This window comes from Anopheles nili, chromosome 3, assembly GCF_943737925.1.
Source record: "Anopheles nili chromosome 3, idAnoNiliSN_F5_01, whole genome shotgun sequence".
NCBI classification, from domain to species: Eukaryota; Metazoa; Arthropoda; class Insecta; order Diptera; family Culicidae; genus Anopheles; species Anopheles nili.
This window is the reverse complement of record NC_071292.1, coordinates 61,353,959-61,426,047: the sequence shown is the minus strand read 5'-3', so window position 1 is coordinate 61,426,047 and position 72,089 is coordinate 61,353,959. Positions and strand designations below refer to the sequence as shown.

The window sequence follows — 72,089 nt, the reverse complement described above, 5'->3', positions numbered from 1 at the left end:
TAGCATTCCTGCCTTCCGCCCTAGCATCTTCGATTTCGGATACCACAAATGTTTGTGGTGAAATGTGAAACATTTTACCCCCAATGGTGGAACTCCCCCACACACTAGCAAACCCCGCAGGATAAACGTTCACTCACCACCGCGCAAATATTGAACCGAGCATGCAAAACTAGTTTCCGGTTTGCTTTCGTCAACACCGACCGTTCGAAGGAGGTTCGGCGAATGGTGTTGCGTTTTTTTGCATTTCGTTGCTTCTTTCCTGACTCGTGCAATCGTTTCACGAAAGACGCAATAAGTATTCCGACCGTACGGAGCCCTCGTCGACCTCTACGCCGCCCACTCAGCCACATCGATGGGGAAGAAAATATCGAACACCGATGCCAAAGCGGAACCTCTGGGTGTGGAAGCGGACAGCAACGAGGAAGGGAAGGAAGGGGGCGAACGAAAGCACACAATAACAATCAAGATGTATCGTATTTCGATTTTATCCCACCGAATTCAATGCACGTCATCAACAGTTCAGATTCGTCCTGCCACGTCCTGCAGCGGCTGCAGATGTTTGAAAAGGGCGTACAGGGCTCGGTGTTCTTGCTGCTTCCGGTGGTCTCGACAACCGGAGTGTGGAAAGCACGAGGCTGAGATGCAAAAGTGCCAGTGGTAACGAACGAAGTGAGAGTGCTGGTTACCGGCTCGCTTTTCGCGAACGGATGCGAGCGGTTCGACAAGCGGTGAACATGTTTGTACATTTTAAAATAGTTGATTAGGTTTTTCCCCGTCACCGTCGCCGAGCGTGGGAACGAAAAGTGGGATTGATTTCCCGATGCGATGAGCTGTCGGAATTGATATAATTTTTTAAACGACCCTTCGATTTAGTTTTCCAGCTGATTTATCGCAAATAAGTGCACGATTTTTTTTATTCCGCATACTTCGATACGTCAGCCTCTTGACTAACATTGACAGCTATGGGAGTATATTTTGTGCAAGGCCTACTATGGATGGCAAAGAAAGCTCTTAATTCACCCCGCAAGCTTTCACCAAGCACAGCCAAAAACATCGGTACGTGCCGTTGTCCATTATGCGCACAATTTGAGGTAAAAGCCAACGGAAAGAACAACCCCACATTCCGACGGACACGGGCGGGCCGTCTTGCGGCTCAACCTTCCCCGAAGCCCTAATTACGGCTGATGAATGAGTGCCCATCAGCACAGGAAGCTTACGGGAAAAGCCTTCTCTTCATTATTGAACACCGGATTCCGTGCACCGTAGTGGTGCGCCGCTCTGCTTAATAAGCATGCCGTGTATGTTCGTTTGTCACATTGCTAACTCCACTTCATTTGTTACGTATCCCGGCCAGTATCCGGCGTGGGGCAAGTCCGAAGTCCATCCTTTCGGGTGCACCCAGTAGCATTAACCACCCGGATAAGGCGAGCGAGAGCGAGACGATGGGAATGGCCGTATTCATTATTTATACTACGCTGCGGTACGATGTGGTGGTGGCACCCAGCACCAGTGGAGTTTGTTTTCCCTCAGCGAAAGGACCAAGGAGCAGGTTTCCCCGGGACGGAAGGAGTCGCTTTCGTTTTCCTGCTGCTGATCAAACCACAGCTCCATCCATCACCGGGTCTTGGAGTACGTGCTGGAGTTGGGCAGGCAGGAGCCTTTCGCCGGTGCTTCGGTCGCAGGAGTGTTCTCGAAATCGTTTGTTGACCTATCGACTGGAGCGGACAGCAGTGCCATGGTGCAAGAAAAGCCGGAACACTCACCGGAGCACCTTCCTGCGGGAGCGATACGGATACTCCCGAAGGAAATGTTGGGCCACCGGTGTCAAGCTGCTTTTACGTTCATTCGACCTCTTTGTCTCACCTAGCGTGTCCTTTCGTCCTTTCTAGGCTGTGTTATTTATCGCGCGCTCTTTCTCTCTCTCTCTCTCTCTCTCTCTCGCTTTCTCCATCGGTTCTGTATCGGTTGCGGATTACCTGGCATAAATTGTAGTCACTTGTAGTCTTCCAACTCATCGGGTCCGGCGAAATGAAATCATGAGCCCATCCATTCCGGGCACTCGCTTTCCTTTTCTTCCTTCGGCTTCCGGATGCCTAAATTTATCGAATATCGTTCATCTGCTGCCGCTTATCCTGCCCCCATGCCGGAGAGAACGCACCGGTGGGTGGGTGTATGATTTGGCCCGTTCCCAGGACACTCGGTTGGCATTTCCACCGTTCGCCCCGTTCCGTTCATTAATTCCGACGAGCCGTGGCTGGGCCAACCCACCTGCCTGCCTGCCTGCCTGGGTCGCATCGAGAAAATGTCAAAGGATCGGCGGGTGTCGATAATTTTCCTTCATCTATCAACGATCGTATCTTACCCGGAGCCCGGTGGCCCCTCGGTGGCCCACCTAAATGGGTTTCCGTGTCCGTCAGGCGTGTAATTTATGTCGCACCTGTACCGGTACGGGCGGCAGCCGACCACGGAAAGGTGACAGGTGAGCCGGTGGGATTCCTATCGATAAGGATAAGGCTTCTGCTTGATAGATCGCTCGAATACCGAAACGTCAGCCTGCCAGCCCCGTTCACAGTGGCATCTACATCCGGTGTTCGGCAGAGAGAATGAAGGCAACAACAACAACAAAAAAAAACTCTAACGCAAGATACGGAATGCATCTTAATCAAGCTTGACAGTTGCATCGTAATCAGTTTCGTGGATGGTGAAGCGAAAAAGAAAAGACCGGACGCCATTTTGCGCACGCATAAAACGCTTCACGCGTGAACAAAAATCGCTCATCTGTTGGTGTGACGCAAATGCTCTTGCGTAAATCAAAGCAAGCGTTACGATCAATTCTAGCGATTACCAACGAAGCACAAGACATGATGGGGAATGCTTTACAGATAGAAATAAACCCATCTCCAAGAACAGTAGGCTGGCAATGGAATATACTTCTCCGAGAAATGCTGGTTGGAGAAAGAAAACCGCTTGTTCCAGGTCTAAAGTGAAATTCCCTTGAACGAATCTGTTTTGCAGCTTTACTGTGTTTCATCGGTGTAATCAATTCCCGGGATGCTATTCTGAAATATGCAACCCATTCCAGCGTTTCAAAGCGTTCTCACAAAAACCCCCCGGTAGAGTGCCGTCCGTTGATGGCGGAGAGATCAATTATGCGCGTTAAAAATATTCATAAACCCTGAGTAAGTGGCTCGAGATGCACACGAGTGCCATTTGTTTCGTTCAGCTCAGAAAAGGATTCCCCCCATCCATCCGGTGCAACCACGGACACGGACGAATGCTGCTCGGTGATCCACTGCCGGGGATTCGCGAGCCCGAAGGAGGAGCATCATTGTGCCCGGTACCGGCACACAGGACTGTTCCGGCTGTCAGGGCTGTATTCCTTCATAAACCATCACCGGAAGTGGCAGGTACCGGCTTTTGTGCCGGCACGCTACCATTCGGAGGCGTCCTCTCTACCGGGAGAAGCTTCCGTTGTTCACCGAAAATGTGTCATAAAAATTAAACCTCCAGATTCTTCAATCTGCACGAGCACGGGAATCTATCTCGTTTACCTTCGAGCTCGTTCGTATGGTGGAGTGTTGGCTGCTTCCTTTTTTTCTCTCTCTCGTTTTGCTACCACCTTTACGGTAAGCGACGGCTCTGTCAGTCACGATCAGCTCGTGCGTCCCGAAGTCCTTCCACGTGATCCCAGTTCCACAGACGCATTTACATAAACTGTTTCGTCTTTTGTGCAAGGGCGGGGCGGGTTTTATCTTTTAATTAATATGCAATCATAAATTCCGAATACCGTTCTCGTCGGTGCCGAGAAGAAGACGATGTCTGTCGTTGCCGGCTGCTGCTGCTGCTTCAGTTTGGTCGTTTCAGTTCGCTCCTTGCTGGCTGTTTGAGTGGCAGTGTTGCCCCCGAAGCGTCAGCCAAGTGATGCTTTCCAGCTGTGCAACCCCAGCCGCGCCAAAGGAATGGTTCCAAATTTTGAAAGACTTTCCCACCCACCCACGCAAGCAGTCAGTGGGAGGGATGTCAGTGCAGCGCTGCTGTATGTTTGTAAATGTCGGAATCGCTTTGTGTGGTGCGGTGAGCAATCCAGCCCGTTTGGCAGATGGCTTTGGGCATTCGGTCGCTCTCGCTCTCGGTTAGGTTAAGCTGACGCAAGACAAGACATTTGCCGACTGTAAGTGCTGTGTTTATGAATTTTTCATCCCACCCAAAGCGCCACGTACCTGCTCTGGTCTGGGTTTTTCTTTGTTCTATTGTCGTCGGGTGGCGAACTCGGTGTGCCTTCTCATGCGTCGCTTGTTCATTACGTCCCATTACGATCTTATTCTGCCTGTTTGGCAATTTTCTCTTCAAGAACTCCTTACATCAGCACCATTGTCACCGGTTAGGGGCGCGTGGGTGGATGCGCACGGATGACGCAAGGATCGTAAGCTCGTCTTCGTTTCCGGTGCTGTGTGTTGTCGTCCTGCAAGCGAACGATGCTCGACGATGAGGTTCACGACTGCCTCGAGCCGACACCGCAGTTGAAAAAAAGGAACGAAAGAAAAAAGGAGACACGAACACTCCACCACCGACACATCCTTCCGGTGCTGGAACACTTCCGCTCAGGGTTTGCGCTTTGCGTAGCCGAGGCGCGTCTCGAGTGATTTATGGAAGCATGCGGAAGAAAAACCCCCAGAAGCGCGGTCGCGTACGGAAGCAGCCTCGCATACGAGAAGCCTTTGATGGGCCTCGGGCAAAATCGTAATATTACAGCGAGCTCGGGTATCGGCTTCCAGTGACAGAGCCTTCGCGGGCCTACCGGAAGGCTCCCGAGGCACGGGAATAATAATGACAAACCACAATCGCAAACAGGATTAGAGCGAGGCTTACCCTTTGCGGGGCGGATTTCGTGTGCCCGTGGCCAACGCTAGGCAGAGTTTGCGAGTTTTCCGGCAGGCGGTTGTTTTCCGAGCGTTCCGAGAACGGCATCGCGTGGTTTGGCTTGTTGCCTTCCGCGTGCAACGCGATTCCGGTGAAACTGCATTGTTTCCATCCCCGGGGGGTTCGCTCTCTCTCTCTCTCTCTCTCTCTCTCTCTCGTGCTCACACACTGGCCCCGCGCTTGGTGCTTGTTTCCAGCGTCGAAAAGGTCAGGCTGACGTGTTTTAATCGTACCGTGGCCTACGCCAACATTCAGGACAGGAATGTGACCGTCGAGGGACCGACGTGAACGAAGCACGAGGGTGAATGATTTAATGTTTTCAAAATATTTGCTTACTCGTGTACATTATGTACAGGGTACGAGTTTCGCAGGGCTGTGCCGTTGATGATGAAGGCCACATTTAGCTAATTTTAAAGCCCAAACCCACCGAAACACGCACATCACTCCGACCGTGTCGGTTTTTACCCCCGCGTGGTGGCGTGTTTTTATGATTTATGCGATACCACACCACATGCGCCACACAACCTTTTCGAAGGCTGGAAACCGAAACGCACGGAACGATGCGCACTCAATTCCAGTGACAACTGGCTCCGTTCGACTGAAATGTGGCAACCCCTTTTTCGTGTGTGCGTGTGTGTGCATGGTTTTGCTCGGTTCATCTCGTCGTGCTGCTGCTCGCACGCATCCTCTAGCACATTTTCCTCGAAACCGTGCCACCCACAAAAGCGCTGATGGATTGTTTTGCGAAGCCACCAGGCCTTCACCCCACATGAGCTGCAGGGGAGAACGCACACGCGTTTACCCCTGCGGCTGTTAAGCAGTATAATGCCACTTAACTGATGATGTGAGATGGAATTACAAGCAAATCGGTATCAACAGTTTTGTGTGCGCTGCTTCCCACCCACGCGACGGGTGCTGCGTTTGTTTTCGTTTTCCCCCACCAACAAGCGGGCGGGGGTGGCCTGCCGGCAAAACGGAGACATTTTTCAGATGCGTGATGTGTTAATCTGGTGCGTTAGCTTTTAATGCGACCGGGGAGGTTTACATTTGCGTGCCGGAGTTGTTGCCGTTGTAGCTCAAGTTCTACCGAGCGCTGGAAAGGTGATTGTGGCCCTAAAGCGTGCAATTTACTTACGGGCAATCAATTAGGCAAGCGAAAGCTAACACCATCTTGCCGCTGAGGTGCGCTGAAGATTGTGCTTTGGTTGCTTGTGGTGTTTGGGTGCGTACCGACCCAAACCGTGTACCGGCCGTTAATGGGTGTTACATGATTATAAAAACGGTTGACAGCTTGACAACTGTGTGTACTTTCTTGCACACCACTCACTCACTCGGAACGGCGCAAAAACCACCGACACTTTATTGAGTACCGTGTGGGGTTGAGTGATTTTGTTGCGTCCGGCCACTGATGGATTTTCATTTAGGGTCCCTGTTTTTTATTTGTGGCTTGCTAGTAAATTTCATTACCGTTTTATTGAAACCGCAGACAATGTGTTTGATTGCAAATCGCTCCGCTCGCTCCTGGGAGCCCAAAAAAAAAAAGGGACACAAATAAATACCCACTCCGAACGCTCGTTCTGTGAAGTGCCGCGGGTAAGTAGGGAATAAAACCCGCCCGGCCGACCGACCGACCCCGAAATAATTCCGTTCCAATTCATGTGCCCCCCATTTGGTACACAACCAAACGCTCTCGCTTTCCGGCAAGTCTCGGAGCACTCACCCACGCGTATCCTTTCGCTTGCACCGTGGGGAGTAATTTTCTTTTCCACAGTAATTTCTCCGTTCACGCCACCACTTCATTACCGCGCGCCTTCGCCCACTTGAATGGCACTTATTGTTCAGCGGACCGCACTTGAATTAATAAAGAAAATTGGGGAAAAAGAGCAAGAAAAAAAAAACTGCCCTGAGCCCAAGCGGGCGACGGATGGGATGCCGAAAAACGGGAGCACCCCAAAAGAGGTCAGAGATCGAGTGAAAGTTCTGACTCCTTGTGGCCACGTGATGCGGCTCATGGGGCAACATGTAGGAGCGGGAATGTCGAAAAGTTTAACATCCCGCTGTGACCGCTTCGGGCCGGCTTTAAATGACCGGGCTTCGGGAGACGGTGGTTGGCGAGACGAGAATAATGGCAGCTTGGCGGTTGCAGCTTTGTTTCATCTTTCGGCTGGTCCCGCAAGGGTTCTTTGCAATTCGGGGGTGGTGGTTTTGGGATGCTGGCTTCAATTAAGCCGGCCACCGCACGGGTGCAAATCGGAACTCTAAAAGAACGAAAAGAAGAATACAAAAAAAACGAACCAGTAGGGTGAAAGAGAGAGAAAAAAACAGGGAACGTTGGCTTCATTCTGGGTTCGGGGTTCGAGAGCAATTTTGCCTCCGTGTTTTTTTCGCGTGTCCTGTGAGTGGGGTGAAGTGTGCTGTCGAGTGGTCCTTATTGCACTCGCGAGGATCCTTCATCTTTTCTGCCACTCGGGAGGACGCCACAGAAGAAAAAAAACACTGTTTGCCTCTCGACGCATGAAAGGGAATGGAACCGGAAGCGGGTCCCAAAAGGGAAGTGCCGAAAAATTCAATAAGATTAGAATACAAATCAGTTTAAAGGCGAGAAAAAGATTCCGACCCGAGTCCGATCGTGTCGCGTATCTTCGATAGAGAAACAGAGAACGTGTGAGAGTGCGAGAAAGAAAGAGATAGAGAGAGAGAGGGTCTGTCAAGTGTGACCCCGGAAATTGGATTAGAGTTTTATTGGAAAATTGATTTTTCTCCCTTAAACCGCACCCACGCGCGCGTGTCGGGTTCATCGAGTTAAATGGAGACGCCTGGTGGGTGACGAAAATTTGCTGGGATTTTTTTTGTCTCTTCTTTTCTCGGCTCTTTTTTTCATCGTTTTCTACTAACCTTTTTGCTATTTATTTTCACGCAAAACATTAGAGCGGGGTGGTGTTTTTTATTTGTTCATGTTATTTCTCATCACACCCAAGCACGGGGAAAACGGGGCGAAAACCGAAGATTGATTGGGTGCCACCAACGGGGTGCGATATTTTGAGGCAGATTCATGCGCCGCCCACAGGGACAGACAGCAAACGATGGCTGGCTGTGGGGCGCAAATTTTTCCACAACAACGTTCGTGCGTCTGTTCCACATAATCTACTGGGGCGTTTCTCCGGTAGAAATGCAAACAAACAAAAACCTAGCTAACCGACAATCGACTCCAGCGTGAGCTCACTCCCAAGGTAGCCCTGGACGGGCGTAAGAGAGAATGACGACAACGATGAGGACGGATGTCGTACCCGGGGGACACGACGCGCGTCCCTTACCGATTCCGGCAGGGTACGATTCATTTGACTGATTTCTTTAGTGGCAGCCTGAGCAAGTTCCAATTCGTTTCTAGTTGTTTTTCTTCTCCGCTACTCCATCTCTTGTTGATGCCAGAAACGCAACGGTAGATGGTAAACGAGACCCGCCGGTGTGTTTTTGTCTCTCTCTTTCCTCCATGCTAACGCGGACTCGCGGACCAGTAATAAATATTCATAATAAGCATGACTTGACATTGACTTTGATGGAGGACACACACAATAAACGGAAGTTGATGAAATTCGTGGAAATTCGATAAGAAGCGAGGCAAAAAACAAACCAACAGCCTGGCCGTGGCAGGCTGGCTGAGCTGGACGTAGTTTTTCGTGTTTTCTCTCTCTCTTTCCCTCTCATTTCCCAGTTCCCTAGTGGCCGGGGAAAATAAATCGAACCAACAAACAGAAAGTGCGAAGGCTGGATAAATGCGTTCAGGGAGGGCGCTTTCATTGATTCGTGCGACGCCCGCTTGCGGATGGACGAGGTCCAATTCGGGCGGAAGTGGTCGATTTTTTTTCGCTTCTCCCCATCCAACCTTAGCCGATAATGGGGCGGAAAAGTGGGAAGCGATGATTTTTCGCAAATTTTCCGCACCAACAGAGGGCTTCGTCGGGGAAGCGATGGTGCGTCGTTTTGGGGTGGAAAGTAAAGTAACAACAAAGCGCAAAACACTCCCCGAAGAATTTATTGTAATAAAAATATTTTCCCCAACGCGGAATTCTCGGAACGTGCGCTAAAATTAAGAACTGCGAGTTGAGTCTGGTCGGCTGGAACATGGTGCAGGAAAACCGTGAATGTTCGCACGATCGAATTGTTTTATTGCTTCCACCCTCGGTGTAATCAAATTCATCTCCATTCGACCGATCGCCGAGTGCTGCATTGTATTAAAATAATATGCGACGCCTCGTTGGTTTTTGGGCGCTTATTTTTGGACGACAGTTGCGTTGGTTTTGGCAAAACAAGAGAGAGGCGTTTATTCAAGTGAAATGACTTTTCATCAGTCTCCGCCTACGAACGAATCGACAAACGTAACGATTCGATTACTTTCCCGCCAGCAAACGATTGAATTTTCCCCCGAAATCTAAGGGTGAATTGAAAACCCTCCAAAAGCAAGCACTCATCAGATGCTCACGCATATCAAAAGCGTTCACCTTGTTCTACTAATTCCACTCCATTAAACCTTCCTTCCTGTTTTCTGCTCACGGACTATGTTCCTACCACCCCAGGTACACGTTTACCGGCGTTCATAGACCGTTCCCGGTCTCCTTCGCGGTCGCTTGAGCTAATCCCTTTAGGGTATAATCCCAGCGCGCTTCTACCTTCGCGGGTGTCGTCGCGTTTTCGGCAAACACGCACAAAGAAACAGGGGAATCAAACTTCAAAAGTAAAACACCCGTATCGCAACGACACCGCGGTGGCCCCGTCCACTAAGTGGATTGAAATTATCTTTTGGGCAGTGGTGCTTTTTTTTTCTTTCTTCTTCGGGGTGGAACAGTTCCATTTGAGGTGGGGAAACGGTGAACCTGAAGCAGGACGAAAGGACGATATTTATTTTTTCCACCTTCCTCGCGAGAATCCGTTATATTGCCACTTCCCTTCTTGGCCACGGGAAACTGTCTTACGTTGTCGAAGGGCAAAAAACCGGCGTAAGGAGAATGTTTCTCTCTACCTCTCTCTCTTTCTCTCTTTTTCCTTTTTCTACACGCCCTCGTACAGGTGCAGGGACACCACACGAAGGGAAATATGTTAATAATTATAGCCCCACGACACGTAACGCGATAATTTTAATCCGCTTACGATGGCCGACCACCGGTGTCGGTGCTTCCAAGGAACCCATCCGTGAACGGTGCCTACGCACGTTGGGCAATTGCTGGGATAAAAGCCAAAAGAAAGCAAATTTGAGATTTTTTGTAAAACTGTTATTAAATTCTGAAGCTAGAGAGTTACACTAAGTTAACACCAAAATATTGTGGGCTCAATTCCATCATTCACGGAGTAACAGCATGTCAAAGTTGAAAGTGAGTGAAAAAATTGGAAAATTTTCAATTCCTTGAGGCTGACTTTAATCCTTTTTTTCTCCTTGACTAAATATCAGAAACTCAACATTTTTACCATTTTGGATAGGTTATTCATTTGTTATTGTCATTTAATTAAATAAATTTAATTATTTTATAGAATACATCATCATCAAATGTAAATGTACGAAAAATATCATGTGAAATCATGTTTTTTGTAAATAAAAGATGATTTATTTTATAAAACTTCAAATGTCTTCGAGCAATATCATAGCACAGGATGTAGTACAATAATTTATCTTCGATTTAATAACAAAATCTGCTGCCACCTTGCATCAACTCACTTGAAAACGATTTTTTTCTAATCGCGGTAGAGGGTTATTTTGGGGTACGGACTGTTAAAAGTAGCGCCTTATTTTTTGATCAAAAGATCCATTGCCGGGAAATTCGCTTCTTTTAGCTAAATAATCGATGTTATTACTTGCTACTGAAAAAATCCTTTCCAAAAACTCACGAATTCCCACGCAGATCATGTAAAAAATTCGATAAGGGTCACCCGAACTCATATAAAAAAAACCACGTGACGCACCCTGCTCGCTAATCGAGAGGATTTCAGCGACGGATTTTGAACGCCAAAATCGCCAAATTTGAATTCGCTAGTAACAAGAGATCATGCGTCGAAGAGGATGCATGCACCAGCCGCATTCCGTTTCGAACATCACTTGTCACTCAAGGGTTACCAAATTTAATGGATTTCCCCTCCGAATGTTATCAGTACATATCGCCGATCTTTTCGGCGCATGATAATCAGCATCCTATCTCGTTTGCTCTCGTTTGCTATCGATCGCATTGCTCTACGCACACTGTACGGTATTACGGAGCGTCGTATCTTGCCGGTCATAATTCGGTCGCAGCATCTCGCCGGTCATAATAAATTGTGTGGTTGCGTACATAAAATGATTTTTCGATACAAAACATAGCAGCAAACTGCGTGCGATAAATTTCTGTTACTTAAACCACTGTTCCCCATATCATTGAGCATCTTTTTATCACAAAACTATATTAAACTAGCGGGATATCAAACACGGTGTCCATCTAGCACGCATCACTCCATAGTGCAAGCAATGTCACCTCCTATGCGCGCCTGGTACAAAATATAGTAGCTGCGTTCCTTGTTACGCTCACGTGCTTCTCTCGTTAGCCGGAATAGTAGTCTTTAAGCACATGGCGCACGCTTTTTTATCAGCAGTGCCAACTGAGGCGTCGTTGCGCTTGGTTCTTGCGCACATGGATTTTACAGAATTCTCTAGATGGGCTACCAATACTGAAGCGGAAACCGGATTTATATGAAAAAAAACACGTGACGCACGCTGCTTGCTAATCGGGAGGATTTTGACGACGGATTTTGAACGCCAAAAGCGACAAATTTCATATTGTGAGTAACGAGAGATCATGCGTCGAAGAGGTTGCATGCACCAGCCGGACTACCACACTAAATTTAATGGATTTCCCCTCCGAATGTTATCAGTACATATCGCTGTTCTTTCTGGCGCATGATAATCAGCATCCTATCTCGTTTGCTCTCGTTTGGTATGGATCGGATTGCTCTACGCACACTGTAGGATCTTACTGAGCGTCGTATCTTACTGGTCATAATTCGGTCGCAGTATTTTGCCGGTCATAATAAATTGTGTGGCTGCGTACATAAAATTGTTTTTTCGATATAAAAAATATCAGCAAACTGCTTGCGATAAATTTCTGTTATTGAAACAACTACTCCCGATATTATTAAGCATCTTTTTATCACAAAACTATATGAAAATAGCGGAATGATCAAACACGGTGTCCAACTAACACGCAGTACTCCACAGTGCAAGAAATGGTCACGCCCTACGCGCGCCTGGTACAAAATATAGCAGCTTGTCCTTGTTACGCTCACGTGCTGCTTCCGTTATCCGAAATAGTAATCTTTAAGCACATGGCGCACGCTTTTTTATCAGCAGTGCCAACTGAGGCGTCGTTGCGCTTGGTTTTTGCGCGTGTCGATATCACAAAAATCCTTTCGATTAGCCACCAATATCGGAACGATTTGAACGCACGCTGCTAATCGGGAGAATTTTGACGACGGATTTTGAACGCTAAAAGCGAAAAATTTCATATCATGAGTAACAAGAGATCATGCGTCAAAGAGGTTGCTTGTGCCAGCTGGTTCATCACACTAAATTTAATGGATTTCCCCTCCAAATGTTATCAGTACATATCGCCGATCTTTCCGACGCATGATAATCAGCATCCTATCTCGTTTGCTCTCGTTCGCTATGGATCGGATTGCTCTACGCACACTGTAGGATCTTCTTGAGCGTTGCATCTTGCTGGTCATAATTCGGTCGCAGCTGCAAACATTAGATAATTTTTTGATACAAATCAAATCTGCAAATGGTGTGCGATAAATTTCTTTTATCTAAACCAATGCTGCTTTGTTTTGTATCAAAAGAGGATTTAATGTAGGCAGGTAGACAATTTATTATGTCCGGCGATATACTACGACCAAATTTTGACCAGCTAGATACGACGCTCCGTAATACCGTACAGTGTGCTTAGAACAAACCGATCCATAGCAAACGAGAGCAAACGAGATAGGATGCTGATTATCATGCGCCGGAAAGATCGGCGATATGTACTGATAACATTTGGAGGGGAAATCCATTAAATTTAGTGTGGTAGTCCGGCTGGTGCATGCAACCTCTTCGACGCATGATCTCTTGTTACTCACAATATGAAATTTGTCGCTTTTGGCGTTCAAAATCCGTCGTCGAAATTCTCCCGATAAGCAAGCAGGGTGCGTCACGTGTTTTTTTTTCATATAAATTCCGGTTTCCGCTTCAGTATTGGTAGCCCATCTAGAGAATTCTGTAAAATCCATGTGCGCAGAACCACGCGCAACGACGCCTCAGTTGGCACTGCTGATAAAAAAGCGTGCGCCATGTGCGACTATTTCGGCTAACGAGAGAAGCACGTGAGCGTAACAAGGAACGCAGCTACTATATTTTGTACCAGGCGCGCATAGGAGGTGACATTGCTTGCACTATGGAGTGATGCGTGCTAGATGGACACCGTGTTTGATATCCCGCTAGTTTAATATAGTTTTGTGATAAAAAGATGCTCAATGATATGGGGAACAGTGGTTTAAGTAACAGAAATTTATCGCACGCAGTTTGCTGCTATGTTTTGTATCGAAAAAGCATTTTATGTACGCAGCCAGACAATTTATTATGACCGGCGAGAAGCTGCGACCGAATTATGACCGGCAAGATACGACGCGCCGTAATACCGTACAGTGTGCGTTGAGCAAACCGATCGATAGCAAACGAGAGCAAACGAGATAGGATGCTGATTATCATGCGCCGGAAAGATCGGCAATATGTACTGATAACATTCGGAGGGGAAATCCATTAAATTTGGTAACCCTTGGGTGACAAGTGATGTTCGAATCGAAAGCCGGCTGATACATGCATCCTCCTCGACGCATGATCTCTCGTTACTAGCGAATTCAAATTTGGCGATTTTGGCGTTCAAAATCCGTCGTCAAAATCCTCTCGATTAGCGAGCAGGGTGCGTCACGTGGTTTTTTTTATATGAGTTCGGTTGACCCTTATCGAATTTTTCACATGATTTGCGTGCAAATTCGTGAGTTTTTGGAAAGGATTTTCCCAATACCAAGTGATAACATCGATTATTTAGTTGAAAGGAACGAATTTCCTCCTATTCTATCCTACCTCACGAATATATGCGGGCTCCGAGGGATATCTGCATGGCACCAATGTGGATCGCGCCTTCAGCTTTATTGGGTGCAATTGAGGCTGTTCTAAAGCTGTCGGAGATCTCCATTCGTGAGCTATCTAAGAGCAATTCATTGGTTTGCTTCGGCCAAGACTTGGTCATCTGATTCCCTACCTCCCTATATCCTAAATACCCTCAAATTTTCCAATCCAGGACAGGAGGCCGAAGAAATCAAACTGGTTGAACAACAAGACCTGCAATTCGAAAGAGTCCTCTGAAGGAGAGAGGAATAGCATAGGTCCAGCAGAATTGCATAGATAAACTAACCTTGCCCGCCCGGGATAAAGTGCAATCCATACGGTTAATGGGAGGATATGCCCACCAGCCATGGAATTTGTAAAATTGGAGTTTTGAAATTCGAAAGCTCGGAATTGTTAACTGTGGAATAAATTTTATATTATGTATGCTATTTTGTATTATGAATAACGCAGTTTAAAGGTCAGGCCGCCACTATAATAAATAATAATGTAAGAAAATTACTCCAAACTTATATTGTATCGCCGTTTCCAACACTACCAATTTGTACGTTCCATTTAAATTTTCCAGTATATATTGGCGCTAGACTTTTATCCCGGTATTTATATAGGAGTACCCACTGTGCTAATGCGCCGGTAAGCATTTATGACCGGGCGAGGTCTACGCAGTTCGCGTCTGTTACGGGTGAACGCAACCCTCGGAGTCACGGCCGTTCGTTTGGTGCGTTCTTTTTCGCTTTCCCAGGAAAATGCAAACGGCCGCCCTCGTTCAACAGTGAACCTCGCGGTGCCATGTCCTGTTTGCCTTTAGTGGGACCGCTTGAGCGGGTGCTTTGTTTCGATGCCCGACCGGGGGAGGGGTGGTTTTCTTGGAGGGCTTTTTATCCGATAGGCAAAGAACCGCTCGCAAAAGTGGCACCGAAGGTGGTGCGACAACGCGTTCCACCCACTCGCAGGTGGCCGCGGAAGGAAATGAGCAATTTCACTAAACTCTCGTCTGGTTCTTTATGTAATTTTTACCAATCACTCGACGGGCTTTATTCGCTCGTTTTCGGTGAGGGTGGGAGATTTTTCTCCCCCCCCCCACCCCCACGTACACCATCACAAAAAGCGAAAGCATAAGGATGGCTTCTTTGGGTGAGAGACGGACGTGCGAAAGGACGATCGGACGTCGTTGGTGCTCTGTTGTCCGCTTTTCGGTTGGTACGTCCGAAAAAACCAACTTCGTCATCGTCCATCCGTGCCGTTGTCGTCGTCGTCGTCGTCGTCGTCATCGACGTCAAATGCCTCCATACTTAAGTCGTTAGCATAAGTCAGTGCTTGAGGTGCTTCGGTTGCGAACGTGACCGAAAGCCACCGTCTCGCGGTTGGCGTTTTTATCTATAACTGCAATCTCGACCCCCGGCGTTGAAGCCCCGGCGTCCAGCGGACAGGATGCCACAATTTCACCCTCAACCCACGGGCGTGTTCGCTTTGTGCCAGCAATTATGCTTCCCGGTGATTTGGGGCTCTTCCCAGCCCACGGATGAAGCGTGCCGGGCCGGTTAGTTCCGTCCGGTTGGTGAATCCTTTGCGCCACCCGATCGGGACCGAGCCCCGATGGATCGAAACGGTGCCGCGGAATAAATGGATATGATTTGTTTGGCAAGGCCCAATTGGGGCCACAAATTGCGATGAATAATAAACGGCACAATTGCGGCCTGGCACCGTGGCATAGTACCGCAGCCACGACCGAAAGGGCAGAAGGGACCGAAATTTGCACTCGTGAAAACGCACCACAACGCTGCACGGTCCGCCAGGCACGGGCACGGCGTTTGTGTCGAGATGATTGGATAATTTTTGCTTCGGGGTCGAAAGATAAACATGCCGCTGTGGCCGGTTTCATGAAGAAACGATTTTTACGATGCGAAAGGCTTCTGCGAAAGGCCCGTTTTTTGCCCTTGATTACGTAATTAAGGACGCATCGGAGACCTGATGGCGGTTGTGAGCCTTACAAGAGGGTCACATCGAAATGATGTTTGTTTGCGGGCTAGGGAATAATTCAGTAGGAATTTATTTAGCCTTTCAGCTTCATGTTTAGAGAAGGCGTACGAACAGCAAAGAGAATGAGCGAGAAAGAAAAGGCTCCCCAATTCATTAAGGATGCGTTTGTGTTTTTTTTTTACATTCAATTAAAGCGCACACCACGCAAACCCATTGAAATAAGCCAGCGAAACGGTGGCTTCGCAATCGTGTCTGGGAGTAAAAACCGAAAGTTTAGTATTGAATCGTGTACCACCAGCGTTCCCGGTGCCGCAATAAAACCCTTCGCGTCGTAAGCCGTCTTTGCCGTGCCTTTCCGTCGAACTTCCCCGGTTTTGATCTTTTTATTTCCGCCTTAGTTTCTTTCACTTTTTTTTCTCAACGTTCTTTCCTTGGCCTCGGTATTGCATTTAGGGTTTAACGACACAAACGATAAGAACTTTCACTCCAGCTCACGTGGGACGGGGAAAAAAAACGGGCCCCATTAAAGACTTAGCTTGCTGCAAAATTAATTCAACCTCCATAAAAACAAAGCTCATAATCGGGTGAGGGGGTGGAAAAAAAAGAGCGCAGCTGAACGAAGAAAAAAAAAGACACGAAAGTCAACACCGCTCGCAACTTTCCGGTCCTGTTTGGATTCCATACTGATTTTATGTATCCGTTTGTTTCTTCGCTTTCCTTTTTCTTTCCGCAGGATCACAATCCGCCTGGCTGAAGTTGAAGCGAGTAACACCACACGCACCACCCGGCAAACGAGTTGAAGCGAAACTATGCAGGCAGGCCTTACCGACCCGCTTGTGTGCCGAAAAACCCGGAGCAATAATCGTAATCTACTGCTCAAGGCGAACAGTTCATGGGCCGTCGTGTTGTGCGAGCACCGATTTTTAGACCTTTTCATTTTAATGGATTAAGAACTTTGGCGTGCACGAGTGGTTCCAATTTAATGGATTAAAATGACATAAAGAAGGGGCTTTTTTCAAGGGGAGCGATTTTAGAGCAGCCTCATGAAAGTTTTTGCTGACACAGGGTGAATTGTGAAAGGTTCCCTTTCTTTTTTTTCCCCTTCTGCTTCTGATAACTGTTGACATGCATTAGAAGGGGGTTTTTAACTAATGTATCAACTAGAGCTGGATGTAAAATATGAACGAACCACTGGTGCCATGTTCGATGATTATTAAGACCTCGAACATTTCGAAGGGTCCGCATGCTGTCTGAGCAAAGCGGAAGAAACTTCCAACTGAGCTTTCCCACTTGACCATCGTTTTGTTCCGGCACCCGCACTTTCCCTATACGATTATGCGGAGCTTTTAATTTTTAATCGAACACGTTCACTTCCGGTACACGTGACACCTTCTGGAGTTTCTCACAACGTGATTGCCCCCACAAGGTGCGTGCCGGCTGAACCGCGTGCGTGAACCACAAGCTGTTGCGTACGTTCGAGAAGCCACTTTCGAATCACCGATTAACTGCAGCCAACTGTTTCTCAGAATAAAGTGCGACAAAAGTTGCTGTGAGGAAAGTGAAAATTGTTGTTTGGGAACAACATACCAACCGAAAGTAGCTTCCACGAAAAAGTTAACGCAGCAGGCGTGTTCCTCGTGCTAGTGTAGCATTTAACAGTAACTCGAAACACAAACAAACGGTGCCCTGTCTCCTGTCGATTTCCGTGAAACCAGTTGATACTTTCTTGGACCGGAACCGGCACAGAGACAGCACGTGCGAGGATACTCTCCGTCCCACGCCACTCCAGTGGTGATGTGCATTTGTCAGCAGAATGGTCTCATGGTCATTGTTTTCTCTCCACGCGTGCACAGTAGGATGTGAATAGGTACCGAAACCGAACAGGCGTGCAAAACTCATCAGAAGTGGTGAAGTGAGTGAAAATTGTGAGCACAAGCGCAAGCACAGTGCAGTGTAGTGACGAGCCGTAGTGAACAGTAGAGTCGAATTACCCGGGCGGCTGCTGCCAGCCGGAAAATAGCCCACATCCCGTTCCCGGAAAGCCGGCGAGAAAGTGAACCAGTGCCGGCGAGGCAGCGAAAATTCCTCAGTGCGTCGAATGCGGTCAGCGGAAAGATCTGCTCCGTTTCCATGTTGATTACATGACACATAATGGATATGCTGGGACACTTACAATGGACCTCAATAGGCTATTGAAGGTCTTCCCGGGCATAGCGTTAACATGGGTGTGCTTCCTGGTAGCAACGTGCTGTGTTAAGCTGACCGATGCACGGATAGGTAAGTGTGCCAAAATGTTACGTGTGTCTGTTTATCAGAGAAGACGATAAGCGGAGTCAGGCACCCAATCAAAGGCAGTCATGCTTTTTTTTTATGCTGTTCCTTTAGCCTGTCATTTGGCATTAATCATTCAATTTCTCCTCCCGGGGCAACGGGATCACCGTCATCATTAAATCGATCACCATGTGCGCGGCACAGCTGCAGTAGAATTCGGTGGACGGGAGCAACGGATACGCCATTTTAAAAAGACAGCACACGAAAACTCCATACCAATTACCGCATAAACATGACGCAACAAAGCAAGCTACGCCAACGCCTTCTCGCCATGGCAACCCCGTGATCCATCATGGCCGGGATCACAGGAGGTCTTTGCGCGATGGAGATGGCTCATTAAAATTGCATTTGTTCAGTGAAAGCTTCCCACGAGGCCCCCTCTCTAATGCCGCTTTGCCCATCCTCCCCGGGCACGCAGTTTCAGAACATTTGCGTTACATTTGCATTTGATGAGGCAACACAAAATAAAGCTCACTTTCGCCAAACCCGGGTCGACGGGCGTGAGAGAACAATCGATTGACATAAATCATTAATGGGGCATTCTTCAACGATCCGTGTGCCCCTCTTTCTCTCTCTCTCTCTCTCTCTCTCTCGCACACACACGCTACCGGTTAATGATAGCTATGCGAAATTTCCCGCGAGGCCACGCTACTTAACGCAGCACGTGCACATGAAAAATCCCCCGGGCGGAATGTCGTTCGTCCCACCGGTGGCTTTCTGATTTCTGCCCCTGGGATCGGAGCCATCTGCAGCTATGCCTCCGGTGGGCCTGCGAGCGTTCGGTGCGGAAGCAAACCGCAGCGTTATCCACCGCAGCGGATGATGGCCGGCCAGATTCGAGCCTCCACGGACTCCATACAGACCCGTACGCCATCAGCGCGCGCGGATGATGTGTTCTCATTCATATTGCAGATAAACCCCGCACGAAACCGCCACTGGCGCCCGGTTTGCGGTTTTCCAGCCGCTCTAATTCTGCTTCATAAATATTAAACTGGAAAACTTTCCCGGCAATTTCCTGATCCCTTTCGGCTGCTGCTGCTGCTGCTGCTGCTGCTGCTTCTGTTGCCAAGCCAGCCAAGTGGGGTGGGAAAAGTGTTGCCGTGGCATTTTCCGGTGCATGTCACCGAACCGCCCAGCCCAATCGCTCGGTACCGTGCGTGATTGGACGTCGTTTAGCCAAGCACGAGCTTAGCTGAGCGAACGGAGGGGGCGCGTTTGTGTGGACAGTTGTCCGCATTTTCTATGCCAATCGGCCCCCTTTTTCTCTCTCTCTGCTCTCTCTCTCTCTCTCTTAGCTCATCGATGCTGCACATAACGAGGCGTATTTTTTTGTTATTATTTTCCCTCATGCTGTTTTCCCTCGTTCAAGGGCGACTCGCTCGTCACCCGATCCAAATCGAACCGTCCTTGGAACGTGCCTTCGTGGAACGCGAACCGGATTGTGCGGATTCCAAGCGCTTCACTATTTATGCCGAGCGGAAATTAATTGTGCTCGGTGCATAACTATTTCACAATTGTCGTTTGTACGCCGGCCTGGGGTGGTTGGGGTTTTTTTTTCCTCGCGGATTTTTCCTTGCTTTGGTTGCTTGCCATTCTTCCGTGTCCGGGGAAAACGGGCGAACGGAGTCGGAAGAGCGTGATCAGGAAGAAATAATTTGCCATCCTAATCGCTCGTTCCGCCCACCAGCCACGAATGATACAAGGCACTGTTTGCTGGCGCTCCGAGCCGCGGGCAGGATGCGAGCCCGTGCTTTCTCCATTTTCATTTTCCGACTCCATCCATCGACTGCGAACCATTGGCCTGATTTTCCCAGCCAGCTTCGAACGGCCGGGGAAACCGTGACATTATGTTTGCTCGTCCGTGCTGCACCGTCATCGGCGTCGTTTTGCGCGCCTTCCGCTTCCGGGAAAATTTTCCCATGAAACGTACCGGAACGTTTTGTGCTTCCTTTTTTTCCCTTTTTTTCGCATTCACCCACGCGCGGCTTTGGTGGAGTGAGCCGGGCTGGCGGTAATCAATAGGCTGTTGAGTTTCGATTGCCAATGAAGAAGTGTGTCGCGCTTTGCCCAACCGCTCTCCCACGTGGTGTCTCGTGTGCCCGGGCGCGTTCGGTTATCTCAAAACGATGTGGTGAGGGAGGAAACGTTTTCTCACCCTCACAGTCTGATATCTCGCCCGTTGCGTGGGTGAGCGAGCGCGCGCAAAAGTTGCCGGTAATTTGCGATAAATGATAATGCTCGTACGTGCAGCGACATCATTGCCATTCGATGGCGGGCGAACGGTTTAACGCGCATGTAATGGCGTGGTGCCGACTGGAGACGTTATTGAAAATCCCAGCTAGGCGCACGAGACAGGAGCACGCATTTCAATTACCTGATCACACGCTGGGGGACTTCATTGTGCGAGCACACAATCACAGATCGGCTAATATTGCGCGAATCGACAGTGACGGCTTAACTGCGGTAGCATACGCTGGGCGTAATTGATAGCATGTTGTTTTTTTTTCCCCTTCGTGGAAAACGCTGCTTCAGACCACGAACGAAGCTTTATGACGAGTGTGTTTAGATAAAAAAAAAAAAGAATCCTTTTAGATAGTCAAAAATAGATCGCTCCTAATGAATCAGCCAACGGATTCGTTTTCATGCCATTGCAACGGGAATCGATCCTTGTCCCAAATTCAGCAGCGTTCTCCATTACGTACGTACGAGCTGTTTCTGATTGACACACGAGAAATCACACAACGCGCGGTAGCGGCTCCTGCGGGCAGGATTGCGAATCAATTCGTCAACCGTAGGCTGTCAACTGGCTAGCTGACAGATTCGTGGAGCATGTGCGATGCATCCTGAAAAACGAATGGCACCCGATCCGCCTCGAGCGAGCTTCGCCAATCCATCAATTTGTCATAAATCATTATTGAGATAAGGCTACGAATGTGGGGCTTTGAATTCTTCCGTTTCTTTTTTTTCGATGCTCAAACCGTGCAGCCATGCAGGATTTGTGTTTTATTTATTTTATTTCCTTGCAAACCGGCACAGATTGCTTTATCAAACGATCGGTATCCATTCCATCGGTATCGCGGAATGGTTATCGCTATCAGGTGCTCAAAAATTGCTGCTGGAAAGAATTCAAGGCTCATCTCGATCTTGTTTTATTTTTCGTGCGCTTTCACTCAATCTCTCATCAAATATTGACCCGCTAGCCCGGTGCATTCATATCTATCGAACATGAAACATTGCCGCGAGACATATGCACCGGTATAGAGCCGCTTTTAGACTATCTCGTCCCCGAAATCAAACCTCCCTTGCAGGGTTCGCCGCAATCGAATTTATGACAAAATACGGCGATCGATCCGGCCGATGCTCGCTCAAGAGCAAATACGATGACAAATGTCGCCTTTTTCCGTGCTCGGCCGCGTACGGACATAGCGTGTGCTGACGTCGGCCCGGCCGTGGAATCGACTTCACATCACACGGCGAGAACAATGTCACCACGCGCGATGGTAATGCACGTGATGTGATCGGTGAAGCTAACCAAAAGGAAAAAAAAATTAATACACCCGCCCATGACACGGAACGATACTTTCGCTCGTGAAAGCACGGATGAGGCTCGAATGGGGTTGCTTTCTGACGTCGGTCCGGTCGGTTTGGTGCCGCCTTAACGAGGGTGTTCCTGGAAACACCGCTGCCAAGTGAGCCAATCTAGCGGCACTGGTGCGACGGAGAGTCCGCGTGATGATGCATTTGCATGCAATTTTATGCCTAGCATGGGTTTGGGCCAGATTGCGCGAGTCCATTTGCGAGGGTCTATTTTTATCGGAATCGTGTGCTGATTTTTTTTTCGGCTCGTTGTGTGTTGGGACTTTTGGACACGCACTTCCAGAGAAAGCTTGAGTGCTTTAAAATCCGCTTTCTGCTAAGCTGCCGCCGGCAAGGCTTAGGATTGGAGCTTTTTGTTCGCCCTTTCATCCCACGGTGTGTTGGAGCAAATTTAATGAAAATCGAAATTCCGCTTACCGGCCGTGGATCGATTCCTCCCTCCGTGGTCTGTTATGCTGGTCAGCTTCCAACGAACGAGCTTATTCGATGCATCGACGAGTGACCGTTGCAGTAGCAGCAGTCGTACCAACGTGGCCATCCGAAAAACGTGGCTATCGCATGCACGAGCCTTTGATGACAATTCCACATCAAAAAAAGGCCAGACCACCGCATGATTTAAACGGTGCGGGTGCGAGATGGAAATGAATACGTCCGAGATCGAAATAAATCAAATTTTTCGAACGCAAATAAATGGATATATAATTCGCGCGCCGCGGTCCGGTATTTTTATCAACATTATATCGCGCATCGAAACCCACACTCGCTTCTTTAGCCTCATTCGCACGAACGCCTTGGGACTGGGGCATATTTTCCGAGGTGCGCTTTTCCGGCTGCTTTCGCGAACTGGGAAGCCGTACGAGAAGAATGCGATCCGGGGCTCTCAAACCAGTGATGCCCGAAAGCAATGACGTTGATTGATAGCATTGATTGATTATGCTGCGGTTTGAGACTGGGCCGAATGGGTCATGAAATGAGTGGCAGCAAATAAAAAAGAAAACGCGATAGGAATGAATCAGAAAAATGCCTCCCGGGTGATTGCTTATAAAAATGCCACTGAATTGAAGCAGCTTCAGTTGGAAGCTTTTTCACGACAAGCAACGAGTTTTTTGGGTTAATTTTGGGCAATTTTATAGAGTTAAAAAATCGAAATTTAACGCCAGTAAAAACCACCTCTATGCGCCTGTGTTAAGCAATGAGCAGGCTGTTCGAAGGAAAACAACAGATCGATGATTGAATTTTCGCCTGGGAGAACGAAAAATCGCTAAACGAACGCCACCACCGGTCTATCAATAACACACCCATCAAACCACCCAGGAAAGCAAGTGCACAAAACCGCAGAACAACAATTCCCGACCCCCAAGGCTTGGGCCCCCGCGGGAGGAATGTGTTTTCGGTCTTCTCATCCCCCAGGCACCAGAGCGAAGATTCCGACCATTCCGACAACCTTCCCCATTTATGGTAATGTGCGGCACCACCGGGGCAAGTACTCACGTTCCACGCCAGGCTTGGGCTTGGGAACAGAACCTGAACAAAACAAGCGACCCAACCACGGTGGGCGAATGGCGCAAACAAAAACAAAAATCAAGGCCTCGGCAGTCGCAGGTCCCGGGACACACACCGACCACGTGGCAGGCGGTGACAGGCGGAAACTGATTTAAATAACAATCTGCTCCATCGAACGACCTCTGCAATTTGCCGGAAAATGAGACTGCCGAGTACAAGAGAAATGAGCCTTTCGGCGAGAGGCCTCTACGTATTTTGGGGGGCCCCCGAGCCGGTGAAGGCAACTGCAGGGAGAAAAGCGACTCGAACACGACCTAGCCACCCAGCCTATGGCCAGGAAGTACCAGCAGCAGCAGCAGCAGCCAGCAACGGGGGCCGTTTAGGGGTTGAAACAAAAACCTGAAATCAGCGAAACGATGATTTTCCGGTCTCGTTTGCGTTCGTTTGTTTTGCAAGCGGTCGATGAAGCACCCGGGGAGTCGATTCTGCTCGAGGCTTCTGGCGCTTTCATTCCACAAGGCTCGATGTTTTTTTTTTTGCCTCCCACCAGCCAACGGGTGCGGGTGGAAGATGACAATTTCCAGCCTATCCCCATCGTGTGTGTGGGTGTGCGAGCCAGCCAGACAACAATGGTGGGCTCCGTTTTGGGCGGTTTGTACCTGTTTGTTTGTGCCCGAACCGATAGGCCTTGGCCACGGGTCCTGAGGTGGCAATAGCGGGATCATCAAATTCTCATTTGCCTCCGACCGGTGTTTGGGTTCACTTGCCCCCAAAAGCTTGGGTCTATGTTTTAGGGTGTGTTTCGGTTGTTATCTCTCGGTTGGTTCTTGCGTTCCTACAGGAGCACGACATCCTCGCTCGGTTGGCAGGACATTACCACGAGCACTCGCCGTAATAACATCCTCGATAAACTCGGCCCCCGGCTTAAGCTCTAATCTTTGTTTAATCGAATTGTTCGTTTGCTTGCGTCTGCTTGCGTCGGTTGGGTTCCCTTTTTTTTTTTGTTCAGGACGAATCTCTCCCTTTCCGTGGTTTCATCCTCTGGCCAGTCCCCGAATGGGCCAGCGGACGATGAATTTTCATCACAGTGTTCCCGTACGGGTGGTGAGAAGTCTCGTCTCGATTGCTTCTCAGAAGCCACTAAGTGTCACTTGATACTCGATCCGGCTAATAAACTGTCCTCTAGAGTGGATCCTTGGAAGCGGTTTCCCGAGTGGCGGGCGGCCTTTTGCTTGATTCCTTTATCTGTTTACCCTCACCCTCGATATCTTTCTCTCTTGCTCTCTCTCCTTTCTCACTATCTGCTTTTCTGTCTCGTGTTCTCGCGCACTTATTCATCATCTCTCGCACAAGCGAGCACCCGAAATCTGTCGCTTGTTGGGAAGAAACTCAACTCTTCGACCAACTCGAGGGCTGGGTTCTCGAACCCCGGAAGCCGGTCGTTCCGCTCGCTTCATCCGGTGGATTGATGTGCGCTTCTTAATTTATTCAAATTTGATTCTCTAATGTCGTTATTATTCAAATGCTCGTTATTTATAGGCCTCGATGGTCCATGGCGTCCGGGTCTGGGACAGGGTGCCTGCGTGCGATTTCGGTTCCGATGTCGTTCCGCCACGTTATCACCATCCTTGGCGGTCGGGTCCACGATCCGGGTCCAAACGGGCATCCTCGAAAGCCGCCCGACCGTGGGAAACCCGAACGTGGGAAGTTCGGAATTTATGAGACAAGATTATTAATTGCGTAATTTGTTGGCTTCGATTGGCGTCGCCAGTTTCCGACTGGTGCTTTTGGCTTTTTTTTCTTCGTTTGCGTTTTCACCCGCTTCCATCGCGCCAACGTGCCATAGCACGGATAAAAAAAAGCGCAAAGTGGGGGAACGGACAAAAAAAGCACGATGAAAACGGCGAAGAAAAGTATCACCATCCTACGGAATGAGAAGCGACCCACCATCCCGGGGCCACTGGGATGGCGCTCGTCATCGGTGGCGTTGATCTAAATCGTGACGGAATTTTCATAACTCCCGCGCTAGACAGAGACGCCCGGTGCCATCCATCGTCTCCGGGCTTGGCCCGATAATTGGGGAGCCGCATGTGGAAGCGATGCTACCCCGGGACGATAATGATGCCATTGTTGGCGCGATGAGCGCGATAATGATGTCGTGCTATCGTGGCGCGTCTTATGCGACTGGGGACTGGGAAAGTGGATCTTTGGTGCGTGAAAATCGCGAAAAATGGAAGTGGCGTCGCGTGGCGTCGAATAATTATGGCATGGGGTTTTTTTTTCTTCTTCTTCGTTCTTTCGCTTTTTAGCGCACCCCCCAAAAAACTTGCTGGCGGAACCGGCGCCGGTCAGTGGAGTGTGCCAATCGGATACTGATGGCGTTATTGATAAATGTGACGCACGTGAGCATGCTAACGAGCTTGGGGAGGCATTTTTTTCCCTTTTTTTGTTGTTGGGAATAGGAAAAGTTTTCATCCTTAGCGCTGGCGAAACGTTCGTTCGCACCTATTCGCTACGCCAATTTATCACTATCCGCTAGCGGAAGCGTAGCATGGCAATTATATTGCTTTCAATTTTCCTTGCGAGATATTTTGACATCCAGGCTGTGTTGCTATGGCGACGATTGAGAACGGAATTTCCACCTGATCCATCAAAACCATCAAAGCAGATGACCGGAGTTACAAGCGCAGAAAAAAAAATAGCTCGGAAACTTCGTGTCCTGATTCGGCAAGACTCAAGCGCAAGCTCTATCCGCGAGTTTAAGTCCCGTCAAATGCACGGAAAAAAATTTGCCCTATTCATCAGTGGCGGCCAGCAAGAAAATGGACCACAAAGTGAAATGAGTGTGCCCGTGGCGCTGTGGCGTATCAATTAAATCGAGCACGAAAGCCACCCGACGCTGACGCAGCGCAAAATGCTTTCCTGCCATTTACACACACACAAACACACGTTCACACAACTCCACGGGAAGCATTCGTCGGCTCAGATTCGTGGAAAATGTGCACCATTTCCCTTCTCATTACGGGCGGGGGTTGGTTCACCCTTCGGTGGCATTTCCAACCCGTAAACCTGGTCAACACACACACACGCTATCCTCGCAGCGAGGAAAAGCCCCGGGACGAATTTCCCGGTGCAAATGAGAGCGAGAAAGCCGAATGGCGATTGGGAAAGAAAGCAGTGGAAGCGAGAGAAAGCAAATAGGACCCTTCCCAAGTGGTAGAGGTGAGCACGTAAAAAAGGAAGCGTATTTCTAACGTAAAATCTCTGCAGTCACTTTTCACCGAGGCCTTGAGTGAGTCAGCTGAAGACCGTGTGCGCCACCGCCCACAGTAGCGTGCTTCGGTCATTCAAGCAACCATTGGGATGTGTGCGGTAGGCTTTAAATATTCGCCTCTTTTTCGTTCTCGGGGGGGGGGGGGGGGGTGCCAGCAACGAGCGGGTTCCTGGAAATGCGAGGCTCGTTGTCAGCATTTGCGGCACCGTTCACCAACATGCCAAGCCAAGCCGAGGCGCTTGTCTTCTGTAATGGGCTCGCTCTGGTAGAGCCTGCGGACCAAGGTCCTGTTTTGTGAGTACGTGTGTGAGAGAGAGAGAGAGAGAGAGAGAGAGAGCCAAAGAGAAGACGTGTGAATGAGCGAGAGAAAAAGGCACCGCCTGCTAGACCAAAAAATAAACTAGATAGACCAATGCAATGGTGCAGTGGAGCATCCATCGTGAGCGATCCTGCAGTACATGTACACCTGCCCTGGGTTGTGTTTTTCATCCTCTTTTTTTTTTGCTCGTTTTTAGAGCATGTGTTAAGAAAATCTGACCGGTCTTCAAGCGCCATTCAATCTCGACCGGCTCGATGTGGCTTTCACTCGATTTGCTTCCGACCCGGGTGAAAGCTCTCGGGCACGGGTGGGCTGGTCTTTAATTCAGGCTCCAGCACTCGAGCTGGGTGTCGTCTATCCAAAAAAAAGGGTCCCCGGGGGTTGATTTTTCCTGCAGGAAACGAGAAACAATTGACCGCCAGATGAACTGGGTTGGGTTGGTGCTGGACCGATGTCGGAAACTGCCGGGGACACATACATGGTGAACCGGTTGACCTACACGTTTAGCAGAGGTTCCGGTAGAGTGTGTCAGGGAGAGAGAGAGAGAGAGAGAGAGAGAGAGAGAGCAATTTTCTGGCGCTAGCCTAGTGACCGGGGAAAGAGGCCCATGGATTGAGCACGTCCGTCCCACGAGGATTGGAAAGAAGGCAATTTTGTGGCATTAATTCGAGGTCAACGAGGAAGCGATTGCAGCGGTGATTTATTCCTGATTCGCCCATTACAACGAGGAGTTTTTTAGTCCAACCGAAAAGGGGGAGGCGTAGAGCCGGGACGGGAGCGGTTACTACTCCCCGCCCCCATAGGTCGCTCCAGGGTCGAGAAGCTTGACGATGCGATGGGAATAATTGCACACAGCAATTGCGAGATCGAACGGATCGCAGGGAGTCGGCAGGCGTCGGCAGCCTTTCAGCCTCACTAACTGCCGTTTGCTAGATTATGTTCGGTCGGGAAAGTTTATTGGACAAATTAGCTTAGGTCATAATTTACTGCACCGGGTGACACAAACGCACACATACAACCGAAGCCGGGTTTGCACGTAAGCGACCCGAAAGGCGAAGCGAAGGGGGTTTAATTTTGGCAAACCCGACTGGTTTCATCGAAAATGTATGACTTTCCAGGGGGTTTCCCTCGCGGACGGGAGTGGGAAGTGTTTTTAATGTTCCACCCGGGGATGCGAGTGGTTGGGGGAAAACTAGCATTTCCATCCCCAATCACCCTTCCCACACAGACACACATTTTCTCGAGGACAGAGAGCTTATTGTGTTAAAAGTAAGCTTCGGTCAAAACCAGCGCCACCGTTTGGGATGAAAAGTGTGTGACGTCCCCATTCCGAGACGGAACCATCGCACATGGTTTTGGGTTTTCGGGCGCACAACCAGGATCGTTTCATAACTAAGCGGATCAGATTATCCGAGTTGGAATTAACACATCACTACGGCGACCGAACAGATGTTATGGTGGCATTTTCTATTGCTTTCGCTTCCTTTTTTCTTTCTTTACGGTTCGAAACAGGCTACCGAACGGGTGCCGGTTTCATAAATTCTCTTTCAAACTTTCGAACGCTTAGCCAAACGTTCACACCACCTGACCCCGATCGACGAAAGAGCGTGCCGATTCGGTGGAACATCCGCCCGGGAAACGAGATACCGACGTGGGAGGGAAGCACACACACACACACACACACACACCTCCCGATCCACTGCATGATGAATAAAGCTCATGCTAAAATGGGGGGGGGTCTTGCAGTGTTTCGAGAATATTCGACGAGACCGTTCCACACGTGTGTAGGTGAGTAAAAGGGCTGAATCACACGACGAGTGTAAATCCTTGCCAACATAACAAAGTTGGTCCGCCCCCCCCCCCCCCCCCCAGTAAGCTCGTTACCGCTGGTGTACCGATGCAAAAGGGCTGATGAAAATTTCCATTTTTACCTACCTTTTTTATTTATCGTCGCGTTCGTGCGCACGGTTTTTACGAGGTGCCACCCGAGCATCAGGTTGGATGCACACGGAGACGCAGCAGCGGAAGAAGTGGAATGCAAAAAAAAGGCACTACGCCCTGAGCACGATTCCGGGATCACCTTCCAGATGCTAGCTTTCGAGCGAGCTTTTTATCTGCCCTCACGATGGGAAGGGCACAACCGATGGAAGGGTGGTCCTTTATGTCGCAAGGATTAGCAAGGATGAGCCAGCTCGAGACCTCGATAAGGCGCACACCGACGCATGCTCGTCGGTGCAAACTCTGCTTGGTTGATGGTCTGAAAACGACCAAGCCAGCGATGATGATGATGATGATGATGGCGATGATGGTGATGGTCGTTGCACAAACCGGCTGTAAGGATGGCTCAAGGTACGCGTTCTTATATCCTGGCACGCGTTTAACGACCGACCGACGAACGCAACGATTCTCAAGGCAAGTTCGTGTTAAGAGCCAGCAAGCAGGAAGCTAGCTGCTTTCTGCTGCTTTGTGTTAAAGCACAATCCACTGGGCTAAAAGTGCTTCACCAAGAAGGTTTGCCGACGTTCGCTCTCTGCTCATTTGTAGCCCGTGGGGTGGGGTGGTTCGCTTACAGATTAATATAATCCGAATTTATGTCATCGCTCCTATATGAGCACCTGAAAAGGAGTCGCACTAATCCTTCCCCATCAGTGTCGTCTTGGAGAGAGTGCAAACAAAAGAAAAACCAGAAGACACCCATGCATGGTACGCCGGTCGCAGGAGAAATAAAAAAACGCATTTCGCGCGTACGACCAGGAAATGGTCGTAAAAGCGGCAAATGCTTCCACCAGACGCTAATGCGCCTGGGGAATGGAAAATGCCTTTCACGTGACGGAACGACGCCGAGCGCGATGGAATAAACAGGATAATTAAAGTTCCTCGGAAAAGGGATTAGTTTTACTGCCAAACCCCGTACCAGCCCGCGTGTCGTGGTTTGGTAATGTTTCTATACCAGGCTTTCGAGTCACCGTGCCATGATACCTGGGTGCTCGTTGACTGCGGAATGAGTTTTGGCATGAGTGTTGTCATGTCGCTCGGGGAACTTCCCGAACGGAGAACCCAACGCCGGCTGTCGATGATGGCGCTGATACACCTTGAAAGTACAACGTGAGGCTTTTTTAATCAACTTTACCGCGAGCATCAAAGCTCGGGCAGAGAGCTCGCAGAGAGAGGTGTTGCGTTACTTCCTGTGTGAAGCACGTCCGTGGGTTTCAGCACAGTTTTACAGACCCGCGCGCCCGCTCGTGCGCCTGGGAAAACTTCTCACACGTTAGTGCAAATTCGATTTGAAACGGAAATGTGCGCATTTGAAATGCTTCCCGCTTGTTGCGCTCGGTGGTGTGTGGTGTGGTTTTTGTGTGTCTGTAGCGAATAAGTTGTACGAAAATATAGTTCCGCTTCCAGTGGAAGCACTCTGGCAGATGAGAACGATCGCAGTGGGCTACGTAACGGGCTTCTGCTCATAAACTACTCGATAAAGCTTGCGCTTCGATAGGCTCAGCGCTCGAAGGTATCCTAGCAACGGTGCGTATTCGTTTTCGAACCCCCATTTTCCCCAGGCTTGGGCCCAGGAATTGGGCCATTTCTCAAGCGGGCTTATTCGTATCGCCTCACGTTTGACGTTCCGCAAAATAACTTCATCTCGCAGCATCGACATCTACGCGTTGGGAAGATTTTGTTGGTTTTTTGTTTGCCGTTTTCCACGCGCCCGTAAGCGTTCCGGCCCACAGCTTTCCGGGCTTTCCGGTGGAGCAATTCAATTAGACATGGTTCGGGCCCCGACACCGGAAGGCGCGTTTCAGTCAGGGCTCTGGGTCCGAGACGTAAGTGATAGCGTGCCGATTTTGGGCGCTTCGCCTTTGCCTATGTCGTTGGGACGAAACCGCTGCCGTCACCGCTCGATATGAAATTGAATTAGATTAATAAACGCAAAAGTTCCGCTTTTAATACCGGAACCGTGCAGGTTGGGTGGTCGGTCTCAGGGGTTGGTGCGGGATTGGGGCTATTTAGAACGCCACCAGCACTTCCGGCATCATGGAAGACGGCGAGCAATCTTCACCAATTTCGTACGGGTCGGTTAGGTGCTTGCCATGGAAATTGCTTCGGTGAACCACCCGCCTTTACTGGCGCAGGTAAAGGGCGTTTTGGTAGAGCAAATGAAATTCTTTGGTCTTCGGTTGGTGCGGCTTTTTGGGTGACTCGATCGAATGAAGTTCCTTGTGTGCTGTGAGAGCAAAAGTCAAACGTTCCAGGTAACCGTGCCGTGAGACGACGATACTCATCATCGGGCTTGTCCGGGGCCGAGAAAAACAGCTGGCACACTGCTAGTTTCGTCGCAGATCAAACAAGCTCCAAATGGGCGGCCTGTTGGGTCTATAATTAAGTACGGAACCGGAAAAGGGCCGACATTATGAATGAACGAAGCACGAAGGTGAGCGTTTAGTAAGACGTTACTACTCTCGGTTGTGTGCCAAACGGTAGGGGTCCTTGGGGATGTTCGTTCGTGCCCGACGATCCTTACGGGCCGGTATCATGCCATCCAATAGGATTTGAATGATTTTTCCACTGAATAAACACGCAATCTTCTGGAAAGGGGATGCTGAAGAGAGAAAAAAGGAAAGTAATACGCTCGAGCAGCGGGATAACGTGCTTCCCTGTGGAGAATTCCCCCAAGAGCGATGGTTTATTTTCGATCGATAGTAGCAGCTTTAATGATGCTAATCAATATCAGGCAAAGGTCAGACAATGCTTTAGTTCTTTAATACGATGATAAAGACTCGTGAATGGTTTGCTTTACGTGTTTTGGGAACGAATATTTATAAATGCTACTGAGGAACGTGGAAATTTGTATTTACGCCTTATTTCACAATGCATTTCAATCACTCTTTGTAGAGAAAAACATGATACTATTTCTTTGTTTGTGCCTTTTTAACGGATGTGTTTTTCTATTTATCGATCATGCGCTCTTATGTTTCTGAATTTACAGCAAAAGCATGTGCAAATGGAATCCTTACTCGAAGCCGTGTTTCTAAGTTCTCACATTGATTCATCCTATCAGTGACGGCTTATCTTTCTCTCGTTCCATTGATTTAATGCTTTAATCCGTCCCGACAGGCAGTACTCCATTTGAAAAAATGCTTTCAGACACACACGCGTACATTCAAAACACCTGCAAAGCGAACAAGCTCCACGAAAGCGCCGTGATCTATGGCAGCGTATCAGCCGACCGTCCATTATTCGGCGACGTATGGAGTCACATAAGCAACAGCAAATCACTCCATAAAGATCGGAACAGCGCCTCCGTTCGGTCTTGGCCGTTGAAGCGTTTCCGTTCGTTCCACGCGATCTGTCGTAAAAGAGTGGAAGAATTGTGTGCAAAGAAAACCTTCTTCCCGGTGAGCGGGGAAAAACCCCGTGCGAGAGGATGACGGTACGATGTAAAACCGTGCTCAATGCGGGTGTTCCTTTCAGTGTGCGGCATTAGCACCGAAGAACAAAAACGGGCCCGTGAAGGAAAACGGGACCAAACCAACGCAAGGAAAAAAAAAAACAACACTTCCAAACGACGGCACAACAAACGGTTGCTTTTACCACGCGATTGTTCGCTCCCGTGCCGCTTGCTTTAATGCGTCGGGAGCCGACTGTGGAACAACAACAACAAAAAATCGATGAACAAATTGGTTAGCATAGTCTTTATTTACATTTCACCTTCAGGCCTCGATCAATCCCGAGCGAACGGGACCGGACGTCACACCGTAAGCTTTTTATGCGCACGTGAAGGGAGCTTTTCCGTGGCGCAGTACGTGTGACAAGGACGGTTGCCGTAGCAACCAGTCAGCGAGACCCGGATCCAAGGGACGACGAACGATAAAATCCTGTCCCGTGTGAGACCTTTTGCTCCACGCTGTTTGGGTGGCATGTTGGCGTGCATCAATAATGGAACCCCAGGCAGGAAGGCAGGAACGGGTTTTCGCGTGATGGAGCGACGCAAGAGCCGTCAGGACATACGGGTCGGGTGCGGTGTTCGCGTCCCATTCGGTGAGATCTTCATACCAGGAGACGTGGCATGCTGCGATACACGCTCTCGTATGCGAAGTCCTTTGCACCCGAAGGTTCGCGAGCCACGCCACGGTTGCGAAATGCTAGCGAATTCCTTCCCACAAGATGGATCGCTCGTCTCGGTGGGTTTGGTGGTGGGAAATATATTTCACCTTCACCTCGCCGTGTCTGGGCGACCGCATCGCGTGCTCATTTCCTTTCGGCGTTGTTGCGTGTTTTGGGGTGGTGCGATTTACTTGCGCACCACCCACTCCCCACTCGACGAAAGGTGATGGCGGACGATAGAATCAAATTTTGCTTCGGAGGAATTTTGCTATCAGTCGATATTGGGATCCAATTACGCCCGAAGCCCGGGTAGCTGTCGGGAAGGCCTCAGAAGCGGTATGATTGAAAAAGCATTTCCAGTGCCACTGGTTAGTTGTTTTTTCTCTCTCTCTCTCTCTATCTCTTTTTTGCGTGGGCTTCTCCGGCTGCAGACGACCTTGGATTGTGAGCCCGTGCCGAAAAGGGACCTTTATCACTACCCACAATACACCCGAAAGCTCATGCTTGGTGCTCGTTTATTTATTTATTTATTTCACTCCACCTATTTACCTGCTCGTAGCAGACACGCGCTCGTAGGCAGACTGCGTGTGTGGGTGTGAGCGAATGTGCGTGATTTTTTTCTTTTTCTGCTTTGTGTTTGCTGCCCCGCGAAAGTGAGCCAGAGGGGTAGTCCCGGGGGTGTACGTTGAGGAGCGATTGCTCCGGATATCAGGGAAACATAAATAACAAACAACGGCGTCAAGCGAAAAACATCCTCTTTGCGAGTGAATAAATAAGATTCTCGTTAACTGTAACGGGTCCCTCGCAACAAAACGAACGAGCGAAGAAACGGGAGGGGGGTGGAGAAAAAAGGAAACCCCCGCCCCCCACCCGAGAGGGAGTGCCACATCCGGTTCGTGCTGGGGGCGAATTATATTTTTCCGATCGCGAATGTTTCGGTTGCTTTGGTTTTTTTTTTCTTCTCTGCTTCCCCTTGTGATAGCGCCTTCCTGCGATATTTACGATTTTCTCGTCCATTTTTCAAACGCACATTTTGCAGCGCAACAAAAACCGAAAGCTTCAACGATTCTTATTTCTCTTCTTCCTTTTACGCACCGCGCGTTCTCGTTCGCAGGCTACTTCTGGCACATAACGGATTTACATCTGGATACGTACTACACGACCAAGGGCGATATCTTTCGCAGTAAGTATTTTTCCGGCCATCGGCAAATTTCACTCGTCTTACGCCATTTCGTTTCGACCCGTATTTGTTCCGCTTTTCACTGCCCGGTTCGTCGGCGGTGGAGCGCGCTTTAGGCTCCACTCTCGTCGCTCAGCTTGGAATAATGCAGTCACGGGAGTAGTTTTCAAGTGGTGGGAGGGTTCCTTTTGTGATAACAACACCACTCCACGCTCGAGAAGGAACGAGATCGGACGGTAAAGTGCGCCCCACGGTTCCCAGCCGCGTACATTGGAGCGTGATCGCTTCAACCCATTCCAACTCTCGGTTTATGGTCCAAGTGATGCGCGGGCACTTGGGTATCGAAGTGGTTTCTATTATGTGAAAATGCTTGCCTAGCAATGGATGACTTCGCGCGACCGTCATGCTGCTAGTTTTACATACCGGAACCGGTGGGCAATAATGCGCCACGGTTCCCGGGAAACTCACGACCGCTTGTGGGATCTGTTCCGCATCACGTGAGAGTATCGCACATTTTCCGGCTTTTAAGGCACGCTTTTTGAAGCGAGTCGAAATTCCCCAAACGAGCGTTTTGAGGCACTCGGAAACAGAGCGCTCTGTGTAAGCGATCGATTCAGATTTATTTTACGTTTCATTCGGTAGCTTTTTGAAGCTTATACGACTGCCAAATCCTTAGCGCAAGCACATTATTTCAGTTGACCGTTATTTAGATCGATCGAATTATTTGCGCTCTTTCCAAGCTGAAACTTTTTTCAAGTTGCTGCCCTAAAAACTACAACCACTGTGAATTGTGAACGATGTGTGACATGAACATTTAATTGAATATGCAAACTAATTTCCCATCAAGTGGAACAAAACCACAACGGTCCGAATTTTCGTGATGGCACTCGAATGGTGCTCGACACGACCCATTATGAAAAGTGTATGGTAGACGGGTGAATCGCTCCATGTGCCACTCCCCAACGTCCCCAGTCGCCGATAATGATGGATCCTTTGCATGTCGTGTTGAAATCAGAGCCTCTCCCATCACAGAATAAATTGCCCGAAGACATGTGACAAACAAACCGAGGCAGGAGCGAGAGACAAAAGCAAAAAAACACTGCAAAAAAAAAACAACAAATCGCGCTTGCAATTTCATGCCAATGATGAGGGGATGAGCGTTCGGTTCATTAAATTAAGCTTTAATCGCTCGTTAGCGCTTGTCGTACCGCTCGCGGTGCAATTGAGCAGCACAATTCTGCTGCAAATTACGAGCCGCTTAGCCGGTTCGCGGGTACAAATGAAATTTCTATTCATAATAAATCCCCCACGGCGGTTTACTGCACGAGCGAACGGAAGCGAATGTTCGTTGCGAGTGGACAGGGTAGTATAAACCAACTAAATAATAAAACCATTACATATAACTACTTCCGGTGCGGCACAAACACACACACACACACACACGGTCTCGGTCCCCAAACGGCCCTTAAAAATGAGGTGGTTCCGTTGGAGCCGTGTTGTACGCCGTTTTGCCTTTGCCCCACCAGCATTGGCGGTGGGGATAAAGCTTGAGGGGTTTGTTTTTTTTTTCTTCTTCTCGGCCATATCACTTCCGGCAACTGCAAACTGCAAATCTCACCAGATGACCTAATTTGAGTGCGGGTGAAGGGAGGGTGGGCCGACCGCTGGGAGAGTGGACAATTTAGCAGAAAAATGAAACATATCTCCACTTTTCTGCAGCGCACGCTGAAAGAAAAGTCCCGGCGGTGCAGGGCGCGGGGATGGAAAAATAGTAGCCCCATTGTCAAAACTCGGTTCGCTTTTCGGTTCCGCGTGCCGAAAAGGGGTGCTTGGGTGGGCTGGGTGGTCTTTTAGTTGGCGACCAACCGAGAGAACCGGCTGACTTTATCCAATAAGCGAGCACGAACGAGCCATGTGTGGGAGGGCGCAAGAGAAGAGAGCAAGTTTTTCGACCACCCACCGCACGCGATGTGGGAGGAAGAGCTTTTCTGCGGCCTCTCGACTAGGAAAAGGACACTGCAAAAAAAAAAAAAGCATCCCCGCCGGTACACGGAGAAGTAGTTCAGTTTATTCCGCTCACATTCGCCGTTAAACAACGGGGGACAACTGGCACCGGGCTGGGATCTTGCCGCACGATCCAACACGAATGCAGCAGCCTTTTGCTAATCCTTTCGCATTGTCCTTTGGGTTTTTGGGACCAGAACCGAGTGTGCTGGTCGCACTCTTTCTGCACCTTTTGTGCGGTGCCTTTGTTTAGCGAGACACAGGCAACTTGCTTGACTTATGTGAGCACCGGTTTTGTCTCCTGTTTTTTTTTCATTCGCACTGCCGTCTCTCTTGCACTCTCTCTCTCTCTCTCTCTCTCTCTCTCTCTCTCAACGCGATAGTTTTGTGCTTGTCCCATCTCTCACCAGCTGATACCGATTATTCTGATCCGCAGGTTGCTGGCTTAACGAACATCACTCGAACACGGCCAGCGCCAAGCGGCCGGGCCCGTACGGAGATTACATGTGCGACAGCCCATGGAGCCTGCTGGAATCCGCCACGCAAGCCATGAAATCCAAGCAAGGTGATAACGTCGAGTTCGTCCTCTGGACCGGGTAAGTGCCGAACCGAATCGTGGAATGCGCATTCATTCCTTTTTTTTCAGCTTGCTTTTTTTTAGCTCCTCGTCCCTCGTACGTCCGTTTCGCGTTTCGGAAATGTCCGGTCGAAAATTGCGCTTTTACTATCTCCTTCTTGCTCGTACTCTGTCTTTCTCTCTGTCTCGCTCTCTCTGCCATGTTGTCGATCGCCTTTTTTACCTATCCCTGGCAGGGAGGATTTTTCGTCCCCACCATATCCGGTATGCAGGACACAAACGCTATAATACTTCCTGTTTTTTTTTCCTGCGTTTTCCTCCCACGTGGCATGCCGCGTCGCTTCTGGTTCGCCGACTCCGGGCACGGTATAAACTGCTTTCCGGCAACGACAAACGACGAAAAAATCTCCAAACTTTGGTGCGGCGTGATTTATCGACAGTCGGTACAATTTATGATGTCTTGCAAGAAGGCACCCCCGCGTGGAGGAATCATAAAAAAGCACACGACGATCAAGCGCTCGTGTATGCGTGTGTGTTGCGTCCATTTTCCGTCGTGTTTTCATCGGTACGGTCGCGATTACCGATTGACCACACCATTCAAGGGGGTCGCCATTACCCAAAGGAAACGCCATTTACCGAACCTGGCATCGGGGATCTTTTTTGTTCACTTTTCCCATCCCTTCGCGGCCAGGAACTCTGGAACCGGTTCCGTTCCGACATGCGGCCGGATCGAACGTCCGACCGGAAAATGAATCGACGGGTACCCTTCGACCCGTACTGTTATTAATATTCTCCCGCAATCGCTATAAAATCTCGACCAGTATAAATCAAATCACCCCAAAAGGCATGGGCAGCCCTCTGGTCACCATTTCGCTATGGCTCTTGAAAATGTGGTTCCCTTACCCCGTGGACAAGCATCTTGCGTATTTCCTACCACACGGGGATGATCGTATTGTTGTCTCGTGCACAAAATGTCCGCACAAAAAAAAACCCCCCCGAACCCGGGAGGTGGCTCCTTCCGGTACTGGGAGGTGAATGGCCCGTGCGCTACTGGGCGCCTCCATCGATCCAGAATAACCGATTTTATCCATTTTGGTAGGTGTTCCGGTCGAGCGGCCATATTCTCAGGTTACACTCCGCTGTTGGCCCTGGCGCCCCTGGATATCTTCTACACTTTTCAGTGCTTTTTCATGCGTCATCTAACGTTTTGAATATTTGATCAGGAATTACATAATGCTCCCGATCGTACGCGATATGAATGATAAAACTCTGGTTCGCACGGTTCGGAGCACTCACGTACGCGGCTTAGCTGGTTGGTGATTCCCCGGACCGGAAAAGGATGGAGATTTTTTGGTGTTCCCGCTGTCTGACAACGCATAACTTTACTTGTGACGCGAATTCTCCCACAAGGTTACCATTTTCAGTGGAAGAGTGTGTGTTTGTGTGTGTTTAGCTTGTAGAATTTCGTTTCATTTTTTATTTTCTCGAGAAAGCTCAACGTGTAAGCCTTTCCAGTCTAAACGACGATTGTGACGGAGTGTAGGAATTTGATCCTGTTAACCCACCCGACAGGAAGTGTGTGAGAAGGCGAAAAAAATGTATGATACCAGAATAAGGTGCCCGAATTCCGGTCGATTGAACGGTCGGTTCCGTTGGTTACACGATCGCGTACACAACCAGTGGTGCTGCACGCATGCCAGGGGTCGAGCACCATAACGTACCAACATCGCAAAAGGGGAGACGATGGCCGTACGCGTTACTGAAATGCCGTTCCATTCGGTCGATGGCGCGTTCCAGTTGAGCTCGCAGGCTGCTGTCGTTTGATCCTTGCTCGCATTCCACCGAAACCGGTTGACGCGTGGAGGTAAAACACCGGTTCGAAAGTTCAAAGCCCGCTCGCAGCCGTAACGGCGAGCGTGAGAAAGGAAGGCGCTCTGTCGCACGGTGGGTTCTACATTTTTACGCCACGCCAGTTGATGCTTCCGCTTAACTCGTTATCGCTTTCGCGGAACGGAAAGCAAAGCGACATCGATTACTGGCGGGAAAACACGCGAAAGTGAGCGAGAAACGGAAGCAAAAAATATTGAATTATCAACGACCCGTGGGCGTAGTTGCGCTTATGACGAACGATGATGATCGAGGGAAGGAAATCGATGGAAGCAATTTTTCACCACGAAATGTTTTCGTCGTTCTTTGGAAAAATCACTTTCGCGAACGCGGAAATGGTCTTAACGATGGGGGAAGAATTTGAAAGCTAATAAGTTTTCGTAGGCTCGATGCTAGTGGCTCGTATGACAAACAGCTGAGCTTAGTTGAGAAAACGGAAAAATAAACCCCACAGCTTCTTTAAAGCCCACGAAAGCAGTCCCACGGTGGTGCTCGTTTAAAGATCGCTGCAAACAAACACGCTCTCGTACGCCATCTTCCCACGGTTCGGGTACTCGAGTACCGCGGCTCGGATTTTCATTTTCCACGGAATGTGCCTTTCGGGAGCGGCGGCAGTGCCGGACGGGTAGAAACCGGCCTGGATCCGGTATCCGGGATGTCTTAGGTGTGGGAAAATAAATCCTGAGTGTGTATTCCATTTTTGATAGGCAATTTTCTCTGCCATACACTCCGAACACCCGGGGATGTCCCGGGCCATTCCGTAGGCTCGTACGCACACTGGATCCAGGAAGCGTGGGAGTACCGAACCCTGGCAAGAAAACAAGGGTTCGCTTGAGTCGATAAAACGAGCCTCTTCCGCGTGTGTGAGCGTGGGTGTACGGAAACATGAATTGTATCATTTCGAGTAAGCTCTTTCAGCCGCGAAAACACCGACCGACGAACGACTTCATCTTTTCCTGCCATTTCTCGGAAGCCCGGAGAGCGTGAGGTGGAAAATGCCAGACCACTCCGGAAGCTTCGAGGGGGGTTCGGCGGGTGTGTTTTACTTTCGCAAATGGCAAATGCTCGCCCCATACGTGAAAGACTTTGAAATACGCCGCTTCGATTCAAGGTGAAATTCAATTAATATTAAATGATATTATATCTTCGGAGCGGAAGCTTACCCTACCCGGGAGAGGCGCTGGCGGCCATTTCGTTTCTGGTCCGATTTCCGATAGCTTGGGTGGCATGATTTTCACTTGGCAAACCTTTGGCATGTGCGGGTGTTTACCTCTCGATTGCTGGTAAGACGATTGGGGTATGCTGGAGATGTTTCGTTATTAAATATAACGTTTTGTGTGTGTGTGCTTGGGTACGTATGTGATTTCTTTTCATTTTCCCAACATCCAACCGGCCAAAGGTTGAATAAAACATTATTATGTTTATTTTCTGCTCGATAGATCACGCTTGCCCAAATCGGAATCCAGGTTTCCGTTCCTGGAAGGCCGACTCTGGCACTGCCCAATAAAGCGAGCATTTGCAGTCCAGCATAAGCACGTGGTATTATTCAATCAAGGCTTGACTGTGGCTGCCCACGATTGAGTTGCCATCTTCAGCAACTAGCACCTGGATGCAAGCAGTCTGCTAATCTTGGCACATCTCCAAAGCAAAGCGCTGCAATGAAATCATAAAATTGCTCTCCCGAGGGAACGAGTGCGAGCTCAACTGCTTGCTCCTTAAAACACACACACACACACTTATATACACCTCTACGACCCACTTAACGAGACTCCGCCACCCAAACGTACTCGCTTTCCATCCTCGTGCCGTGCGTTCGGTCACACACGGTTTTTCATAAGATTTTCCTGCTCGAGATTTTTATCCCTCTCCCCATGGGGGTGGATGTGATCGTGTCTTGAGAAAGGATGGCAGGATTCCGGACGCAATGCAACATGCTCACTTTAAAGTGCCGGGGCAGGAAAAAGGTTTCCCAGTGCCACCGGAAACGAGTCGCTTGGTCTAAGAGTGCATTTCCGCCTTCAGGAATTCTCCCCCCTATTGGCTGTGGTGTACATTCAGCAGGAGGCAAAAGCAAGAGCACGCTAGCGATAACATGGGCAAGAACTACCGGCTGCATCCTTCTTTAGCCTGTGTTTGGCCTAGGCATGACCTCCGAGTGCTAACGATGTTACTCACACCTCGAATCCACTCGAAGATTTTCACCCGGGGTTTTCCACCTACATTCCGGACTTTTTTTTTCTTTTCAATCTCGCTCTCCCACCATCACCACCGCTGAAGACACAACCGGAAAATTGAGCCTTTATATATGTATGAGCGCTTCGCCCCCGGAAGCACCATTATCCTGATACCGCATCAGTAGCTCCGGTGCCGTTCCGAAGCCACCCGTTTCGAATTAGCACGATCAAGCCGATGCTCGGTAGGGCAAGGCTCGTAGGAGTCGCGCCCGGGCAATGGCAATTGTTTCGAGATCAAGCATAATGCTGATTAGAGCCGCGCTCGTGGAGAGTTAATTAAAATATTTTAATTAACTCGAGCCACTCGACGGGCCACGCACGCCGCTGCTGCCGGTGGGCCGGGAAAACCCGCCAGGATCGAATTCACGCGCCAGCATCCCACGCGTAATGCGTTATGCGAGGATGCGACTTGATTACCGCATCATCGCGAAACGCTCATCATATCATGAACGGGGACCCGTTTATTACCCGATTAAGGGATCGAAAGGGTGGATCGAGTGATGTTGTTTATCCTTAACCGCTTTCATCCCGGATCAATCGTGGCGGACAGCTGGCTTGTAACAACGTGGCTGCGTGGGGAATTCACTCATAAAGAAACTTTACACCCTAAGCGGGGAAAGCGGGCCTGTAGAGCTCATTTCATCGTTAAGGACACTTCTGTTCTACAACACACACACACACGCGCACACACCCTCACGGAACGCTAATGGTATGGTGTCGTTAAAAAAAGTGCCAATCAAACGGTTAAATTTATTGAACACCCACCAACCAACGGAATGGCATTCCATTAGAAAGTGCTAAAACTCGCGTTTGGTTTTTATTTTTTAATTTACTCTTCTCGGTGGCAGAGAGAGAGAGAGAGAGAGAGAGAGAGAGAGAGAAAAAAAACCACCAAACCACCCACCCGGTGACGGTGGCGGAGAATCGGTTGGCGATAGGTTCAAGCGGAAAAGTAAAGCACGCAGAGAAAACGCCCTCTAACGACACAGAAATAACACCGCACGGTTTGAGTGTCGCTGGTGGCCACCTTTCCGTTAGCGTCAGTGGAAAAGTTTTGCCTCGGTGGAGGTCGAAGGAAGCAAACCGGTGAAGATAAACATAAGGAAATGGGGTCCGGAAAGCGTTGCTGGTGTGGGCAAAGAGTAAAAGGACCCGTCTTCTCGATGGCGTCCCAGGAACGCGATGCTTTCAATACTTTCCATCCATTTGCTCGCATTTTCTCTCGGCACAAATGGGGCTGGCCACGAGGACGCCATCGATTCGGGTGCCGGAGCATGTGCGGTCAGTGGTTCGTGAAAGTTTCTTAATTTCTACCTCACCGACCACCGGCGCCCGTGCGGCCACTCAGGCTTTAGTTTGCCGAAGCAAAAGCCCGTTTCCATTAGGAATTGAGTAGCCAAGTGGAACTGAACTGGGTGTGGGTCCGGAAGAAATCATGGTTAAATGAAATAATTTCTTTTGCATTCGATCCCGCTCGGTTTCGGGTGTGGGTGTTTTTCGCTCACTTTTTCCTTCAACCTGTCCTCTTTCGCCTAGCGTGGGCAAGTGAGAGTTCCGGTTCGGTTTGAGGTTTGGCAGGCGAAAAACATACAGCCACACACACACAGTTTCCCGAAAGGTGGAGGAAGCCGTGTTTACATTGCGTTCGAAATCTGGCAGCCCTTCGGGATGCGGTTCGGCGGCAAAAGCAATCATTTCCGTTTGGTTCTAATTAAATAGCCAATTAAGTGCAAAACTCACCCACTACTGCAGTTGGTCGATGCCGGTTTGGAGCGATGCTGAGGTACTAAATATTGCATTTCAGTCGTCCAGCTTCGGGTCGGCTGATGAACGTGTTCTGGCGTGCCGATATCGGAAGTGCAATAGTTGATCTTGAAGTAATCTTCAACGGGAAACGCTGGAAAGGAACGTGTCTTGTATTCTCCTTTCGTTTAATTTTCATTCCACTTTCAAACGATTCTTAGTTTGATTATGTCTTTTAGGATTCATTGAGCACCAGAAGTTTAAAGCAATCATTCGATTTGGAAAGTGATTCTAAAATGTCACTCGAAAGTTAAGCTTGTTCTAGATTGATAGAAGTAGTTGACTTTAAGCTGTTATTTTATTGTTCCCTGAATACCAGGCTCTATTTTTAATGTCTATTGCATTACGATCACGAATCGCTCGATTTTACCAGAATTTAGTAATCAATGTTACGAACGAATTGCTTTAATAAACATTATCGCGATTGGTGCTTGTTCCATGCCGCTTGGTCTCCAGCAAAGCGCAAGCAAAGCAATGCTAAATGTTTCGCAATTGGCACGGTGTTTCGTTTTGGAATAAATTCCCAAGTAATTATGTTGTCCGAAGGCTCGATACATTCCGGGGGTTTGGATGAGAAAAATTAAATTCCACTATTCCATTTGCCGCTCATTGTAATTCGCGCCCCGGGAAGCGTTTCGGCATTTTGTGCCAATTAGAAGCAATCCTTCGGTGTGCCTGAGCCATTGTCTCAAGTGCCCTCCCGAGGGTCCTTTAAGACGAGTGAGAGAGCAAGAGAGAAAGAGAGAGAGAGATGAAGAGAGACAATCCGATTGAAGAAGGGTATCGAAACGATAGCGTAGAGCAACGACAAGGTACGCTCGAAATAAAAGACGTTCGAAACACTGCACGGTGTCCGTGGTTGGTGAATAAAACATTACTGCCTCTTCCGGGCGGGCAAAGTGGCCCTCGTGACCACGGGTTTTTCGGCAAATTCCTATAATGGCGAAAAAATCGATGATCACCTCGGTCAGAAGCACAACGTGAGTGAGTGAGAGCTGCAGAAAGGACAAAAAGAGAAACAAAACCAAAAAAAAAACGTATCACAAACCGGTAGGCGGCGAAACATTCACTCGGCTCGAATACCTTCGGCTCGATTTTTGCAAGCATTTCATGTTGAATTCTGCCAGCTCGGAAATGTGCCAACTCACCTGCCTCGACCAGAAATGTTTGCGTTTTTCCGGAGCCAAAATGGCTCCCGGTATCGTAATCAAACACCGGGAAAAGTACACAATCACTTTGGGGGAGTGGTTTTTTGATATGAAATCATGCGCTTTGATGAATCGTTCCCAATTCGCCCGGGTCGGGTTGTTTGTTGATCAAACAACATCAAATTAAAACACGGAATGAAAATCGATACGAAGTACTACCGATTGACACACTATCGTACCCTTCGTAATTACCGTGAGTGGTCCTTCACAAACCGATCGGTGATGCCACGTGTAGGACCAATAAATCAATTGCCAAGCCATTAGCGTGATTCGACGAAACACGATGCCATCTTAACCAATTTAACCGCCCTGTCGCGTCGAGAGAGAGATCCGCTATTCTTCGGGACTAATCAAAATTCATCCCAAGCACATGCCACCGTTCCGCAGTGGGTGGTTCATAACGCAGGTGACAATGGCGGAAAAACGGGTCGGTGAAACAATTTCCAATCAACCGTCTCGACCATCCCGGATACCGATACCTCGAGATGTCCCGCCCAGGCCCAGGCACGATGGAACCGGTGTGATGTGAAAATTTCATCAGTTTCCATGACCAATCTTCTTGCGCCATCGGCTCTCCAGCACCGGCCTCTCGACGGCAGTGAAGTTCGTACGGCCGATGAAACCACGGTGCCAGGAAGCCGTGGGCAGCAAAAACACGAAAAGCTAATTCCGGAATGTCACGGCCGGGGATATTTATTGAAGCTCAAGCGATTGAATCTTCCCGCGCGGCCATTTTCCGCGCAATGGGATCGATTTTTCGTTCTGGTTCGTTTCGCCGATCACCGCGCTCTTACAATCCATTAGAAAGTACACGGAACGCGCGAGAAGTGTAGCAGTAGCGAAAAAAAAAGAATGAAAAATACACCAGTGGTCCGGGTTCCCGTGCCCGGGTATAATTCGACAAACTCCGGATGCCGGATCCGAGGCGTGAAAGGTCTCGTTTATGCTTTCGTCGGTCGTCCGTCGTTACGGTTCGATTATTTTAAAATTCACATCCTGGCTCATTGTCAATATCTCACTTTGTCCCTTTTGGCGAGGGCCGGTTCGCGTTTTTTTTTTCTCCATCGCGTGCTTTTCATCCTCTCGATCGGTTCAAGGGAACCAAATCGAGCCCCGGTCAGGTCGGGTCGGGGCTATTCTTGTCCGTTCTTGGTTGGGCTATTCCACTCGATCGGTGTTCCTGCAGCGGAGGCGTGCATATCGCTGTGAAGGATCGAATTTATCTTGCATCGACTCTCACCGGGAGCGGGAAATCTATTGAAGCTCATTTCCATATTTATCCACAAAATAGTCGCGTCCTCGGAATCGACTAGAGCCACTGTCCCCACTGGTTGTTATCCGGTGCTCTGTTCCTCGGGCCTATGCAAATCGACTGTGCACCAGGTAGCTGCGGACCGGACTCTTGTACCTTCGAGATACGAAGGGTGACATTTTTCGTTTTGCGAGCCTACGCTCTCGAATCGAATTGGGTCGGAATTTATCACCTTTGCATTCACGCCGATTTGAGTTTTCTACAATTTTTCAAACCACAAACCGAATAACGGGGAATATTTCAAAGTGCATCCTGGCGAAGTGCAGGAATTGAAGTCAAACGCTTCGGCTGTTTAGTGTGTTCCCCTTTTTATTCCGCTGTCTCACTGCGGATGGCACACAAAATGGGTCCTCTCTTTTCGGTTTCAGCCGGGTACATTCTATTCTACGCTACCGAAGGCGAGGGATGATGATTTGAATAAATTTCATGCCTCACCACCCACCATAAGATGTCGGCGCGGTAGATTAGACCCCGGCGTTTTGGCGCACAAAACGGGAACAGGAAACGCTCGTAAGGGAACGGAAAAAAATATAAAAAACCCACTCCACTCGGTTCGGGTGATCGTGCACTCATTTCCATTGCAAATGCCTTACGAGCTCTACGCGGTGGCCCTACCCGTCGGTAACCGCAGCCGGGTGGTTTTGATGTGGAAATCTATCTTTACCACTTCCACCGAACCCCCGAAACACGTCGAGGTTTCCCAACGAATGGCGTTGAGGCAGAAAACTGTCATCTCATTGTCGTTGTTCGTGGGCTTTTCTTTTTTGCACGAGCGTGAGCGTGCGCGCGCGCGTGTATGCATTGTAACTCTCCGGCACGTCGGGAACCATCCCAGGAGGAAGGAATGGCTTTGTTTCAGGCGTGCTCTGGGAAACCGGAAGCGGTAAAGAAGCGAACAAGTGTCGCGTTTTGCCTTCGTGCTAGGGTTTCCGTGCCCGTTATTCCGTTTCCTTGCTGTTGCTGTTGTTTTTTTGTCTTCTTTGCATCAACGCGCCTGAAACATTAGCTCCACTCGCGAATGCCAAACGAAGCGAAATGACGGCGCGGATAATGGTGGCTGCGGTTGAGGCCTGGTGTTGCTGCGCGGGTTGTACGGCTTTCCCGGAACGAAATTTGATTAAATTTCAGCTCGCTCCGAGCCCTTGGTGCTGACCTTATTTTGTGCGATAATCCCCACACTAACGAGACTCATCCTGCCGGTCGTAATGGTGACCCCGCGACGAAGCCAGCGTTTGTTTGCGATTGCGATGAGCTCGAGTTAAATGATTCGTATCGCTTGGTTGCGATGGCTCATGTATCTCTCACGATCTGACCTGATGCTATGTGTGTGTGTGTGTGCTTTTTTTTTTCTTGCTTTTTATTTCTTACGCAGCGACGGACTGTCCCATTCTGCCAAGCGTATGCACGAAACCAAGCGGCTGGACGTGCTGCGTAACATCACGGAGCTGATGAGCCGCACGTTTCCGACGCAGTTCGTGTTTCCGGTGCTTGGCCACGAGGACGGCAGTGCCAACTTCGAGCAGCTCAGCGACCTCTGGCGCCACTGGTTGCCACTCGAGGCGCTCCAAACGTTCGAGAAAGGTAGACATCACTCATCAGACCCGCGTCAGATCGCAGTTGCTTTAATGTCGATCGTTTCGATCTTTTGCAGGTGGCTACTACACGATCGAGCAGACAAAGAGCCGGCTGCGGATCATAGCTTTAAACACGAACTACATGCGGCATGACGCGAAGTACTCGCAGTCGCACTCGTCGGCGGTGAAGCAGCGCCCGGACGGCTCCTACCATTATCCGGCCGGGGGCCACTACGGTCACCATCACATGGGCGATCACTATCACGCCCGCGAACCTGGGTCGTCCGGGTATCTGTACAGCGACCGGCGGAATGGCGGATACAGTAGCAGCAGTAGTACGGCGGACGGTGGCGCCGGTGGCCACGCCAGTGCATTATCGGGATCAAGCTCCCACGAGTCGGACAAGCAGTGGGAGTGGCTGGAGGAGGTTCTAGCGAAGTCGAGTAGAAATAAGGAAACTGTGAGTACACGAGCTTGGCCACGGGTCACGGGGAAAATTGCTCAATCAATCGATTACCTGCAAGGATGTAATTAATTTCCCTCCAACCCGCCAACCAAACGAGTACCTCGCATCCCGGTTCGCTTTTTGTAGCATCCCGGTTCGCTTTTGTGCGGTGATTAGATTTTAAATTATTTCTCTCTCCTTTCATTCGCGCGCTCGAGCGAAATGTGAACAGCCAATAAGCGATGGAGGCAAAGCAAAAAAAAAACAGCAAACTAGAATTGCTCCTTCACCGGTCACCTTAATTGACATAGTTCACGTAAAGAATGCACTTGTCCCGTTTATTAGGCCGTGTGGTACGATAAACTTGTCTAAAGTTGTAGATTGTGTTCACTTTCTCGGCGTACTCTGGCTTAAGCCGGATGATGGATCCCTGGCGTGGGCGTGAAGCTGCTGTCAGGCACATTCACGCTTGATTGGCAGGCGTAGTCGTCGTCGTCTGCACCCCATTTAGAGCCGGTTTTCAGTGGCTTGGGCTCCAATTTTGGGGTTTGAACAGAGGCAATCAATAAAGCTGATGGATGACTGGTTGTTTGTTGAAGACAGACTCACGCCTGTTAAGGTAGAGATGTTATGAAACGGATTGGAAGCCTGGTTTTTTTGAAGCTTGTGACCAAAAATTAAACCTCGGAATCTCATGGTTAGCTTTAAAAGCACCATTCAGGTTGAAAAGAAAAATGCTGCAACGTGGGGAAAATTTTTACTTGAAGCGTTCTTTGTTTTTCTGAAGCGCGTTGAAGTTCACGCTGCAAATGGCACTTTGTGACACACGCGCCCACGGTTGCTGTTGGTACCGCGAAAGGTCAACACAACCAAGCCCACGTGCGCCGGAACGTTGATAATGGAGCTTTTGGAAGGAAAGAAAGAAAGGAAGGAAAAAAAACAAATGTGAAACCAAGCGCGATCGACCAACAGCCGCATCGAAACTTGTGCAGCACAATCGAGATGGCAAGGTGCAACGAGTTGTGCGAGCGAAAATAGTTCCCTGCTGCTAGGGTGGAAGTTTTTGCTACTCTCCGATATCCTTGCGCTTCGGTTACAGGATAACGGTTGTCCACAACCCCACTAGATCGTGATACGGGCAAGAGAAACACGGACCACGAACCCTCGGATGTGTTTTTTTGTGTGTTGTTGCCACGACGACCTCCGCCCCCCGGTTCGAACGGAACCGTTCCACTTTCCATTACATTTAGCTTTCGCCGCGCTCAAAGGATCACCATTAGTGTCGAAGGACGAGCAAACACGACGCGATGGTGGCGCTGGGGGTTATGAGATTGTTTCAAGTTTGTTGTTTTTGTTTTCCTTTTTCGCCTTCTTCCTAGCGACTGTTGTTGCGTCACACTTTTTTTCTTTTGCTCTTTCTTTTAAAACAATACCACCCCGGTACCATCCGGTGCATCCAAACGGGCGAAAGAGAGACAGGGAGAGAGAGAGAGAGAGTAAAGTAGAGAAAGGCATACATAGAGAGGGTGGAAAAAAATCCCGTCACACCCGACGCGACCCCGGGGGCGGTCTGATCGTCTTCCGAACGGGACGAAACCAAGTCGCGTGGGAGGAAAATTAAAATTAATTAAAAAAGTCCCGCAGCAAAGTTCTGGGGTTTTGTGTAATCTTGGATTTCTGAGCGTTGTTTTTTTTTTGTTTTTTGCTTTTAATTTCCCCGTTCATACTTACGTTTGCTGGCCCTTTTCCACCCCCCCCCCCCCCCCCCCCGTACCAGTGTGTTTACAGTGTAGCACAAGAAAAAAGCGTCTACCACCCATCCATCCATCCATCCATCCATCCGTTCATTCGAGCGCGATCCGTCAGACACGTGTTTGGGGTGAGCCGGTTCCACCCCGAACCATCCTTGATCCTTGATGGTTGGTACCTTTCAGCTACCGCCAGTCGGTCGGTTACCAAGGATCAAGGAGAATCCCTGCTTAACTGCTGGTGGTGGTGCGCGACTTTGTCCCATTTACGTCTGCGTGCCTTTCGCTTTTCTTTTCGCTTTCATCCCACACCAAACTGGGATTGCTTGCCATCTTCGGGGTTCGGTTATGGTGGTGATCTTTTCCCGCCAGCCCACCCGATCCCGGCGGATGTTCGTGGCGGATTTTCCTCATTAAAGCGAACCGTTTAATGCGGCGCGGGCGGCCTTCGTTCGTGGGTCACTGCCGATGGCGTTTTAAAAATATGGTCGCTACATTCTAAATTCATTACAGCGAGGTCTGGGGTGTGCGGCTAAAAACCGCTCGTGGGTGCACTGGCAAAAAAAAGCAAAAAAAAAAAAAACAACGGCAGCCGAGTTACCGAAAATTGTTCCCCAAAATCCCGACCGTTATCCACACGGTTGTTAATCTCTTGGTTAATGAAGTTTTCTGAATTTGCTGTGCCGCTTTTGCTCAATTTTCTCTCGCCTATCTTTGCGCCCGGCCCACCCCACTCATCTTGTCCTTTTGTTTGTTTTTGTTTTTTTTTGTTTGCTGTATTTCACCAGCGTGCTGCCAGCGTGTTTTGGGGAGCTTTCAAATTTAAATCACTTCAAGCCGCTCGCTTACCAGCCACGCAAAATCGCAACGAAGGTAAGCCCGCACCCGGCCGCAGGCTAATGGTTAAGAAATGTTGCTTAATCTGTGTTGCCCAACGTCGGTCGGTCGGTGTCGGTGGGTTGGCTTTTTATTCTTCCCGTTTCCTTTGCCTGTGGGTGCCTTGTGCTTAGTTTTAATGAGATAGGCACACCGTTCGGGCTGTTCGACGCAAGACGATATTAGCGATAGCGAGCGGGATTTATCGCGGAAAACCGAGCATCGTTCGCTTAATGTCGCTCAAAGCCAGAAGACACCAGGCGCAGGTGAAAGCACGTGCATTAACGAGGCTTAACCATAGGTGCTAACGGTGGAAAATGGAAAGGACCATTACAACGCGGTGGAAGCAAGCATGATAAGCATAATGTGAGTAGAGAAGAAGAAAAAAATCGACATTTATGACGTCGCGCACGGTACCGGGAATGAACGTGAAATAGAGCTTTCATCCCACAGGAAAGGGAAGCAAAGCTCGGTTCTTAAATCACGGCCAGTTTCGCACACAGGTTTTTTCGTTACAGTACCAACGAGCAATGGGGGTGTGAAAATGAACCCAACCAAAGATTAATCCTCTCAAACACACACCCACACACACATCGTAATCGTTGCCCCGCAGTTGAAACCGGATTTGTTGTCAGCTGCGCCTGCCAAAACGGTGCTGATTAAACCTAAAAACCCTCACGCGGCCATTTTCATCTCTCTCTCCCCTCTATCGCCGGTGATTTGCTGGGTTTACCATCGGAAAAGGTGAACCCCAGGCGCTCGCGTGTGTGCAAATATTTGTCCACGCTGCGTTGGCAAAGGGGCCGCGCCGACACTAATTGGGCTTTGATCTTTGAGCGTTCGCTCGTGCCACGTAACGGCGAGGGTACGCCATTATCGGGTGTCCAATACTTTGTGCACGGTAGGTGCGTGGTTCAATTGAGGGTTGGGGTTTTCGGGCGGGATCGTGCGAAATTTTGATAGCCACACGCGCCAGCAGCCTCCATCCTTTCCCCATTCGGGGACATCAACGGGTCCGGTTTGAAAATCTCAGCATAATGGTGGCTACCACCCACTCCAGTTGGTGGGTGTTCCGTGGGTGTTCTACTCCCGCACCGAGCTGTAATTCAAACGCAGTGCAAACATTATTCCGTGGCTTTCCCTGGTGCGGTTTGTGGCAAAAACTGGCAGTGCCAAAGGGGAAAACGTGGAAAACCAAATACAGATAATTAGCGCGCGGTGCCGCGTGAGTGGAGCTCGGGTGTCCGGTGGCGTGCTTTCCGCTTCCCGCAAATGAGAATCGGGTGAAATATTTGACACTTTCACCCGACACGGGTGGATCACGTGGACACAAGCACACACAGGGGGGGAACCGATCGATCGATCGGGCGGCGAAGGGTGGCGATTTGGCTGCATGACCGTAATTTGATGCATTTAATTTAATTCAGGACATTGCACGCGAAAAGCTGTCAAAAGTACTACTTACGTAGTTGGGTCGGTTTGCGTTTGAAGTTACAAAATAACTTCCCATTCCCAAACTGCACGCACGAAGAAAGCAAGCGGAGGTAATTAAAACTGAACTCAACGTTTAAGTCTGATCACTTTAATTAATAACGCACCGACACCCGGCCTGTTTTTATTGTTTTTTTTTCTTCCCCCACTTTGCTCGACCGATATCGACGAGTCTGATCTGGGCTATCGGAACTCCCGTTCTAATTAATAACGTAATTAATAACAGCTCCCACGATCGCAAGACGCTCGCCAAAGCTCAAAGTCATCGTGCACAAACACGATACCCACCCACGGGCAGAAAGTGCGTGGAAAAAGAAGCTGGAACCATCGACGGGACGGCGTGTGTCTGGTATTCGTACAAGGGTCCTGCTTCTGCTTGACGGGGCCCCAACTCCCTAAGGGAATAAGGACGAACTTTTACCAAATGTGCGGAGCTTTTGCGGCGACCAGAAAGCAAGTTTTACCGGGCGAAGGGCAAAACTTTGACTGCCCGGTCCCGATAAATGAGCGCAATGCGCGATGCCAATGTTTAATAGCCCTTGTGCCATCAGTTCCCGGCCGCGAGTACGGGCGAAACTTTATGAGTGACATCTCAGACGCCTCCGGCCGCCGGCTAGAAGCGGACACGTTTTGTTAGCGGTGCTGTTTCTGAGCCGCGCGGCTTCGAACACACAAAAATCCCAAACCCAAGTCACTGTCAAGATGGCGGCTAACTTTCGAGCGCGGCCGATTGGTGGGTGGCGTGGGCGACTAAATGATGCTGGAAATTTTGCCGTCACTTCCAAAGTCGTTATCGTTTGGTCGGAGCCGGTGGTGTTTGTTCGGTTTCGTTTTTCTTCTCGCTTTTCCCGTGCTTTGCTACACCCCGCGGCGGGAAACGCGATTGGTTTGGTTAGGCTGGTGCTTACGCAAAGGCGTTCGAGTATCACAAATCTTGCCCGCTTTGTTGTTTTTTTGCTTTTATTATTACGCGAACCCGCAAAACCCTTTTCCGCGCTCTCGCTCTCGCTCACAGGCTCCCGGATTAGTGTAGCTTGGTTGTGGAGGTTGTAGCAGCGGCCACTCGATGGAAATGGAAATAATCAGCAGCCTGCCCGTAAGCTGTCCGGTGCAGCTGATAAAATTAAAACTAAATTAAAAATCGATTAACGCCACCATTAACGGAAAGCGCGGCCCGGCTGTACTTTACTGCAGCTTTGCATCGCTGCCTGCCATCGCTGACCGTTCAAAAGAGAAGAAGAGCGAACAACGTTGTGCGAAAAGTTTTCTGTCGATCCTGCTGTTCGTCCTGCTGAAGAGCCGGATCGCGTTTTTCCCCCGTGGTTTGGTTCTTTGTTTTGTGTTTTTTTGAATTTATTTTCTCACGATAATTCTAGCAGGAAACATCTGAGTCCTCGCGAACGGGCGTTGTGTTTTGTTTTGCGTCTTTTTTTTTGTGTGTGTGCGATAATGAGAACACTTTTCGCTGAGTAACTGCTGTCGTTAGTCTCGTTTTTTACTGGCCTTCTCGCAACAGGCGTTTGATGGTCGTTTTCATTTTGCCATTTGCCAGACGCATTTCTATGATTGGTTGTGTTGGATTGGCAGAAATATCCGACGAAGAATTATTGCCGGCTGAATGGATCAATGAATCATGGTGGTAGTACGATTTCGGATCTTAAATACGGACAGCTTCGAGTTTGTGTTATCCGAACAGCTTTCTTCACTCTGCCAAAGTTGCAATTTAATTTGATTGAATCAAATCCTAGACACGGAAAGAAGGATCACGCTTCAATCGAGAAACCATCACAGGTTCCTACGAGGCCCGGAACGGTTGCATTTCGCATCCCATTTCACCTAATGGCATGAGCAAATCAAGTGCCGGAAAATCAATTCCTGTTTTGCGCCCAAGACAGACACGGCCCTTTGCTGCAATATTTCCAGTGAAAGGCAGCTTCTCGATAGCAGCTTGCCTGGAAGAGAAAACACCTTCCTCTAGTTCGTGTGCGTCGAGCGAGGTCCTGTGGAGTATGGGCTGTTCGTTTCGAACCTCCCATTTCTAGAAGCGTCCGCTGCGAAGCGTCTAGCCCCATTTCTTATGCAACTGGCACGACCGTGGTAGGTACTTTGCTGACCATTCCCACCCGTCACACTTGATGCTACGGTCGGCCGGCCAGCCGGCCGAGCCAGCAATCATCATAATCATCAATCAACCCCGGCAGGATGCAGAATCCCCGGGCCGGCGCACCGAGGCATGATCGGAATTGGAATCGCAGATAAAATCGGTGGGCAATCGGTGGGCGCAAGATACGCCGCATCCGTGTACTATTTATTCGATTCGGTTATTGCACGTCGCAATCACGGCGAGTCATTGGTCATAAGCGAGCACCGGACCGGGTTCGATCACTGTGCACAGTGAGGAACAAAGCGAAGCCGAAAGGAAATAATCCGTGTCGAAAACGAGCTCCCACTCTTGGGGCTCAAGAAGGCCGGAATGGATCGATCGACGAATCGAACCGAACGGCGAGTGGCCGCTTTCTACAGCCCATTTAGCTGGCTGATTGATTGAATTCATTTTATCCCAAAATCTTCCCATTCTCGGATGGGTTTTACTTCCCGAAGATCGGTGCGATGCATCGAGAGGAGATTTATTTCATCGAAATGCACGGCTGATCGTAGCAGAAAAGCATAAGCCAGATGGCTAAAAAGCAACCGGTCCATCAAGCAACCCCCATTCGATGGAATTACTCAATCAGCAGCTTGTTTCTACGTCATCCCGAAACAAGCCAATTAGAAATTTCCAAAGGTTCTTGATTAGATTCGCTACCTTTTACAACCTTTGCTCGCCCGAATTCCCAAAGCCAACGCTCGGGGCTGATGGAGTAACAACATAATCTTCCCCATCCTCCAAGTAGCATGATTGGGTGGACAGTTTCAATTTATGCTCCATTATTTTCGCTCTCCAGACACCGTGAATAATTGAATCTGCTTTCGATTTAACGCTCAAACCAGCTCAGCCACCGGCATCGGAGCTAGCCGGTGCCGGTTCGGATGGGGGAATTTCTCACCGATTTACATCTTACAAGCATTAACAATTCAGCCACTTGTCACAAATGCGCCTCGGTGGTCGATCTCCGAGATCTTCACCGGCGTCGGGTCACCAACCGGTTATGGAGCTTTTTTCTTTTGCGGGCGAAACCATCCAAGAACCAATCCCTCAAATCAATATCGAAAGCTCGCCTCCGACAAATCACATTAGCCCGGTGGCCGTTTAACCGTCACCAGTGCTGGGCTGGGGGACGTGAAAAACTCGGTCGGGATTTGAAAAACAGGGCTTCCGTCATAGATGTCGCCCGTGGCGAGTGACTCCCCGACGGGGTCGGTGGTTTTCCCGGGCTCTATAATTCATCATCCGCCCGAGCGAACGACCAAAAACCTTTGAATCCATTAGTCATTCGCTTTGCTTTTTTTCCTTGGCCCCCGCATGGCAAAGGGCCACTTCCGAGAGATGGTCGACTGAATTTCTTCTTTCACTTTCTCTCTCTCTCTCTCTCACACATGCACTCTCGCTCTGTCAACCCTTGGGGATCGTAAGCGATGTGGGGCTTCCGAGCGAGGAAATGAGAGAGTGGTCATCGAATTTATATGAACCAATTTTCAAAAGCCGGCCCGAGTAGACGACTCTGCCGCCTACGCACCGGTTGCGGGTGGAAGTTGGAGTTGGCCACTTGGGGGACGGTTGCGGTTTTATGGCGATTTTATGAGAATCAATATCCAACCGGATTGTGGTTCATTTATTTTACCGATCCCCGGGTTCTCCGGCCGACGGGACTGTTCAAGATTTGATAGTCGGTCCTCACCTGATTCGATCCAATCAGGCAGACCGGCCTGCGCCTGCGAGTGCGAGATTCCGGCGAGCGATATGAGCCCCTCGCAACTATGGCGTACGGGGCGTAGCACAATTGGATGTCTTAAGTTTTATGGGCCGTAATTGAATTTTTGATACCGAAACCACTGCCACCCATCACAAAAGGGGGCAGGTTTTAACGACGAAGCTTTCGGACGGGATGGCGCTTCGAAATCGGCTCCACTTTAGCTGGCTTTCATCTGCTTGCTCGCCCGTACAGGTATATATCGTAGGACACATACCACCAGGCTCGGATGAGCGCCACGTTGGCCACACGATGCCGTACGGGCACACCAGCTTCACCGAGAAGAACAACGTGCGCTACCTGCGGCTGGTGAAGCGGTACTCATCGATCATTCAGGGACAGTTCTTCGGGCATCTGCATTCGGACTCGTTCCGAGTGGTTTATAATGAAGTTGGTAAGTACCCGCAGTGGTAGTGGCCCCACTTTTTCGTGGCCCTTTTTATTTAACTGGTGCATTGTGACAGGCAAACCCGTCTCCTGGATGATGATCGCCCCATCGATAAGCCCCCGGAGAAGCAGCGAGTCCAACAATCCCGCCATGCGGTTGTACAAATTCGACATCGATACAGGGCAGGTAGGTTGCCAGATTGACGGAGACGCTAGCAAGGACATGTTGCTAACGTACGTACGTCTTGGGTTTCGCTCTCACCGGCAGGTCTTAGACTACACGCAGTACTACCTAGATTTAGAGCAAGCCAACAAGGTGGAGGAAGCCGTCTGGCAGCCCGAGTACAACCTCACCACCTACTATTACGGGCTCAGCGAGGTGTCGTCGGTGGCCCTACACAACCTGGCCGATCGGTTCAACAACGCAGACGACGCGCAGTTTATGAAGTAAGTCACCACGATTCCAAACCATCGATATGCTGCTCGCGCTTATCCTGGGTGGGGTTTTTTGGATGGCCAACAACGCCAGCTCGTCCTTGCGAGTAATCCTCGCGGCTTCCCGGGGATAAAATTTGCGCGTTCGGAACGATCCCCACGAGATCGACTCCGGGAAAACCTCCCTCCTGCAAAGGCTTTGCACTATTTTCAGCTAATCCCATCCACGATTCCAATATTTTATCCCAACCGATCAGCCAACAACGCGGGTGGGTCTGATATGGATCCTGCGTGCAAAAAAAAAACAAACAAACTAACTAACCACGCCTCACTTGTGATGGTCGAGGCTTTTCGTGCAAACAGAGCACGACCAAATCTCGCGTTTATGGCTTTCTTGTGCTTGTTCTTTCCAGTTCTGGGTGCCATCGACAACCAGTCCAAGTCCCTCACAAATCTCCCCACCCGCTGGTGCGGCTTATCGTTCGCGAGTGATCGAACTTTCTTCCGGGAATTTTGGCCTTCGCCTCGGGTTGCGATCTTATGTCCGCTCTTATCCCAGCGCCCGAGTTTTGGGCCGAGGCTTAGCGAAACGGTACGGTTACACACGCACGCACGCACCTTTTTTGTGGGTGGCAAAGTGGTGCTGGAAGGCTTCGCGTAAAGCCTGCCTCTTCTCGGGGTGAAAGACGAATGTGAGATCGGATCGTGGAATCGATGCCTTTCGGCGTCCTCCGTGGGTGGTGTGTTGGTTCACGCGAAAGAAATCCTCGGCTTCTTTCCATTATCTATTGCGTGGGCGTGTGTGTGTGTGTGTGTGTGTGTGTGTGTGTGTTTGAAAGTCACCCGCCTAGCACCCAAATACCACCGGTTATCGACCGGTCACTATCGGCATTTTGGGCACCATGCGTTGCGGAATTTTCTCTCCACAACACCGGTAGAAAACACGCGCGGCTGGTGAACACAAGAAATCTCACCCCTTTTTCTTCTGCGACCGAGTGGGCTAGTGTACGTGTGTGCGGTTGCATAAAGGAGCAATTTTGGGATTTGCTCCGGCTTATTCAGATTCAAATCTCCTGCCCGTTTCCCGCAACTCGGGACTTTTGGGATGGGCTGGGAGCGAAAGTAATCTAACATTTTATTTGTACCATTCATCCCCCGGACGGCCATCGACGCGCCTGGTGCACCGGAAGCCACCGGAAGCAGCAGGCGAGGGTCCCTTTTTCGGGCTCTCAGAAATCCACCCTTTGAGGGGCCACAGAAAGCCCTCAGCCATATCTCACCATCGATGGGGCATCAGGCGAGGGCTTTTTGGGTCGATCGAAACCCGGCCGGTGGCCCATCATCGGTTATCTGCGCCGTGATTGAAGCACGGAAAATCTCCGGCCCGGGAAGGGGGGGGGGGGGGGGGAGACGGATGGAACGAGAGAGTTTTCCGCCCGACCGAACACACCAACATGTGTGCTACCGGGGTGTGGGTGTTTGGTCGCGTTCTTCTGTGCGAGGCTTGCGGTGGCAGAAACTTTCGGACTCGGCTTTTCCAGGAAAGCGCGCTCATCCTTACACCCCCCACACACACACACACACAGAATGTCGGTGTCGATCTCTCTGGTGCTGTTGGCGCGTGAAACGACCGAAAAGTGTCGACCGGAAAACGCACCCCCCCCACCCCTGCCCCCTCCCTCCCACGCACGCCACCCAGCGACCACAAGGGGGCGCGTGCAGATGACAAGGTACCGGTGTGTGCCCTCGAAGAAAAGGATGCCGATTCAATGCCCTAAGTGTGGGTGTGGGTACGTTCGTTTCGTCCGGTTGACGGGATGGCGGCAAGAAAGATGGAGTTAACAATAATCTCGCTTGTATGGAATCGGGGAAAACTTCGTCGACAAAAAGCCACCACCATGAGCTGTGTTGTGTCATTGGCAGTGATCTCTCGTCGGTGGTGGGTGGAACCATTCCAAAGAAAGGAAGTTATTTGCCATTGAGAAGATATTTGTGCGGGGAGTAAATGCAAAGCCGCTCTGTATGGCTGCCATTAGCATGGAGCAGTGGCGTGAATTTGAATAAAAATGGTGTTACTTTCGATGCATCGAGCTCTTCTCTCGCTTGCCCACAACATACTAATAGTGTATGCTTTCTTCCTGTCTTCACGATCCCTCTACTTCACAGATACTACAGAGCGAACTCCGTGCGCCATGCAACAAAAACCTGCGAGGGAGTTTGCCTGCTCAATCACTACTGTGCCATAACCCGGGTCGACTACCGCGAGTTCCACAGCTGTCTGGAGGCGGCAGCAAAAGCACTCGCATCGAAGAATGGCGCCCTCGGTGGATTAACCCTAGGGTCGGCCTTATTCTTGGCCAAGGCGCTGTTTGCTGCCGTCACGTCAGCCTCGCTGACGCTTCTGCTGCTGTACGACTTCTTGTTCTTGCCAAACCTGGGCGCAGGTCCGTCAGTCGTAGCTAGAATTGCCGTCGGAGTTGTCACAGCCGTGGCCACGGTGGTGAGCAAAATCGTCGCGATCGGTCGCATCGTGTGTATGTGGCCCGTTTTGGCTGCTTGCAAGGTAATGACCGTACGGCTCGTAAGTACGCTGTTCTGTATGTTACTGTGCTTGATTCCGATGCGGGTGATCAAGTGCGTCGCGTGTGGAAGTAAAAACGAACCGCCGAAAGCAACCCGGACCCATGCGAGCGACGCTTGAGAGAGTAGAAAACGATACGATGGGTGGTAAAGTAGGTACGATTGGCTTAGATAACTAAAGTAAACAAAAACAAAAAACAAAATCTAGCCCCTTTTTTGGTTCCACGCGGTTGTTCGCGAGATGGTAAGTTTTCTTTTTCCTTTAACATCATTCCTCCATGGTTTTGATGAATTAGAATGCGTGCATGTGACCGTGCAGAAAGGGCCTCATCGTTGAACGTGGTTCCGTTTCCGTTTCGTTTACGTTCCTAACGCTGAATGTGTCGCAGTGCCGCGCTGGGTGTATCGAAATGGCGCGTGGGTGTTACATAATAGCAGAAACTTGAAGGTCTAGCAAAAAACCCAATGGAAAGAAACCAAATGAATGTGATACATGATATAGAACAAGTTGACACGCGTGGGATGCTAACCCACACCAAACATACATTCCCGTACAGCCAAACAGTGTGGTTTGGCGCTGGAGACGAAATAGAGCAGAAAAAGAAAGGACACCGTTCAACGTGTCCTGCGGTGGGAAGCTTAGCTAAAATTTTTTACCGCGATAAAGCGAGCCAATCGAATCGCTCTTCCCGGGCGAGTTATTTGCTGTTCATAGCCAAAACCGCAACCATTTAGCTCAAATTCACGGTTCCGCGAAGCGAGCGCGAAGTGGCGAATGTAAATCTGCATGCATTAAATCGGTCCCGTATCGATACCCCACTTCGGTATCGCAGTGTAAATAAACCGGAGCTTTATAGCCATCTGTTTGCTGTGGAGCGTTTGAGTACTTGTGTTGTTTTTATTTACTGTGTTAACCAGTGGGGCCTGCGCCCTGGAATGGATGTAACGCGCTACTCCCACAAAGGACGAAACTGTGAATGTGTGTTGCGTTCGCGTTTAGAGCTTTGGTTGCTCGCTCGATATGTTTTATTTCACTAGGACGAACTCCTTGAGCTTCTCTTAGTAGGCTAATGTTAAGCAAACGAAGTGAAAGTAAAAAAAAAAAACACAACCCCGAAACAAACTGGGCCAACTCCCACCATTCTGGTGAGGAGAAAGATGAATCGAAGGAGATATAAACGCACCGTGCAAAAGCAACGCATGCTTAGGTCAAAAGCCAAATTTTTCTAGTGCTTTGAAGCAAAACGACAGGAGCCGCTGCAAACAGCGCAGATCTCGAGCCGGTGTAACAAAGTACACGTTTCATTCGCATTCGTTTATTCGGCCCGCCCCATTTTTCATCTCCTTCAGTGTAAAAAAAAACAACCTATGCTCTCAAAACTCATGCTCCTCGATTGCTCCTCATTAAAGACGCAGAAGGTGGTGGTGCGGTAAAGGCACGGAAAAAATGAATAAGAAGAAGAGACAAGTGCACGAGGAACGGAATCTAATAAATATTTTAAAAACAAATCCATTAGTAACTAGTTAAAACCCCAGCGAAATAATCATATTGCGAAGCTATTGTCGTGTGCGAAGCGGAGCGAAAGGCGAGTGAGAGCGTGGGTGGTGGTGGGAAACATAAACAAAAGAACGCGTGAGAGCAGGGAATGTTACAATATGACGAGCGTTGTGTAATAAGCAGTGCATGCAACGGCACACATAATAATGATGCAAGACAAAGCAAAACCGACAGAATCCAATCAGCGCATGGGAAATGGGGATTCACCAGCTGAAGCTGAAGCAAACTATACATACATTATGAAATGATTCGATGAAATTGGAAACGAGGCAAGCAAGCAAACCAAACAACCCAACAAAAAAAAACACACATACAACCACAACCGGATAAGCGGAAAAAACGCGGCAAAACAAATGAGTAAAATGTACATGTTTTTAAATAAAAAAGACAAATAAAAACCCACTGTTCGTGAAGCGCTTCATTTTATTACACCGGAAGTGTGCAAACAAACTCCATTTGATGACACAGGTGGTGTGGATGCAGGTGAGTACACTGATTGGAAACTTGAAAAAAAAACTCAACTTTAACTAGCAGCATTGTATAGGCTTTAATATTAATTTCACAATTTCCAATCCCCATGCTGCCGTGGCCGTGGTGTAGGTGGAAAAAGGCTCGTGTAGCTGAATGGTACCAAGAAGCGAGTCGATTGCAATTTTATGTAATTTTCTAATCCCGTCCCCGTAATCTTACCGGTTACTTTGCAAACTCATGCAAGCCACCTGGATGGGATGTGCCGTGCTCTGTTTGTCCATCATGGGCGCATCCGTGTAGTTTCTGGAAACTTCTGCAGCAGTGGACGCTTTCCGCGTCGTTACTTTATTGCATCTGCTCTCAGCTACCCTCGGGCCACACCGGAAGCTCGCACTAATCCTGTGCAAGCTCGCACTAATTAATTGCATCCGGAGGTCCGTCCGTCCGTCCGTCCGTCCATCCGTCACAGTACCCACGCGAGAGTGGCCACGAAGTTTGCGAGCGCTGCAAACAAGCCGTTGCGTGGCATTACATTCTCTAAACTAAACTTTTATGCACCGGTGCCCGGAAATTGATGATCTATCTTTACGCTTCACGATCACGCGTCCTGGCAGAACTCGGGGAGAAGTATTTCCTCATAAGAAAAGCTTTCGTCCTCTCCGTTTGAAATTCTTCATTAATTTTCTCCAACCCACGGTGGACCATCCGAGGGGGCTGCATTTTCGCGACGCTCCATAATGCCGTGCGACTGTGAGGTGTCGAAAGTGAGCCTCACCTTTCGGCAGAAGGGAATGCACCATTGCACCATTTAATTATCTATCCACGCGGGTAGCAACCAGACTAACGCGAGCGAATGCAGCCCGTTCGGCACATAGTTGAAACCGTTGCCATTTATGCGCGGCCAGTTCCCACACCCCGGACGCGGGAAAGCATTCGAACGATGGTTGAAACTTTTCAAAGTATTTTCGAAGCTCTTCCGGCAAGTGTTAACCGCGGCCAGAAACGCGGCGCAGTCGAACACGTTGCCGGGTCCGATGCAAATGCACACTTCCACAGCAAACGGAGCGGCGCGCGCGTAGTGGTGCGAAAACTTTTCCCATCATCACGTTTGATAACCGGCGCTCATTTACGGGCGCGAACGTACCTTCCCGTGACGGGTGTCGGCTGCTGCACGGAAGCCATTTCGCTTCCTTGGTTCCTTGGACGGGTGGCTGGCTCGACGCGAATATGGCGGCAGTTAATAATAATTGGCGGAATTTAAAGTGACATCGAAGACCCGGTGCCCTTCGACGGCTGTGGCGTGCCATCTTACCGGCCATTTAAATGTTCGACTCGGCTTTCATACAAAGCCATAAGCTAACCCAGCCGAGTTAGAAGCGTAGTGTAGGCCAACGCCAGCCGCTCGCTCTCAATCTCTCTCTCCGCGTGTTAATAGGAGTGGATTGCAAGTGGCTGCAAAATTAGGTGGATTTTCCGAATGCAGATAAGAACGGGTGGCCCACTCTTGGTAGTGCTTTGGGGAAAAGTTTCCCGGCTCTCACTCGGTACCGAGAAAAACGGTTCCCGGGAACATCTGTGCGCTGCGCCGGCCAAAAACGGCATGCGGGAGAAAGGTTACTCGAACTCGTTATCGTAAACTTTCCTGTTAATGCCATCAATGCGCCCGGGCACTCGTTAAGACTTCAGCGGGCAGATTATTAGCTGCTAGTGCGGGAAGCAGTGGTCCCGGTGACAAACTCGGAACTGGCTGCTTCCTGGCCCCGGGGGTCGGAGTTGACGTCTGGAAACTATATTTTAACAAAGTGATTCGGATGTACTTAACATTTTTAAGCTTCCTGTGGAATGTTATTCAAAGGTTTAATTTTTCTTTTGCGCTCCTATCCAATTTTGCTAGTGCGAAATATATCTCTCGAGTGTACCAAGCACCAAGATGATCATAGCTTTTTCGTCCTTAAAAGCATCGTTGTGAACAAGGACACACTGCTCGAACCAAACAATAAATAACAATAAAACGGATCTAGAATTAAAAACCATCCCGGTACGTTCCCGGACCGCGCGAGAGTACCCGAGAATTTTTGAACAACAAGCTCATACGCCCGAAATCGTTTTCGTCCTGGCTCATCCCGATCCGGTCCAGGCCAAAAAAGCACTCATTATCGTAGAATTTTACAATGTCGAAATTGAGTCATCAAAAAGCGTTCAAACAACGTGGGCTCCAACCAAGCGGGCAGGTTGAACGACGGCGTTAGAATCTGGCATCATTCCTGGGCCGTCTGCGGGCCGAGCGCACAAACGAGCATAAAAAGACATGGCTGGTTTCTTTTTACGCTGCCATTGCGCTGGTACGCTTTAAACCGTGGCAAAGAAGCAACAAAAAAAAACTGAAATATCAAGCGTATGTGCATTACCGTCGTGCTGCGGTGGAAAGTTTCGTTCCTTCGCTTTCGCAAGGTTTCCTTTTTCGGCACTCAGCGAATTCTTTTCGAGGGAAAGAATTCTGACGAAGCACTTTAAGACGTTTGTGCGGGAGTGTTTAATTCTTGAGCGCTCAGTGCTGGTCCTTCACGACCAGCGTTCCAGGGTACTTTTATCCGCTCTTGTGACAAGTCAATTGGTAAAATGAGTCAACTTGCCGTTTACTTTCGGTGCAATTTGCCTGATGGTAGAATCTGCCGCAAGATGATGGAGAACTGCAAAAGGACTACCAAAGCAACGGTACGCTTTGACCGAAGCACTGCCGTGAGCTTTTATTATCGTGCTCAAGACGATCAACGGTACCCCATGCTTAAGGCGAATACTCACTCACGTTTGATTACTGCAGATGTCTCAAGATGCATTTTCGCTCGAGCGTCTCTAGCGGTCAAAGCAACCGTTGCTTCGAAAGATCACTTGTCAGCGAGACGCAAAAAGATGACGTAGAATCGTTTTAGCTACATTACCGATGCTAAAAGAACATATTTAAAAGCTTACGCTCATTTTTTCATTTAAATGTAAATGAAAGTTAAATAAACCAACTCCCAAACACGCTTCGCATTCTCACTCATGTAAAAGCAAAAGGTTACATAAAGAGTCTCCTTTGGAAGCTCAGCTAACATATTCGTGGTGGTGTTTTTAAACCCACTCCACCGCCAGAAGCACATTTATCTCAATACCAAACCGATGTCGTAGCTGGCCGCTCATATGTCCCGACAAAGACAGAACAGGACACGCCGTGTGGCCAGTCCAAAAATAAAACAAGCGCGTCTTGTTCGCTACGGATGTTTGCATAAACGGCATAATAAAATTATTGCACGCTTCATTTGATCCCTCGCCACAGATAATTTCCAATCAAATTATCCTCGTTATCCTTGCGTACCACCGACGTACCCGGCAGGAATTAAGCGAAAGATAATTTGTTCAACATTTGCCGTCCTTTCGGCAACCACACGCTGCGTCTCCCGTCGATCCGGCAAAAGGATAAGGCCATTCTTAATGGAGCCCGGATCGGGCGGTGGACCGAATTAAATTATTGACCTATTTGCTTCGGCGTCATCGTTTCGCCGATTCCGTTATTCTTTGGCCAAACTTTGATCATGGTTTATCATCTGATGTTTGCCGTCGCAAACCAGCCTTTAAAGCCAACTTGGGGGGGTGGCCATTTTTTTCGCCCTTCTGCAGGAGGCAAAATTCATCCTTCGTTCGATTGCAGCGCCACCGCACCGAGCCGCACTTTGAAAATCAGAAAATATTCGAGACATTCCAGTGCGCATTTAATCACCGAACGTGGGGGAACCGTTCCTTTTTCTCCCGCGGCTGCTTCTTGAGTCAGCTTTTTCACTCCGCTTTTCAGGCTCCCCCCGGGCAGTAAGACCCCGCGGTATTGGCTGGCGTCGTAAAAATAAACTTTAACAGCTCTCCGGATAATTTCGCGAGCTCTCCCGGAACGTTTCCCGTTTTTTTTCCGCAAAGGTTCCGCAAACCTTTCACCGGCCCAAGCCGCTGGCCGTAAAAAGGGCTCTCTGCCGGCCGCCACACCCGAGGAGTAAGTACGCGAGCATGACCGGGAAAATTGAAAGTTGACGACAAGCTGCCCCGTGGGAAAATCACACCGAAAAGCTCGGAGTTTATGGGGCAAGCGGCAAAGCGGTGAAAATCTGTAAAGCCCACTTCGGTGGCTCTTGGCCGCCTTCGATCCAAAATGCTCTACTCCCTCACCGGAAACGAAGCGAAAGGGAGCGTAAAAATTTGTCTGTTTTCAATTTTCTTATTTCCGCCGGCCCGTGGGGCTCGCAAACGGGCCGGAAAACTTTAAGATGCCAACGCGCTGGTAGTGAGGAACAATACCGTTGCGCGTTTTTCCCGGCTTGCGCGTGGTGCTTTTCGGTCCGATATTTTCACCCGGTCCTCTGGTTTCGAGGGGCAAATTTTCCAAGATCGCCGGCTTCACCGGCCGAACGGCAGGACGGTACCGTTCGGCGCGGATTAAATCCATTTACAATGATAATAAAAATTTATTCCCCTCCATTCCCGACGCAGTGGCGGGCGATTTTTATGCCTTTTCCTTTTCGATTGTTTCGCAGCCGGTTCTTCAGGGGTTCCACCATCTTGACGTTCCTGAGTATGGGAGTGTTTTTTTTTCTTTTGGTTCGGATGTTTCCCCTCGAGGGAGTTGAAAATTTGACGTACAGCTATTGGCAGGAACGGAACGGAGCGCAAAGAACAGTAATCAGTTTGTTAGCTTTTGGGCTGGTGAAAAAAAACGGCGCCTTTCTTTCAATTCTGGGTGTATAAAAATATCTTCCGTCTGGACTGGGAAGCTTAGGCCGTTTCCTGGTTCTAATACCTTATTGGAAGGTCGGGAGCTAGGGCCGATAAAAAACTGTTCGTCTATTTCTGCTCTTACTGGAAGGATCCAGCCGTGGCCGAGCACTCAACGCAACGTACGTAGAATGTTTTGTTTATTTTCGCATGAATTACTCCAATAAATAATTTTCAGCAAAACAAAAAAAGAGGTATACATCACGCTCAAATTCACTCAAATCATGTCCGCCTCACGTCCGAAGAATTATTATTACCTGCGGGAAGTGCTGAACGAAACCAGACCACAAACAACGGCTATTATTCAGCTAAAAGAATGGCCCTAACGTTCGCCCTTCACTGCAACACCTACGTACCTGCAACGGAGAAGCGAAAACAAAAGAACCAATTTCAATAAATAGCAAAACTACCGGATTATAACTTATCATTTGATAGAGAGCTCTGTAAACTGTAAAGCGGTCGTAAAGCGAGCCAGCACGGCCACGAGCGGTGAGCATCCCACCGGATTTATTGCGGTTTTATCCCAGCTCCCTCCCCCCCGGATGCCGGGAGGATCCTTCGGAGGATCCTACGTCGCCGCCACTACCGGACAACCCTTTCCGGTGTGAAATCGAGAATTATGTCCTTTCTCTTTGCAACAACGAACGCTCCGTGCTTTCTCGCTCGTAAGCACACTTTCCGTGCTCCCGTGCTTCTATGCCAACACTCAGCGGTGGGGCGATTTGGACCGGATTTGTGGGAAGTGCCTTCCGACTTCCAAAGTCCTCCCTTAGCTGGGGTGTTTTCTTCAACCGAACAAACCCGGGCTAAAGCTAGCCCTCTCCGTGTATCGTGTACATCCTGCCAGTGCACGAAGCTGAGCAGGAAGACCAGCACCAGCAACAACAGAAAACACGTGGAAACAAAAGCAAAAGCAACCAACAATAGAATGAAAAAAAAAAAGAAAAACTTGCAACTTTACCCACCACTACCACCAACGAACCAACGGCAGCGGTGAGTACTTCCGAGCCGTCCACGCAGTTCATTCGTGGCGGGAAATGAAGCCGTGACGTCGACGAAGAAGAATGGTGGCCAGCGGTCTGGTGCGGAGGTGTGCCGTCGGGATCCGGCTAGAAAGCGTTAACAGTTTTAGGTTACCTATGGGATACATAAATAATACTTTCTGCAAACTTTTCACGCTCCCACCAGCGGTTGAGCGGTAGCGGTGGATGGACACCAAGCAGGAACTTCATCCGGTCTCGATCTCGTCTCGAGCGTTGGTGTGTGTTTCTGTGCATGTGCAGGAAGCAAAATGCTCGCGAGTGTGCATGTATGATTATGCATGACGATTTCCTGCAACCCGTGCCATCTTTCGCGGAAGCTGTAACGGTGGCTAAAGCTTCTCGGACACTGGCACCCCCTCGACCGGGACTCGGGATTGTGTCAGCTGAGTGCTTTTTACTCTTTCTCGCGTCGGTTTGCTCAAAGTTGATACCCGCCCAGCTACCCACGGCACGGGTGGAACAGAAAAATGAGCACGTGAGGGCTTTGTGTCCGGCCTTGAGTTGTTTGGGAGGTAAAAAAAGCACCGAAAGCAAACCAAAAGCAGTAGCTAGTGAGTTGGAAGCTACACGAAAAGCTTACTGCTACTTAGCATTTGGACGGGATTAAAGTGAGATGAACTGCATTTCGTGTACCTTTGCCGTGCTGCAGTCGTTAGTCACATTAACATGTTTCTCTCTCTCTCTCTCTCTCTCTCTCTCTCTCGCAAATGGTGAGATTTAGATAAAAGTGAATCCTAACTCGACAAACACTTATCGGGATGGCTGTTGCTATGCTCCTGGCGCTTGAAGGTTCTGTTCATCTCACTTGAGGGCCCCGATTGCATAACAGCATCACGGTTTTCTCGGCAACAGCCGTAAATATCACGGGAATTTATGAACCATTCATGTAATATTCAGCTTAAACCTGATTGTGGGCCAAACGAAACCGCGCCCCCAAAGCACAACGCTCCCACGGCATGTGGAAGCTGCCGCTTCCCGAGCATTTGAAATGGGAGCTTTTTTGCTTGCTTTTCTGCTCTCCCCATACACTGCAGAAAACCTTGGAAGATGCACGTCGTTCTCCCGCGCGGGATATGAAGATGCTACTGATGGCGATGATTATGATGGCGGTGGGAAATACGCTCGCTGCTGGCCACCATTCCGAGCCACCGGGGCTCGCTGCTGATGAACAGCATCACGAGCGCCATGATGAGGTGATGAGATTGTGGTAAGTAGTGGCTCTACCGCCCAACATAATGCCGCTAGCTTCTGCTTGCTTTTTTGTGCCGCTGTGTTGACGTGGCTGTACCTTTTATTTTATGCTTCATTCGTCGTTGCCTCGCGCTCAGTTTAACGGGCCACCGACGACGGATCTGACGGAACACATGCAAGCGGAAGGAAAAAGAAATGAAAACTTTCTCTCGGTCGGTCCCGTGTCCGTGGTTCGTGCTTCTCGTGCTCTGCTGGACGAGAGTATTTCACCACCGGGAACCATAATCCCGCAGTAAATGCCATCGTTCGGTCGGTGGACGAGGCCACGTGGGACTACGAGGGTGGAACCGCACAACATGCAAATAAACTATCTCCTCTAGATGCGCCGGCTTTTGTATTCGATTTTGGCGAAGGGCGAGCGGCGACCGTTTGTCATGAATTTTTTCGCGAAATTTTCCAGCTCCACCCAGCACAGGGTGAAGCAATTTCGTCGTTAAAGCGATTGTTACACCATGATCAGCTAACGCGATAAGTGAGCGAAACGAGACACGAGCCGGGTTTTGGGAGTGGGGAAAAAAATCCGATTGTAAACGTAGCGTGCCATGTTTTTCGTTGCCATTGGAAACGAAAGCTCGAAAGCTGCAAAGTTCGACTTTTGCAAATTGTGTTTTGCAGCCGGTGCACGAATCAATGCTAATTTCGTGTTGAATCTTGAAGTATTTCCACACAACTCATTATCGGTATTGCGCGTTAACACATCGACCAAATTGGTGATCTTCGTGGAATCACGCGCAATCCGCTCGGAATTTCTGCCACCACACCGAACTCGGAAGCGCACGAAGCGATGCGAAGTATTCGCGCTCGAACAGCCCTCAGCACGTAATGGGCACATTGTGCTCAAGCGCCGATGATGGAATTCATCGAAAAATCGCCCAACGACCACCACCACCACCACCGACATAACGGTAGAATTATTCACCGATACGAGCGAAAATATGCACATTATTTTGCGACCGGAGCGTTGCGCATCCATCCGAATGGCGATGGTTTCGTTCGCCGGTTTACGGCAAAATTTTACATATCACTCCGTCCGAATTACATTTCACTCAATTGATTTCATTAAATGTCGCAAATAATTCACTTTACGTTGAATAAATTTCCATTCATCCACCCGGGCAGCAGCATTCGGCATGCTCGTCCTTCGAGCGGACCTTTCCATGCAAACGGCCACACCCTTCATGGCACCGGTCTCGAAACGCGTGGCCATGAACGCGTGGCCACCACCGGACGCCGGGCGCCCATTTTCCCGGGCGGTGCTGCTGTGTGCTAATATTGGCGATTATGAATTTCAATCGTTGCGGGATAGCGTTTTACGGTCGACAAACGGGCTCGGCTCGGGTTTGCATGCACCCATGAACCTCCATTATCAGATGTCATCTCCATTCGGCCACCGGCTACGAAGTCGACTACCGGCAATCCTACGGTGGCAATCAAACACCAGGCGTCTCCATGACTCGACCGGGTAACGGAACCGGCATGTATGCCAATGGGACGCACCATTCGACGCACCATGCTTGCACCAAGCGAATCAACGCGTTCTGGTGATCTGTTAAATGGTGTGTAAAATAATGTCGCCTACATTAGCTGCCCGGATCACCCACGACTGGCCCTGGCCGGGCTGATCGACCACGCACAATAACGTGACGGCATCCGTCATGGCGATGTGCAGCGTGCAAGGTTTATAGTTTTTACGACCTTACGGCGGGAATTGCGAGAGATAGTTAGTTAACTTTTAAAATTAATTCTCCCTTTTGAACCCGCAGCGCGAGTGGAATGCAACAAAATTAGCTTGACCCGTGTACAGTTCCAAGGGTACGAGAGGTACGGGCCGTTTGTGTGCCGCGAGTAAACACTTGCCCAGCTTGCAAGGATATCATGCACAACGGCAACGGCACCCGGTTGCAGCTCGGTGTGCACAAAGTGCAATCGCTCGTAGGTAACAAAATGGCGCCTAAAGAGTCCTCGTCATCCTCGTAAGCAGCTGTGTAAACGTTTCTCTGTCGCTCGAGCGCACGGGTCGACAAGTGAACGCAATCGAAGCCGATCTGATCTCGTCGTAGGTGGGATGTCACCCCACGGGGGAAACGTTGAAGGATGCAACTTAAATTACCTTTGTTAGCACAAATATACATTCGTTTGGATGCGTACCGGGCTGTCAAGTGTAGTGCCAGTGCGCAAGACGCATCGCACCGCTGCCGGGTGTTCTGCTGACGCTTGAGAACATGCGACAAACGTCAATAGTCCTGTCGGCCGGGTACCGTCTTGGATGCGGCAGGAAATTTGTCATAATTCCCCTCAAACAGGGCTACATTTCCTTAACGCGCGGCACCGGCCGTGACCAACTGGACCAAGTGCCTGTGGGCACGTTTGATAATGTGCTGTTTCGCAAGCCCCACCGGTGGTGGCGACGACAAGGCGAACAGTTTGGCAGGAAGCGACCAATTGAATCGCCCCGGCAAAGCGTTGACCGGCCAACCTGACAAATAGGTCGGTACTCAACCCGGCGTGCTGGCGGGAAGACAAGGCCAAGAAACAATGGTTGCATTTCTGTGTAAATTGCAGTATAGTACACTCGATAACGCATGCAGGATGTAAGTGCAATTACGAGTAGAAGTGTCTCTGGTGTCGCTCTGGTATCGGCAGCCAGCGGCCCCGTTAGCGCAGGATGCATGCACAGAAGTCACAAAGTGTCGGTGGTCTCGCACCTTCCTTTCACCGTTCGCCACCGAACAGCCCGGACCCGGAGAGACATGCAATTACAATAACACGGGTCCGGTGTTCGGCCGCTGGAAGTGTGACTTCCGGTGTGAGCATGTCCAAAGAAAAGGGACCCCTCTTGATGAGCGTCGTTCAAGTTGCACGCCCGATGACAGCCGGGTGCGTCGTACGATATCACCACGCCATCTGGGCGTATGATAAGCGAAGTCCGAGTCACCGAGTTTCTGCAACTCCTTTACAATAGGCTGTTAATTCGTGGTGCCACCTGCAATGAACGATTGGGGAGCGTGGGGCGAGCTTGCTTGCTGGGAGGTAGTTTTATTTACCTGCATACGTGCCGGGCACACGTCACCACGAGCATGTGCGAGTCTCCGGTGTCTTCGTTGCCATGGCAACCAGTGTCCAGCTACGTGCGGTTATCGTCCAACGTCAGACGGTGAAGAAGGCAGCATAAACGAACGCGTCAGATGCGTCACGCCGTGTGCGGTGTTGCTAGTGCGTATAAATGTTTACGACCGCTTTCGGTCAGAAGGTGACACAGGCGGGCCACCTTTTGTGTGCTCGTCTTCACGCCAGCATCTATGCCGGCCATTAACGAACACGCCCATGAACCAGAGTCTACGACATGCCATGGCCATGTCGGAAAATGTGCCCCAAAGTGTGCAGTAAAAATAGAAAGAGCGCTTTTAAACGACACGGAAAAGCCTCTTGGCAGTGGCAGTAGTCGAGTGCCGGGTGCCGGGTCATTTAAAATCAAGCTTTCGAGCTTCCGAAAGCGCACCCCGAAAGCGCACTAAATTATGCCATTACATAAAAACACCATTAACAAGCGGTGTTGCATCTGGGTGGAAGTTTTATGCATTCAATTATTGCAGCGTGTACATACAGCGTTTACTTTTTCGGTACGGTTTGAACACTACATAAAACATTCAGCGAGTTGAGAACCTGAAAAAAGCCACTAAAGCTAAAGAGCTTGAATTTGCGATAGATACTGCCGCGGGTTGTGAACTTTTGACCTTTCTTCGTGGTCGGTTTTTGAGCGCGGAACGCAGCTGAAATGGTTAAAATCGAGCTATTTTAATGGTGAAATGTTTTACTCAGTGTGGTATCTTTCACCGAGCAGCAAACGCTATCGGTCGCCTGACAGGAGCCCGTTGGGAGTAAACAAGCGGACGAAAAGTTAAATACACGTTGGCGGGAATATTTTACAACCATTTGCGTTGGCCTATCAGCCCGTTCGTTTTTCGTTTTTCCGCTGCTTATCCGTCTCCCACGAGTGACCGCGACAGGACGCCACGAGGGATGTAGGACCCCTTTGCGAAGGTGCCTATTACCTGTTCACATTCATCAAAAACGCATAAGTGATCCGGCGGTGGACGGTGGACGATCAAG

General features: G+C 49.6%; 1 protein-coding gene across 1 annotated transcript; it reads left to right on the top strand.

Annotated features, from left to right (window-relative positions):
• The first annotated feature begins 18,222 nt into the window (after positions 1–18,222).
• LOC128724762 (acid sphingomyelinase-like phosphodiesterase 3a) lies at positions 18,223–69,524 on the top strand. The gene is made up of 11 exons (XM_053818484.1): positions 18,223–18,358; positions 34,322–34,390; positions 36,828–36,987; positions 46,785–46,993; positions 47,064–47,446; positions 55,653–55,851; positions 55,922–56,031; positions 56,113–56,291; positions 58,446–58,723; positions 64,837–64,909; positions 69,350–69,524. Exons 1-11 carry the CDS (start codon positions 18,223–18,225, stop codon positions 69,522–69,524), a joined length of 1,971 nt encoding a protein of 656 aa, XP_053674459.1.
• The last annotated feature ends 2,565 nt before the right edge of the window (positions 69,525–72,089 follow it).

Coding starts and splice junctions, on each gene's coding strand:
- LOC128724762 (XM_053818484.1), top strand. CDS start 18,223: ATGACACATAATGGATATGCTGGGACACTTACAATGGACCTCAATAGG. Junction 46,994..47,063: donor GCTCCAAACGTTCGAGAAAG/GTAGACATCACT, acceptor GATCTTTTGCAG/GTGGCTACTACACGATCGAG. Junction 64,910..69,349: donor CCGGCCGCCACACCCGAGGA/GTAAGTACGCGA, acceptor CTCCATTATCAG/ATGTCATCTCCATTCGGCCA.